The sequence below is a fragment of the Oryctolagus cuniculus genome, chromosome 2, assembly GCF_051225735.1.
Source record: "Oryctolagus cuniculus isolate XC-2025 breed Fujian yellow rabbit chromosome 2, ASM5122573v1, whole genome shotgun sequence".
NCBI classification, from domain to species: Eukaryota; Metazoa; Chordata; class Mammalia; order Lagomorpha; family Leporidae; genus Oryctolagus; species Oryctolagus cuniculus.
The window spans coordinates 143,514,354-143,585,148 of NC_142868.1; the positions used below are offsets into that span (position 1 = coordinate 143,514,354).

A 70,795-nucleotide genomic window follows, 5' to 3' on the forward strand; every position below is an offset into this window, starting at 1 on the left:
AGCATATGGACCATCTTCTACTGCCTTCCCACCATTAGCAGAGATCAGAAGAGGAGCAGCTGGGACATGACCTGGTGCCCATATGGCATGCCGGCACTGCAGGCGGAGCGTCAGCCGCACCCTTTTTTTGTCATAACTTGTATTTCTTCTTAAATTAGTTCCCATTCTCCATACTTTCATAAGAGCCAGCAGAAAAGTGAAAGGCACAGGGGAGGGCAAATATGTTAAGAAACTGGTAATAATGAAGACCTACTATGTGTCAGGCACTTTGCAAGCCATGCTTGACCCCACGTCATCATTCTGCCAAAGCCTACGAAGCTGGTTTTGTTAGTTCTATTCTGTAGATGGGAACATGGAAGCCTAGAAAGCTGACACAACTTGCTCTCGGTTACTCACCCGGAAAGTAGCAGCCCTGAGACGCAGGCAAAGCACATTCAATCCTCGGCAGCCAGCGAGCTGCCTCCTGGCAGGCAGGCAGGGATTTTTGTCCCATAACAGGCCCGCTTGTTCCCGCTGATGGATACTGGCTAGCGCCAGCATTAGGCTTTCATTCAGAGAGGGATGACTGCTTGATTGTAGAGTTCACAAAATTACTCTGCTGTTTGCTTCCCGTGCCAACAGGTAACTTTCTGCCAGACCTGCCGCCAGCTGAACAGGTCCCCTAGGAAGGAGTCCCTTCTTTATTCTCCAAGTTAAACTGCTTTGCTGATAACCACAGGCTGAGCGTGCCAGGAACGGCACAGTGCCACCTGCTCCCACGGGAGCGCGTGACAGCCTTGTCCATTGAGGAGAGCCGCCTGTCCCAGCGGAGGAGCCTCACCAGGAGTTTCAGGGCCCAAAGGGAGTGCCCTGGTCCTCTGTGGCCAGGAAGCTGCAGCCGCGGCATCTCCTGCTACACCGCGTAGAGACCGGGGATCGAGTGAGGAGGCTTGATTTACAGATATTATTCCCTCCTTCACCCAGATGGCTGAACAAAGGAACAAGACAGAGTTCTCAGCAGCTGAACAAGAGGGGAGATGACCCATAGGCAGGATGCAGGATCAGGAAGAGTGACCCCCTGAAATGCTACTCTGTTCCACGCAGCTCACCGCAGGACTGCTGACCATTTTTCGAACACCCCAGATGGGACAGTCATGGGTCTAAACCTCTAAAGCCTACATTTCTAAAAGGCCAGCTGCTTTTTCTGTGGAGAGGTTCCTTCTAACAGGGACCTGGGGTGGGTAATGACTGATCGTGATAATGAGAAAGTAGTCTGAAAAAGGAAAACAGTGTTTGGCGCCACCTTCTTCTCCAAGATGCGCCTCTCCCCCCTCCCAGCATTGTTCTGATCCAGGGACCCAGCGCTGCCCAGCTCAGGTTTCCAGACCCATCCCCCATGGTTCTGCATTTCAGCAGAAACCCAGCTCAGAGAGCCAGGAGTCACACTTTCGCTGGGACCACTAACATGAACAGATCTCTCAAGTTTCAGTACTCTTTATGGCCAAAATCTTTCCCAATGACAAACTTGATGCATTTGTGGACATAATATTGAGCATTTACTTCGTGTATACTAGCAGCCCCTCAAAAATTGGGGGGGGGGGTCAGTGGAGCTGGCACTGTGGCCTATCGGGTAAAGCTGCCGCCTGCAGTACTGGCATCCCATATGGATGCCAGTTTGAAACCCAGCTGCTCCACTTCTGATCCAGCTCTCTGCTGTGGCCTGGGAAAGCAGCAGAAGATGGCCTGAGTCCTATGGCCCCTGCACCCACATGGAAGACCCAGAAGAACTGGGTCCTGGCTTCAGATCTGCACAGCTCTGGCCATTGTGGCCATTTGGGGAATGAACCAGTGGATGGAAGTTCATTCTCTCTCTCTCTCTCTCTCTCTCTCACTCTGTAGCTCTGCCTTTCAAATAGATAAATATTAAAAAAAAAATTGGGGAAGGAGGCCAGCACTGTGGTCTCATGGGTAAAGACACTGCATCCCATATGGATGCCGGTTCAGGTCCTGGCTGCTCCACTTCTGATCCAGCTCTCTGCTATGGCCTGGGAAAGCAGTAGAAGATGGCCCAGGTACTTACTTAGGCCCCCGCATGCACGTGAGAGACCCAGGAGAAGCTTCTGGTTTCTGGATTCAGATCAGCCCAGCTCTGGGCATTGCAGCTATTTGGGAAGTGAACCAAAGGTAGGAAGATCTCTCTCTCTCTCTCTCTCTCTCTCTCTCTCTCTCCCTCTTTACCTCTATCTCTGTAACTCTTTCAAACAAATAAATAAACAGAAATCTTTTTTAAAAAATTGGGGGAAGGAATTGGATATGTGAGGGTTGAAGGCAAAACTTCTGCCTTTCTATTTCTGAGACAGGTCATCCGTATACAAATTTTATTTATTTGAGAATCAGAGAGAGAGTCAGAGGCAGAGGACTCATAATGACTGGTCTACTCCTTGAATGCCTGCAACAGCTGGGGCTGGACCAGTCCAAAGCCAGGAGCTGGCAACACCATCCAGGCCTCCTATGTGGGAGGCAGAAACCCAGCTAGTTGAGTGATCACCACTGCGTCCCCTGTGAGCAGCAGCAAGAAGCTGGAACTGGGAGCAGAGCCAGGACTCTATCCCAGGCACTCTGACATGGGATGCAACTGTCCCAACTGAAAAAGCTGGAAGCAAAAAATCCTCCCATGCGCTGGAGATCAGAAGAGGCTGCAAACCTTCCAGGGTCTTCACAGAGCCTGGGAAGGCAGGGGCCACAGGGCCCCACCACGACCCCAGGAGCCGAGAGCAGCGCGCGGGCCAGAGGTCCTGCTTTCTTCACACACGCCCACCAACAGGGCCTGGCACTGGCCAAAGCCAGCCATTCGGGAGGTTGGAAACTCAATTTCAGACTCAGAGAGGGACAAGGAGGTATTGGTTCTTCCTGAAACCAAACCTACACACTTAGAAACACCGTAGAAGGGCTTGGCAGAGGTCCCTGGTTGGATTGGGTTGCTGAAAAGGCCAGGCAAGAAGAGGCCATCTGAGAAGGATGTAGGTTCCTGTAAAGGCTCCAAGTCTGTCTGTCTGTCTCTTTTTTTTAAAGAGTCCAGGGCCAGCATGGTGGTGCAGCAGGTTAAACCTCTGCCTGTGACACAGGCATCCCAAATGCCACTTTGAAACCCAGTTGCTCCACTTCTGATCCAGCTCCCTGATATTGTGCCTGGGAAAACAGCAGAAGATGGCCCAAGTGCTTGGGCCCCTGTACACACGTGGGTTACTCAGAAGAAGGTCTGGGTTCCTGGCTTCTATCCCAGCCATTGAGGCAATTTGGGGAATGAACCAGTGGGTGGAAGATTCCCCCCTGCCCCAACATCTATCTCTAACTCTGCCTTCAAATAAATACAAAATAATTTTTTTAAAAAGTCTAACACATTACATATATAATAAAGGACAATGAAGCAACATATAACTGTTGTTAATAAAATGATCTGTTATGTATCATCTCCAAATTTACAAAGAGCACAGTTTAAGCAATAATTCGTACTTTGCAGCCATCTGCTGTCAGTTGCAATGAGATGAGATGGGAGGGGTGGGGCTGGGTTGCAGGCTGTGACACTTGTCACGACACTTCTCATCCCTCCCCAATTTTTGCTCGCCCTAGAACCGCATTTTAATGCTCTAGTTGCCACACTCAAATTGCTTGTTTTCTGTTCTATGAGCTGAAAACCCACATAGCAGGTACGTTTGACAACTTCCTTTGGGGGTTGAATAAGAGAAAAGAATTAAATTCACAAGGAGCATCCTGAAACCTCAAAACATAAAAAAAGTTCAACAATGTTACAAAAATAACCAAAATGTCCCAGTGAGCCTCAGGAATATGGGGGCATCCGAGTTCTTCCTTAGGACACTGAAACTTTTCTCTGGAGGCTCTCTCAGCCAGGGGTTTCCCCAGTGCAGCAGGTGACTCACAAGGGGACCGAAAACAGGAGAGGAAAACACACAGGAGAGCTCACTTTTGGAATTTGGAGAACTGGCACATTTTCCCAGGAGCTGGTTAGGGTTGGCATGGTCAATAGTTGAGGCTTTGCCAGCTATGTGGTCTCTGACAAAGCTGTTTAACAGTCACCAGAGCTTGAAAGCAGTCACAGACAGTGAGGACAGGTGTGGCTGTATCCCAATAAAATTTTATTTACAAAAGCCATGGAAAAGGCAGGAACTCCTAACATTTGCAACAAAATGGAAGGAACTAGATGTCATCACGATAAGTGAAACAAAGCAAACACAGAGACAGATACTGTGCTTTCTCTCAGAGGTGGAAGTTAATATAAGTATAGTATAAAAAGAATGTGGATGCCATATTATTTAGCATCCAGATATTCCTAAATACTCTTTTCCCTGAATTATACCCCCTTACATAAAAACGTAGCCTTCTTTCCTCACTTTATGATTTTTATGTGATATTAACATATCCATCCTGGCCTTCCAGAAAAATAGCATGCATGTATATGTGTATATATATATATATATTTCATATGAAGTGAATATGGAAAAATGTTAAAAATTGTTAAATCTATGTGTGCTCATTGAACTCTATACTTTTTGGTATTATTTTAAATACTTGAAAATGAAAATTAAAAAGTCAAAAACAACAAGATCAACAGGCTGTGGGGCTGATTTCAGCCTCCAGGCCTTTGCTTACCAATCCCTGAATTATGGGTTGAGTGACAGCAAGGTCAGGACAACTGAAAACAGGACTGGGGGAGACGGGGCTGCAAGATGGAATCGAGGGTGGCTGTGGCCCCTGTCCAGTTCCTTCTGGACATGTAGGCAGCCACATTTTCCTAGCCACCTTCATAGTCAGGTGGAGTCACATTCTGTAGAGCGGAATGTGGGCGGAAATGGGACATTACACTTTCTGGCCTGGGTTCCTAGAAAGTTCTAGGTTCTCTGTCTGTGGGCTGCCTGCGAAGGATCCATTGAGGGCCCTGAGACCCTGGGAAAGGCAAAGCCACTTGGCAGAAGAAACTTGGGCTCCCAGATTGAACAGATTCCCTGGCAACACTACTGGACTTTGACACGAGCTAGACATTAACTTTTTTATTTTGCTAAGTCACTGAGAATTGCAAGGTGGTTCTTGTTAGCAGCCAGCATAACTTATAACCAGTACAGAAGTACAGAAGTCAAAAATCAAGCTGACTTGTGTCACAGATCCCAGAAAGCCCAGGAATTGGATGCAAAATGCACTTTTTACTTATTTATATTATATACAAAGTATATAAAATTATATATAATAGTGAAATAATTACTATAGTCTAGTAAATGAACATGTCTACCACCTCGTAAAGTTGTGTGTGTGTGTGTTGTGTGTTTGTGTGTGTTAAGAGCATCTACAGTCTACTCTATTAGCAAGTTTCCACTATATGGTATAATACAAACAGGCTCCAGTTCTCACACTGTACATAGATCACAAGATTTATTCACGGCCAGCGCCGTGGCTCAGTAGGCTAATCCTCCACCTGCGGCGCCGGCACACCAGGTTCTAGTTCCGGTTGCTCCTCTTCCAGGCCAGCTCTCTGCTGTGGCCCGGGAGTGCAGTGGAGGATGGCCCAAGTGCTTGGGCCCTGCACCTGCATGGGATACCAGGAGAAGCACCTGGCTCCTGGCTTCGGATCAGCGCAGTGCGCCAGCTGCAGTGCGCCAGCCACAGTGGCCATTGGAGGGTGAACCAACAGCAAAGGAAGACCTTTCTCTCTGTCTCTCTCACTGTCCACCCTGCCTGTCAAAAAAGAAAAAAGACTTATTCACCCTACATAACTGCAGTTTTGTGCCCTTTGACCTATCTTTCCCTGTCCTGCACCCTGGTAACTTTCTACTCTGTTTCTATGTATCCAGCTTCTTTTACAGTCTACAAGATCAGCCAGTATTTTTTTCTCTAGCTTATTTCACTTAGCATAGTGTCCTTCGGATTCATCCATTTTGTGGCAAGTGGTAGGATATATTTTAAACATTTTTTATATATTCTAGAGAGAGAGAGAATATGAATGAATATGAAAGAGAGAGAAGGCATTTCCATTAGATGGCTCACTCCCAACATGCCCACAACAGTTGGGGGTGGGGGGAGGCTGAAGCCTGCAGCCAGAAATGTAATTCAGGGCCGGCGCCGTGGCTCACTGGGCTAATCCTCCGCCTTGCGGCGCTGGCACACCGGTTCTAGTCCCGGTTGCCCCTCTTCCAGGCCAGCTCTCTGCTGTGGTCAGGGAGTGCAGTGGAAGATGGCCCAAGTGCTTGGGCCCTGCACCTGCATGGGAGACCAGGAGAGGCACCTGGCTCCTGCCATCGGATCAGCACGGTATGCCGGCTGCAGCGCGCTGGCCACGCCGGCCATTGGAGGGTGAACCAATGGCAAAAGGAAGACCTTTCTCTCTGTCTTTCTCTCTCACTGTCCACTCTGCCTTTAAAAAAAAAAAGAAAAGAAAAGAAAAAAAATGTAATTCAGGCCTCCCACGGAGGTGGAAGCAACCCAATCACTTGAGCCATCACTGCTGTCGCCCAGGTCTGCATTAGTAGGAAAGCTAGCATCTGGAGCATGAGGCGGGGATGGAACCAAGTTACTCCAAAATGCAACATGGGCATTGTAACTGGCATCTCAGCCACTAGGCCAAATGCCGGCCCCAGGCTGTGCTCTCAGTGCGGGGTGAGGGGGAATTGGAATCAGCAGAATTGTTTGAATTTAGGGATAAGAAGCTAGTCAGACCCTGAGAAAGCCAACTTGAATTGTGAAGCCCAGGGACAGTTTTCGAAGGTCTCATGTAAGATCAGTCCAATTCTCCCAGGGGCTTTGTGAGTGAAGGTTATTAGTTAGACATACTTAGCTTGGAAAACAAAGACTGTTTAAGTTAGTTTGGGTAAAACTGGGGAGTTTATGATGAAAATGTAGTTCATTTCCCCAAATTTGCAGACAGGAGTGTAGCCCAGTCCAAGGTCAGGCCCTGCTCCAGAAGTGGACGTCCACTGGAGCCGTCTCTCAGCAAGCTGCTTTGTTCTTCTGCAGTCCAGCTTCTTCTGCCAAAACTGGCCAGGTCAGCCACCAAGGCTATTCATTTCTTCCTGTCAAAAATCCAGCCCAGACTGACCTGAGGCTCCTGGTACCCATTCTAACACCCCAGGAGAGAAAGTCTGACTCGCCCGGCCTGGGGCTGATGCCCATTCTTGGAAAGTCAGCTGTGGCCATGTGATGTGAACACAACCACCGAGGCTCATCCAGGGTGTTGAGGGCTCCTAGGGGGTCACTCTACGCTGGGAAACCCCCATGCAGGACTAAGATTTTTTTAAGTTCAATGATTTTACTTGGAGAGAGAAAGGGAAGGAGGGAGAGGGAGAGAGAGATGAAAAGAAAAAGAGAGAGAGAGAGAAAGAAAGAAAGGGAAGGGGGTAGAGAGAGAGAGAGAGAGAGAGAGAGATCTTCCACCTGTAGGTTCACTCCCCAAATGTCTGCAAGCCAGGAGCCCAGATTGCCATCCAGGTTCCCAGGCAGGTGGCAGGGGCTGAAACACTGGAACCATCATCCGCTGTCTCCCAGTACGCACTTCAGGAAGCTGGATAAGAGGTGGAAGAGCCAAGACTCGAACCAGCTCTCCGATTTGGGACAAGAGATGGGGGTGTCCCAAGTGGCAGCTGAACCGGTCAATGCCCACCCCCAGGGCAGATATGTTTATTTCACACAGGTAGCCGGAGAGGCAGGCAGGGGCTATTGTTCTCGCTTTTTGCACAAGGTCAGTGTGGCACAGAGAGCTGAGTGGACGTCGGGAAGCCACCCAAACTCATCAGCAGGCTCCGCCCTGTGGCTCCATCCACCCCTTCAACCATCGTTGTTTTCATCATAAGTCAGTGATTCCTTTGCTATTTAACAACACTGTAGTTTCCTCAGAAAGCAGGTTGAGTTTCCTTACCGCTATTCCAAATGTTTGGCTTGATTTGCGATGGCAAGCAGGGCTGGGTGTGGCGGGAAGAGACACAGAGGTGCTCAGCACGACCAGGGTAGCTGGTGGACAACGACCACTTGAAAGCCTCTGATAGAACTCACCTCTGTGGACACTATGCTGAAAAACACATAAATAGTACACTTAAAGTAATCTTTAAAAATTAGACAAGTAGTAATAGACTGCAAAGTTCTAGTAGATTCTCATCTCCTGGTCCTGACCTAACACAGCATGTGCTATCCAACAGATAATCAATAGATATTTGTTGAAAAATCACGTGACTTCATATTTCCTGCAGAAAAATTAGAAAGTACTGAAAAGAAAAGGCAGACAACAAGGCTCACCACAGGGCTGGCATTGGCTGCAGCAGTTGGGTCACTGTCCGGGAAACCCACATTCCGTGTTGAAGTGCCTGGTCCAATCTTGGTTACTCTGCTTCTTGCTAATGTGCATCCTGGCAGACAGCAGGTGATGGTTCAAGTACCTGTGTTCCTGCCAACCTCCTGGGAGACGAGGATTGAGTTCCAGGCTCCTGGCTTGGGCCAGGCCCAACCCTGGCTGTTGTAGGCATTTGGAGAGTGAACCAGCAGGTAGAAGATCTCTTTCTGTCTTTTAAATAAAATGAAAATATAATTTTTGAAATTAAAAAAAGATTCACATAAAATCTCACTGCTTCCTCTTAAAATACATCCTTCATACAGGTTTAGAAAAATAAGGGTTTAGGGACTGGCATTGTCACATAGCAAGTTAAGCCTCCATCTGCAAAACCATCATCCAATATGTGCACCAGTTCAAGACCTGGCTGCTCCATTTCTGATCCAGCTCCCTGCTAATGCACCTGGGAAATCAGTGAACCAGATGATAGAGGATCTGTCTCCCCTGCCCCCCCTACCCAGCCACCTTTCTCTGTAACACTGCCTTTCAAATAAATAAAAACTAAATCTTAAAAGACAGGGTTGGCCGGCGCCGCGGCTCACTAGGCTAATCCTCCGCCTTGCGGCGCCGGCACACCGGGTTCTACTCCTGGTTGGGGCGCCGGATTCTGTCCCGGTTGCCCCTCTTCCAGGCCAGCTCTCTGATGTGGCCAGGGAAGGCAGTGGAGGATGGCCCAAGTACTTGGGGCCTGCACCCCATGGGAGACCAGGAGAAGCACCTGGCTCCTGCCATCGGATCAGCGCGGTGCGCCGCCGCAGCGCACCAGCCGCGGCGGCCATTGGAGGGTGAACCAACGGCAAAGGAAGACCTTTCTCTCTGTCTCTCTCACTGTCCACTCTGCCTGTCAAAAAAAAAAAAAAGAAAAAGAAAAAAAAGACAGGGTTTGTTGTGTATCCTGTTCTATCCCTTTCCTTCCTGCCCTCCTCGCTCCGCCCCCCCCCCCCCCCCCCCCCCCCCCCCCCGTCTTCTCCCCTCCGCGGCACTTTGGGAGCGCTGCGGGCAGGCGGCCCAGGATTCCATCCATGGCTGCACTTGTCAGTGAAGCCATTCCTCCCTTTCAGCATGCTTCCAGCTCTCCCCCTTTTCTCCACAAGGCTGTAACGAATTCCTTGGCATCTCAATCTCTGAACACATCTTCGATTACTTCCTTAGGGTAAGTTCCTAGAAATGGAAATCCTGGCTCAAGCGGCACATGCATTTTTAATGATTTTGATGCATTTTGCCAAACGGCCCGCCAGCGAGGCTGCACCAGCGCACACTTCCACAGTGCTGCTGGAGAGCGTCTATTCTCAAGTGTGATTTTTAAAAAAAATGTTCTCTCTTCCTTTATGAAGTGCTTTTGGAAGCTCAGTTCTTGCCCAGGTGAGACCCCTGCAGGAAAGAGCGGCCTGGTACCCTGTGCGTCAGGAGATGGGGCGCTGGCGGCCACAGGGGAAGACTGGCAGGCGGATTTTGATTGGCAACAGCGTCTTGGAACCACAAGCTGCCCTTTGCAGTTCAGATAAGGAGCACAGAAAAGGGAGCCTTGGTGTTTTCACGCTCGGAAGCCCTCAACGTCCTGACAAGCAAGGGGACTGTTGATGATATTTCCTCCAGAAACTGAGCCCTTTGGAGACTGGGGGCCACGGGAGACAGGGCTGCAGGAAGTGTGTGGACAAGGAAGCACAGATCCAGGTGTAGAGTCCACCTCATGATCGCGGACAGCTGCCGCCCGGCTCCATCCTAGCTGGGGATGGACATGGGCTTGACCCCCGCTAGGATGACCAGGCTCTCCTCTCGCCAGCCCGGGAACGACCCATGGATTGAGAACAGTACGTATTATGCCACATGACAACACCTGCACCTTAAAGCACGGCCACAAGGATCCTATTCAAGGCTGATTTTATCAATGAGGCTACAGAAATCCTTCACACATGTATCAATTGTCCTTGGTCACCCAGCTAGTAACTGGCAGTTTAAAAATTGGGAACCACTTTCCCCAAATCCTTATCATTGCCCCTTGTCACTGCCCCAGGATGACATACTCATTCACTCTGTCTCTGCTATACCACCTTCAACAGAGCCATGCCTCGGGGGAACACCACTCCACGGACAGGCCCGGGTGACTGGGGCCCACCGCATAAAGTCCACCAGCCTGGATCTTTGGTGAGCAAGATGAGCCCACAGCCTCCACCAGCCCGAGATGGACACGAAGCACTGAGCAAGGACAAGCACCTTCGCTGTCTAAGCTACAGAGGTTCAAGGGTTGTTGATGACTGCCCTGTGCCACCTAAAGGAAAGGGGGATGGGACAGAGGGGAAGTTACCAGCAGCAGAGCCAGGGCATCCTCAGCACCTTTTCCCTCCAGACCCAGGTTACACTTGACCTTGGTGTCTACCGCCATCCAGCACTCCCACAGTGAATCGTCGGTCAGTTAATGGAGGAAGTGCAAAGCTCATCCTCTTGGAGTTGAGGGGTGAGCAGAAGCCCACTGGAGTATGTGGCTATGAAGGCAAATGTCAGGACCGCAGAGGCCCCAGGAGAAGGTGTGTGGAGCTGCACAGTGAAGTGCCCGTCCTCTGTTCTCTCTAACCTCAGAGACACATGCAGACATAGCAAGCCCCTAGCCTGCAGTGGGCCCTGGATTTGGCCACTTAGCCACCAGGGAGCCAAAAACACATGGATTTCAAAATTTTTTGTGCTAAAATAAACGTATCTTTTAATTCTATTTTCTACAAACTGTAAAATATATTTATTTATTTGGGATAAAGGGGCGAGGGGAGAGAACTCCCATTCACTCCCCCAATAGCTGGGGCTGGAGCCAGAGGCTGAGAACTCATTTCAGATCTGCCACTTGGGTGGCAGGGACCCAACCACTTGGGCCATTACTTGCTGCCTCCAAGGGTCCACAGTGGCAAGAAGTTGGATCACGAGCAGAGCTGAGTCTCAGCTCAGGCGCTCTGATATGGGATGGGGAAGTCTTAACTGCTAGGCCTAATGGCTGCCCCTCCGTGAACGTCCTGAAGTCCCCTACTACGGGCCAACTGCCTCCCGGCTCACCATCTCAGCTCCTCCCTTTTGCTGCACATCTCACTAAGCTGCACAGGGCTCTTCTCCCTCTCTGCGGCTGTTTTCAGACCGCTGAAACAGAGCTCTGAGATCCCTTGGAAGACACGGGTCCTATCTGGAATGCTCAGTTCCTTACTGTAGCACCACTTCCCCAGCCTTGGAAGTGCTTCCCACATCCCAGCTTCACAGTTTGCCTCCTCCTGTGCTTGGCCTGGGGAGCAGGCGAGCTGGACTCCATCTCTACATCTACCTCTGCAAGCTGTGTGATTTCATGCAGTCGGCTCCCCCTCCCTTGACTTCAGTGTTCTCATCTGCAAAGTGGCAATATTAGATCAACCCAGGAGTGAGCTCCATGCCTGCGGCTGGTCCCTTCTCTCGCTACAGAACTGAGTATGTCTCAGCCCCACAGGGCCAAAATGCTGTCCCGCGGGACACTTCCTCTGCATTCTTCACAGGCACCTTCCAGAGGCAGGCCCTCATGTCCAGGGTGCGATTCCCTGGTGGGAACACACGGCCTGCATCAGGTGGGTGGGAGACATTGTAAGGCATGGCTTCATGGTGCCCACTACCTGCTGCAAACCATTGGCACTCAGACTTGCTTGTTCGGTACTCTCCTGCATCTAGACACTTCACTGCAATCAATTCAACGTGCAACCAGGAGTTTTCCCTCTTGTAGGCCACAGGGCGGAAGGGGTGGGGCGGGGCCAACTTTCCACTTTCCTTCTACGGTGGGGGCAGCAAGTGATGTCTTACATACCAAGTTTTCCACAAAAACTATGGCACGGCACCACCCCCCATCCTGCTGACCTAGAAAGGATCGGGTACTTTGTTCATTGCTTAATTAGGGAGTTACATTTTCATAGAAAAGAGAAGATCTTGGCCCTCTCTCTAGAGCTCTGGGTAGGTTTAAATGTTCCAGAATGGATTAAGACAGAAGTGTATGTGCGCTCTGGGTTAAAGACAGAAGCCATTCAGGTGAACTGAAGAGAGCCTGAAACCAGGCAAACACATACACAGCCTCACAATCTCATGTGTGCAACTGACTTAAAATCTACTCAGAAAGTAAGAGGCCATGGTGTGGACAACCAAGACAAGAAAATCCAAGCAGGAGCCTACCCAGTGAGGGAAGCCTTAAACAAACAAAAGGCAAGGCCAAACAACAACAAAAACCCAAACAGCAACAATGGGGGTGACTAGTAAGGCTCTCATGACTCTCCAGAATCACAGCTCAGCACACTTGGCAAAGCCCCAGTGGCTGACTTCCACCCGGTTGTAGCTACAAGTAGCTCTTGGGTGCCTTCTTGGAACAGGGAGATGCTGCCACTGGTTAGCAACCCCTCTAACCATCACCGGAGGCGGGTCAGGCACATGAAGCTCCTTGGAAGAATCAGCCAGGACAGTAGCAGGGTCCCAGCTCCCCAGTGAATGGCCCCCTTCTGGGCCCCTCATCGCTGTCTCAGAGGGCCCTGCCCAGGGTCCTGACCAGCCGTCTGGAAGCGAAGCCGCAGCGCAGATAAGTCACTGGAGCGCTCTGGGTGCGTTTTTCTTTCGCCTGCAACGTGAGAACCTTGCAAGCTCTGCTATTCAGGTCAATGAAGAGCTGCGAGGCCGAGTCCCAGAATAGAAACGGTCAGGTGAGGGAGCCTCCCCCTGCCGCCCTCCTGACAGCAACCACACAGGAGCACTTCTTGTGGCCCACGGACCGTGCTGGGTAGCTAGGGAGATGCTTTTGCTTCATCCTCACGATAATCACATAAAGAAGATATGTGCGATCCCCAAAATGGGTCCAGGCTTTGTAAACTTACCCAAGGAAGTCACTCACTGGTGAGAGGCAAGATATGGATCCTGCTTTGTCAGTCCTCACGCTGGTTTCTTTGCACAGTGACAGAGTGGAAAGACACTGACTCCCTATAAAAATGTTCCAGATACAAAGGAGGCACCCCAATGCCAGAGCCAGGGAGGTGAGAAGGGGCCTCCCCAAGCCTCAGAGCACGGACTGCAGCAGCTCTCCACAGAGAGGAGCCACTGTTGGACTCCACTGCCCTAGGGGACAGAAGGCCTGCACGTCCCCATCTCTGGGCTCCACAGATTCCACCACACTAGCAAAAAAGACTCCAGCCTCGTGAATCCAGCTAGGCCCAGCAGAGTGGCAGTGGCCCCAGGGCCCTGCCGCACACAGAGCTTTGCTCTAGATTATGGGGGTGCATACCCACAGGGACATCCTGCCCCCAGGGTCCTGGAAGTATGGGTGCCTGTCCCCCAGATTTGGGCTCTGTCCTTCCTGCACGTCTCCCTCCATCACCACCTGGGCATTACTCACCACTTCAGGAGCCTATACACATTGAGTTTCCTGGCCAGGGCCCCCATGACACTGACCTGGGGTGCATGCCAGCAATGCTCAGGAGTCCGTGTGCCTGGCCTACTCCCAGTGCCAATGCTGCACCCACAGCTCCAGCCCCTGCCTTGGCAGCACCTAGGAGACTGTGTACCACCTGGTGCAGGATCTGAACCATCACTTGGGTCACAGGAGCACCCCAGACCTCCATCACTGCTACCATCAACTACCAGTAAAAGAAGGTATAGGGAGACTAGACCACAGCATCCAACTGGAACTAAAGCCAGTAGCAAAGTAGCCTACCAAATCAACCACTGCAGACACAACCCCAGGTGAACAAGCTTTTACCGGGAAAAGCACCATTTAGCTGTGATAGATGACTGATCCACCAGATGCACAAAGAACACAAGGACCCCAGAAGTACGGGAGAGCAAGGGAATGTGATGCCTCCAAAGGAACACAGCAATGCTTTAGTAAGAGAATCCAACAGGAGGAGATTGAGGCGATTCCTAATAGGTGATTCAAAAGAATGATTACAAGGGCCGGCACCGTGGCTCAATAGGCTAATCCTCCACCTGAGGCGCCAGCACACTGGGTTCTAGTCCTAGTCGGGGTGCCGGATTCTGTCCCGGTTGCCCCTCTTCCAGGCCAGCTCTCTGCTGTGGCCTGGGAGTGCAGTGGAGGATCACCCAAGTACTTGGGCCCTGCACCCCATGGGAGACCAGGAGAAGTACCTGGTTCCTGCCATCGGATCAGCGCGGTGCGCCGGCTGCAGCGCGCCAGCCGTGGCGGCAATTGGAGGGTGAACCAACGGCAAAAGGAAAACCTTTCTGTCTCTCTCTCACTGACCACTCTGCCTGTCAAAAAAAAAAAAAAAAATGATTACAAGGATATTCCAAGGGACCTGGAGCCTGGAGCATGGAGACAGTTTAATGAAGTGACAGATGAAGAAATAAAAAAGAGGTTTCGGCAGTTACCCGTTTTGGTGTATCCAGACAAAACTCAAGATGATGTTGACAGAGCACAAAAGGCTTTTGAAGCTGTGGACAAAGCTTGCCAGTTGCTACTGGATCAGGCATAAAAGAAGAAAGGTCTGGATGTAATTCAGGCAGGAAAAGAACACGTGGAACACAGTGAGTGACATGTCCGTATAGACCAAGACTCGGAAGAACTCAACTGGAAGAAATTCAGTTACACCAGAGGTTACTTGCTTTGCTTGTGGGGCATTCCACAATTGGTTAAGCTGTGAGAAATGCTGAAATGGCTCGCTTGAGATGACAGAATGAAAAACAGTTAAAGGAAGGAAGGAAAACTTACAAAATGTGGAGGAGAATTCTGAGCTGTTCTAACAAGCAGTATATAAACAGACCGTGAAACTCTTTGCTGAGCTGGAAATTAAAAGGAAAGAGGGGCTGGCACTGTGGCGCAGTGAGTAATGCCACCGCCTGCAGTGCCGGCATCCCACATGGGCACTGGTTTTAGTCCCGGCTGCTCCACTTCTGATCCAGATCCCTGCTAATGGCCTGGGAAAGTGGCAGAAGATGGCCCAAGTCCTTGGGCCCCTGCACCCGAGTAGGAGACTGGAAGAAGTCCCTGGCTTTGGATCAGCGTAGCTCCAGCCATTGCAGCCATCTGGGAGGTGAACTGGCAGACGGAAGACCTCTCTCTCCCTCTCTCTCTCTCTCTGTCTCTGGCTCTCTGTAACTCTGCCTTTCAAATATTTAAACAAATAAATCTTAGGAAAAAAGTGAACAAGAGAACATGATACATTACAAAAATAAAGGAAAGAGAGAAGTCAAGAGATGCATGAAAGAAAATGACAGAGGGAAGAAGAGATTGAAGCTCAAGGAAAAGCCTAATGAGAGAGGGAGTGGCAGAAAAACATTGAGGAAAGCGGAGCTGGTTGTGCGGACAGCTGGCAGAACTTCCAGGCAAACACGAAGGGGCAGAGAGGAAGAAAAGCCGGAGCTTCCTGAGACCACTGAAAGTAACACTGAAAGGAGGGCGTGATCACTGGGGTCACAGCCCTGGAACCTTCCGCGCCGTCTCCCTCCAGGCTCTAAAGGGCTCACACTCCTTCCCACGTTCACCCTGACAGAGAAGAGCATTTGCGTTTTAGTGCGCTTTGTTTTCAGTACAATTTAATATGATAGAGAGACTGGCTGAATGGACAAAAAGACAAGACCCAATGACACACTGCTCAGAGAAACTCACTTTATCAGTAACAGTACCTAGGCTGAAATGATATCCCATGCAAATAGAAACCAAAGTGAACTAGAGAAGCTCATCTCACAGATAAAATAGAATACGAAAACTAAAAGACGTTATATAATAATCCAAGAATCAATTGAACAGGATGACATAACAATGATAAATGTGCACATACCTAATGTTGCAACATCCTGTTTATAAAGCAATTATTACCATACCTAGGCTCCAATACAATGGTGGGGGGCTTTGATTGCCCACTATTATCAACTGTCAGGTCATCCAGACCAAAAAAAAAAAAAAAAAGAAAGAAAGAAAGAAAGAAAGAAAGAAAGAAAGAAAGAAAGAAAGAAAGAAAGAAAGAAAGAAAGAAATATCATAAGCTATACCACACTTACAGAACATTTCATTTATCAGCACAAATAACATTCTCCAGGCAAGACCATATATTAGACCACACACAAAAAAATCTCAATAAACTTAAAAAAAAAAAAATCAGAGGTGAGTGTTTGGCACGGCTGTTAATGCGCTGCTTGGGACACTTGCCTTCCATATGTGAATGCCGGGGTTTGCGGCCCCACTCTGCTGCATTACAGCTTCCTGCTAGTGTGCGCCCGGGAGGCGGCACATGCTGCTTCAGTTACCTGGGTTCCTGCCCTGTGGGAGACCCAGAATGCTTCTGGCTTTGGCCAGCTACTGCGGGCATTTGGAGAGGGAACAAGTGGATAGGAGTTCTCTGTCTGCCTCTGTGCCTTTCAAATAAATAACAATGTTTAAGACGAAGGTCAGATCATGCATTTTCTCTGGACACAATGAATAAAACTACAAATCAACAGCAAAAGAAACTTTAGGAATCACACAGTACACAGAACCTGAACCTCATGCTTCTGAAAGAAAAAGGGGTCACTGAGAAAATGAAAAGAGAAAAAAAAATGTCTTGGTGTGGGCATCGTGGCACAGCAGGTTAAATCACGGCTTGGGATGGCCACATTTCATATCAGTTCCTGGGATTCAGTCCCACCTCTGCTTCTGATCCGGCTTCCGACGATGCCCACAGATGATGGCTCAATTACTCGGGTCTCTGCCACCTGTGGGAGACCTGGATTGAGTTCCTGGCTCCTGACTCTGGCTTGGCCCAATCCCAGAGGTAGTACGCATTTGGAGAGTGAAGAAGTGGATGGGAGTGCTCTCTCTCTCTTTTTCCCTCACTCCTTCCCTCCCTCCCTTTTAAGTAATAAATAAGCAAATACAATTTTTCAAAAAGAAAACCAAAATCATATCATGCATGTTCTCCGGCTCCAACAGAACAAAACCACAAATCAACAGCAAAAGAAACTTCAGGAATTAAACAAATACATAGATACTGAAAAACATGATCCTGAGTGAAAAATGGGGCACTGAAGAAATCCAAGAGAAATGAAGATGTCTTGGTGTGGGCTTTGTGGCACAGTGCTCGGCATGCCCACATTTCATATTGGAGTGCCTGCGATTGAGTCTTGCCTCTGTTTATACTCCAGCTTCCTGCTAATGTGCACCCTGGTCATGGCTCAAGTTTTTGGGTTCCTGCCACCCAAATGGGAGACCCAGACAGAGTTCCTGGCTCTTGGCTTTGACCCGGCCCAGCCCCAGCTGTTGTGAGCATTTGAGGAATAAATCAGCAGATGGAAAATTTCTCTCTCTCTCTTGCTCTACTTTTCAAATAAAAAAAGGTAAATAAACAGTAAAAATGTATTAGACAAATGAAAATGGAAACACTACATACCAAAAATTTATGGGATACACCAAAAGCAGTGGGAAGTTTATAGCAATAAGTGTCTACATCAATAAAAGAGAAATATCCCAAATAAACAATACAATAAAGCATCTCAAGAACCTAGAAAAGCCAAAACTAACCCAGAGTGAGTAGAAAAAAAAAAAAAAACAGCAACAGAGCCAGAAATAAATTAAATAGAAAGAAAAGAAACAAAAGATCAAGGAAATAAAACGTTGGCTTTTTGAAAAAAATAAGTAAATAAAATTTATAAGCCTTTAGCTAGACTAAACATGGATAAAAGAGAGAAGACTCAAATAAAATCAGAGGTAAAAAAAGGAGATATTACAAGTGATATCCCAAAAATACAAAAGATCATTAGGGACTATTCTGATCAACTCTGCCAACAAACTGGGAAACTTAGAAGAGATGGATACTTTTCTGAACACATATAACCTACTAATATTGAACCATTAGGACATAGAAAATCTGAACAAGTAATGAATAATGACATTGAATCAATAATAAGTCTTCCAATGAGAAAAAACCTGGGGTTGACGTAGTGGCATAACAGGTAAAGCTGCCACATGCAACACCAGCATCCCATATGGGCACCAGTTTGTGTCCCAGCTGCTCCACTTTCAATCCAGCTCCCTGCTATCAGCCTGGGAAAAACAGCAGAAGATGCCCAAGTGCTTGGGCCCCTGCTACCCACATGGAAGACCTGGATGAAGCCCTAAGCTCCTGGCTTGGGCCTGGACCAGCCCTGCTCATTGCTGCCACTTGGGGAGTAAACCAGCAAATGGAACATAGATCTCTCTCTCTCTCTCCCTTTCTCCCTGTAACCCTGACTTGCAAATAAATAAATCTCAAAGAGAAAAGGATTCTGTATTTTAAAAAGAAAGAAAGGGCAAGAAGAAACTTGAGACCAGATAGCATTATCACAACTTGTAAAGAACTAACACCAAAGTTCTCAAACTATTCCAAAAAATCAAAAGGGCAGAAACCCTTCCAAACTCCTTCTGTGCGTATTACCTTGACTCCAATACCAGACAGGAGCACAGCAAAAGAATAAAACTACAAGGCAACATCATGGATGAACACAGATGCAAAAATGCTCAGCAAAATGCTAGCAAATCATATGCAACAGCACATCAAAAAAAGATCATCCACCATTAGTAAGTGGGGTTTCACCCAAGGACGCAAAGATGGTGCATTTGCAAGTCAATAAACCTTACATGCCATTTTACCGAATGAAAAGTAGAAATCTTGTAATCATGTCTGTTGACATACATAGAAAAACACATTGATAAAATTTAGCAGTCATTTGTGATTAAAACAAATTAAGTATAGAAGGTTCACACCTCATCCTAACAAAGGCTATATAAAGCAGACCCATGGCCAACATCATTTTGAATGGGGAAAAGCTCAAAGTGTTTCTCTAAGTTCTGGAATTAGACAAGAATGTCTATCCTCATTCTTATTCAACACAGTATTCAGACTAAGCCAGACCAATTAGGCAAAAGAAAGAAATAAAAGGTATGTAAATAGGAACAGAGGAACTCAAATTATCCCTGTTTGCAGATGACATGATTTTCTATACAAAAAAACCCCAAAGGTTCTCCAAAAAGACTACTAGATCTAATAAACAGATTCAGTAAAGTTTCAGGAAGCAAAATCAACACACAAAAATCAGTAGCTTTTTTTTATACCTTGATAACTCAATGAAAAAGAAATGAATCCTCCTAAAAAGAAAAAAGTCCCATTCACGACAACTACAAAATAAACCACCTAGGAATAAATTTAAGGATATAAAGACCCATGCAGTGAATGTTATGAAACAAGGGTGAAATAAATTGAACAGAGAACACAAAAAAAAAAATGGAAAGACTTACCATGATTGTGGATTAGAAGAATTAATATTGTTGAAAATACTACAGAAACCAATTTGTAGATTCAGTGCCATGCCTATCAAAATAGCAATGACATTCATTACAAAACTAGAAAAATGCAATTCTAAAATTCTTATGGAAGCAGGAAGGTCCCCAGGTAGCCAAAGCGATCTTGAGCAAACAGAACAAAGTAGAAGGTATCACAATAGCTGATTTCAAGACATACTAGACACCACTTGTGACACTGCCATCACATATGGTACCAGTTTGAGTCCCGGCTGCTCCTCTTCCAGTCCAGTTCCCTGTTAATACACCTGGAAAAGCAGTGGAGGATGGCCCAGGTACTTGGGTCCCTGCATGTGTGAAACCCAGGAGAAGCTCCTGGCTCTTGACTTTGGATTGGCTCAGTTTCAGCCATTGCAGCCATTTGGGGAGTGAATCAGTGGATGGAATGTCTGTCTCTCCCTCTCTCTTTCTGCAACTCTGACTTTCAAATAAATAAATAAATCTTAAAAAAAAAACACCCACATTTTCTCAGGTATATTCACTGTTCTCTTTAACTCAGAAAAACTACTATTTTTTCCAAAACCAGCAATGTTTATTTGTGTTTCCCAGTAAAAATCAATTTTCTCCCACTAGTAATTTTAGGAAGACTATGTCATAGCTTTTGATAAAATGGAAACTTGCTATCTATTAGCTCCATGAGGAATTTCATACTCTTTCTGTTACAGTTTATTCTGAGGACCTGGATGTATGAGCCTCAGAGGAAAGACACTGCATAGAGAACACACCTTTCCAGGCAACAGCAGCGCATTGGGTAATACTTAGGAAACATAATAGCCACAAACAGCATTTCTTCAGCTAAAAACGCAAAATATCACTCAAATAATTTCAACGGTTCACAAAGTCCATATATCAAGAATTAGCCCTCACAAAGTCCGTATTATTGAGAATTAGCCTTCAGGGGTCACCCACTTCTACGAAGGCTCCCAAGGATCCTGCCTGCTGGTCTCCCTTTGTGTGGCTCCTTCTCACATTGGATAGGGCTGACCCGTGTAAGTAAGGGGCTGATGAATAAGTGTGAATTCTGGGGGAGGTCACTAGAGACTCAGCTTCTGCCTTGCTCACTGTTGGGTCAATCTCTCCGGGTGAACCCAGCTGCCATGTTGGGAAGACACGCAGCGCTGTCTGAAACCTGGGGCTAACCCATGTGCGTGAGCCACGCTGCAAGTGGATCCCCTAGCACCAGTCAACAGCCACACCACATCACCAGAGACCGGGAGTCAGAACCACTCAGCTTGACTCCGCCCACATTCCTGTACAACAGAAACTGTGCAAGACAAGGCACGTTTACTGTTGCTTTAAGCCTGTCAATTTGGGGAGAATCTGTTGTACAGTAATAGACAACTGATAGAACGTCTAAGTTACGATCCGTGCATTCATTCAACAAACACTTGTTCATTACTTATTATGTCTCTAGCACCACGCGGCGTGCTCAGATGCAGTAGGGAACAAGACCAGTGCAGCAGCTGCCCTGATGGAAACGAGGCAACAGACCAGAGACGGTTGCGAGGGAAGGGGCAGCTTCTTTGGAGAGAGTTGATGAGGAAGATGTTGGGGACAGGAAGCAGCAGGAGGCGCCTGGCGCTTTCCCTCCCCACCTGTTCTGATGAGATCACTTTTTGCTGCCTTGGGTTCATCTGGAAAAGAGGCAGAGTGTTAAAGACATCAACCAATGAAATGCCAGAGAAATCTTAGCTGAGGGGCACAGTCTCCCCACTGAAGAAAATGTTATTTTCTGAATGCTGTAAACACCTGGGTGGCCTCGCACAGGCCACATAGCTCTGCAGAAGGAAGGGCTTGGCAGGTATTTGGAAACTGCCTGGGAGAGGGCCCTGAAAGGGATGCGAGCTATCGTCCTCCCCCCACCAAACGGCCAGTGCAGCGTCTCGCTCCGTACCGCTTTCCGGAGTAGGCTTGCTTTTGGAAGCGATGGCAAAGCACTGCGTCCTTCCAGATGGCCTTCGGGTGAACCCAAGGCTGCTCGTAGGAGACCAGCCACTTGGATGAACACAGAAATGCAAGAGTGTCGGTCATAAAAGTCAATCACTACCTCGGCCCATCACGGCAGCCCCAAGCTGCGTCACTGTGTTTGCTGCGCAGCACTGGCTGAGCACTGAGACTCGGGCAGGTGCCGCAGCAGCTGCCAGCACAGCGGCTGGTGCCCAGCCCCTCGCCTGGCACTTCAGGAGAGACTCGGGAAACGCTGGCTGGCTGCACACTGGGCGCAGGGTGCTGCCGCCGCCTTCCCCCTCGGCACTCCGGGCAGTGAGGTGCACAGAGATGCCGTGGTTTGCGGCAGCCCCTCGGGGAAGGATTTAGGCGTGGCTGCGCTGAGCTACGCATGGTACCACCATTTTGCCCGTTTCCTGTCTCCCTGGGGTGGACTGCCCAGCGGGCTCAGCCCTCCCTCGGGAGCACGTACATGCCCTCCGCTAGCCTGTGGGAGGTGCTTAGACTCCTGGATTCAGGGTGAACACACAAGTTAGGTTCAGCTAGGACTTCCTGCTACCCCTGATATTCACGGAGGGTCTGCACCAAACATTGGCCTAGCAGGCCTTAATGTCCTACACCTGCAGTAACCAGGAGGGTAGCCATTAACCGTGTGTGGTTATTGTAAAATCAAACGCATTTAAATGAAATAAAATGAAAAATTCAGTTTCTCAGTTAGACGAACCGCATTTTGAAGGCCATAGTCACTTGTAGCTGCCGGCTGCCCTGTGGGACCATACAGATTGCTGAACATTTCAACGCCACTGAAAGTTTTATGAGAAAACCCCGGGTGGGGGGGGGGGGCGGGTGAGGTTCTGCTGTGGGGAATAGGCCGCTATGTAAAAGCCAGAGACTTACCTTCTCGGGATGCGCAGGTCACGTCTCGCTCACTTGTGGGTTGGGTCCAAAAGTCAGCACCTCCGTGCATCAGGCAAAGGCAGCATATGTAAAGGGAGCACAGCTTCACGTCAACATTGCCCTGGAAGGTTGGGTGCTCGGACACCCCTCCAGATCCTGGTTTCTTTGGCTGAGCACCCCAAGAGGGATTTAGTCTGCGTTCAGGGGTAACGCGTAAGCAGGGCTAAGGGTGCTTTAACACTGGCAGGAACTTCCAGAAGCCACAGGCCCAGTCGTGAGAGACCCGGGAACAGGGCCAGATGAAAGCACGTTGAATCCTCTCCCCATTGCGCTGTCAGGGGATGACAGGTGATGCTGCCTAAGGATAGAAGTGGCTCTTTTTTTTTTTTTTTTTTTTTTTTTTGACAGGCAGAGTGGACAGTGAGAGAGAGAGACAGAGAGAAAGGTCTTCCTTTTGCCGTTGGTTCACCCTCCAATGGCCGCCGCGGCCGGCGCGCTGCGGCCGGCGCACCGCGCTGATCCGATGGCAGGAGCCAGGAGCCAGGTGCTTTTCCTGGTCTCCCATGGGGTGCAGGGCCCAAGCACCTGGGCCATCCTCCACTGCACTCCCTCGCTTCTTGGTGTGTGTTTTGATGCCAGATGTGAGGGGCTGAAGTGTAAGTGCATTTACAGTGTGATTCCTCCTGGTCCGGCCACGAGCCTCTCTGTGCTCAGGGCTTTAGAGGAAGGGTCTCCTGTGCGCCAGGACATCAAGCTCCTCCGTGAACTTGTTCTCCGGGAGGCCGAATTTCAGCTGCGTCGCTGAGATTCTGGTGGCACCAGCCTGGCCACCAAGTATAACCTGGCGAATTTTGTGCCCGCGTAAGAGCAGAGAGCACCCAGGCCCTAGGAAGTCCACTGCAGGTCCTTTCGGCCAGACTGCCCCCAGGTTGCCAGGGCGAGCAGCAATCTCTGTCCCCCAACTTGCCCGTCACATGCCATGTTCTGCCACCCACACTGGCTCTGATTATTTACCAGCACTCATCTTTACACTTATTTGTTTTTACAAGTAAGACTTTATTTGGTCATACGAGAATTAACAGAAAAGAAAGGCGGCAGGAGTTTGGTGTACACAGCACCTTCTTCACATGTGGTCTCAGGAGGCAGCGTTAATCCTGCCACGGTTCACCTCTCCCAGTCATGCCACTGTGCACTCACTGCTCTGGCGTGCCCCTCCCCACGCCTGCTTCATTGTAGGGACTTACACAGTTAAAAGCACCTACATTCACCGACTCATTAATCCCCACAACACCCCAGTGGGGTAGGACGGACAGCAGGACAGGATGGACAGTAGTGTCCAGTTTTGTAGATGAGGAAACAGAATGGTGGAGACTTGCTTGTCAAGGATGTGCAGGTAGAAACGGCTGGGCCTGCAGACTTTACACTTATTCTATATGCACACATCCCATCTTCCCAGTGTAAAACTAAGCTCTCCAAGGGCACACAGAACATGTCTTTTATTTATTTTATAGATTTATTTATTTATTTGAAAGGCAGAGTTAGAGAGAGGGGGGAGAGTCAGAGAAAGAGAGAGAGAGAGAGAGAGGGCTTCCAACCACTGGTTCACTCCCCAGATGGCCACAATGGCCAGGGCTGAGCCAAGTCAAAGCCAGGAGCCAAGAGCCAGAAGCTTCTTTTGGGTCTCCCATGTGGGTGGTAGGGCCCCAAGCACTTGGGCCATCTTCTGCTGCTTTCGTAGGCGCATCAGCTAAGAGCTGGATTGGAAGTGGAACAGCTGGGACTTGAACTAGTGCCACATGGGATGCCAGCACTACAGGCCATGGCTTAACCCACTATGCTACAGTGCTAGCCCCTATGTATTTATTTATTTTTTATAACCTACAGTGTCTAATATGCTGTCTTCATAGAAAACTGCTCCATTCACACACAGCTTTGTTGGCATCATTTATTGGGGTGATTCTCTTGTGGGAGAGAGGAACAGTGCACATGAATGAACTATACAGACTTATTTTAAAAGCACCAACTATGGGGTTGGCTTTGTGCCAGCGTGGGTAAAACCACTGCCAATGTAGCTGGCATCTCATGTGAGTTCTGGTTCCAGTCCCAGCTACCCCACTTACGATTCAGCTGCCTGCTAACGCACCTGGGAAAGCAGGACAAGGTGAACCAAGTACTTGCATCCCTGCTACCCACATGGGAGTCTCAGATGGAGTTCCTGGCTCCCAGCTTCAGCCTCGCCCAGCCTTGGCCATTGCAGCCATTTGGGGAGTGAACCAGCGGATGGAAGAACTTCTCTCTGATTCTTCCCATCTCTAATTCTGACTTTCAAATAAATAAAATAAATTTTTTAAAAGCACCAACTATACAAAAAGTCCAGTATTTGACCTTTCAACTTAGGAGGCTGAATTTTTAATATCATTTAATTTTGAAGTTATTGAAGATTAATTACAAGGAGACTCCTGAATCAACAATTTTTTTTAAACACTTATCTTTTAATTCCCTGATTTTTTCTAAAAAAAAAAAAAGATAATTAATTCATTTGAAAGGAAGAGAGTGTCCGGCACTGAGGCACAGCAGGTAAAGCTGCTGCCTGCAGTGCCAATATCTCATATGGGCGCCAGTTCAAGACCCGGCTGCTCCACTTCCGATCCAGCTCTCTGCTATGCCCTGGGAAAGCAGTGCAAGATGGCCCAAGTCCTTGGGCCCCTGCACCCGCGTGGGAGACCTGGAGGAAGCTCCTGGCTGCCGGCTTCAGATTGGTGTGGCTCCAGCTGTTGCAGCCAATTGGGGAGTGAACCAGCGGATGGAAGTCCTCTCTCTTTCTCTCTACCTCTTTGCTCCTGTGTAACTCTGACTTTCATATAAATAAATAAATCTTAAAAAAAAAAAAAAAAGGAAGAGAGAGAGAATCTTCCATCACACTGGTTCACTGCCCCAAAGCCTACAGCAGCTAGGGCTGAGCCAGGCTGATGCTAGGAGACTCAAACTCATTCTGGTTCTCCAATGTAGGTGGCAGGGATCCAAGGAATTTGAGCCATCACCTGCTGCCTCCCAAGATGTGCATTGGCAGGAATCTGGAGTTGGGAGCAGAGCCAGCACTCAAATCCTTGGATATAGGATGTGGGTGACCCAAGAGCATTTTAATTGCTGTGCCAAACCATTTACAAAAGCAAAGAGAATGGTGCTGCACCAAAGCAAAGAAACAAGCCTATGACACACCCCACATTCTGACTCCCATCAGGGTCTTAGGAAAGCAGGTCTATTTCCCTAAAAAAAAAAAAAAAAAAAAAAAAAGACTAGTCTTATGCTCCACAGTGTGTATGATTTTTTTTCTTTTGAGGTTTTAAAAAATGAGTAAATAGACCACATCACTGCATGAAGATTTTTTTTTAAAGAAAAACCTGTTTTTAGCAGTTTTTCATTATTTTGTGCATATATTTCTTGTTCATTTTTATTATAATATTAAAAATCATTTTACACTGAGTTAAAGGTCATTTTTATTACATTAGGGAAATCCCTGCTCTCTAATATTGGAACAGCTGTAATAATTCAAAGTAACAAGAATCCCTAAGTATATCCTACAAATGCCATTCTAAATATTGCCTAATCCAGTGCTAATTTTGGTTGTATTTTAAATGGGATTTCCTATGAAAAGCATATATCCTGATGAATTAGAACACAGTCTCAAGACTTAACACTTTTTATACTGCTTCTTTATAAAACCATGGGGAGTTATTATAGAAATTGGAATCATGCTTCTTTTAAACTTGGGCTCTTAATCAGCTGTCAGAAGTGCTTTCTTTCTGGGTAAGTTGTTGGCACCTTTGGCTCTCCAAACACATTGTTACAAGTGCAATAGTTTCCCACAAATTAAGGCTGGAATTTTTTGTAAATATTTTATTTCTATTTATTTTGAAAGGCAGAGAGAGACATAAAGAGATCTTCCATCCACCGGTTCACTCCCCAAATCCCTACAACAACCAGGGATGGGCCAGACCAAAACCAGCATCCTGTAACTCAGTCTGGGTCTCCCATGTGGGTGGCAGGTACCCAAGTCCTTCAGCCATCACCCGCTGCCCACCCTGGGTTTGCATCAGCAGGAAGCTGGTACTTAAACCCAAGCACTCTGGTATGGCACGTGGGGGTCCCAAATGGCGTCTTAACCACTGTGACAAACGCCCACCCCAGGCTGGAGGCTTTCAGCTCCCATTTGGGCACCTGAGGCATGGGCTCCCCATTCCCAAATCTACAACTCACAGACCTGCCACTTCCCTCCTGCTGGTCCCAAGCCAGCTGCTGAGGTATGCTTTGATTATCTGCACCTGTCTTTTTAGAAGTAATGACAGAAAACTGCCGGCAAGGAGGGGCTGGGGTAATGAGCAGCGTGACTGCTCTGACTCAGGACAGCTTGGAAGGCCACCCGAGCCCTGCATTTTCCCCAGGGCTGTGCCCAGCCTGCCGCTTCCCAGGGTCTATTATTTAGGGGCTGTCTGTGCTGCCCTCCCTGCTTACTCACCCCTTTACCATCTTCCCTGGCGGGACCGCAGGGTGCATCAAAGCAGGAGAGGTGGCGACTTCTTGCCCTGCCCTCGAGAGTAGGTATTGTTCCCACATCTCAGAGGCACCTTTCTAATTCATTATGCAGTGTACGTTTGGCAAGGCAGTTCGTTGCCTTATGCGGGTGACTTGTTTTTTAAGGGAAACACTGTTGTGAAATGCACCTGGGGATTAGGAAACAACCATGTGGCGCCATGTGCACATTCTGCAGCATTTTCTTATGAAAGGAAGACTTCAAGTTCATTTCCAGTGTGGCGCAAAAGCTCACCTGGGCCACGGCCACTCGCCTGCTGCTTCTCTGCACAGATGGTAAGCCGCCATGTGTATTTGCCTTCCAGGTCAACTGGGCGACTCTCCGATGAGTGGCTCATGGAAATGCTCGCTCAGAAGGAAGACAGGACTGCCGGCTCAGGGCCTCCGACCTCCTGGGAGCCCTCAGTGCTTGGAATGGGGGAGCTATGGAGGTCCTGAGCCAACCCCAAGAAGGAGGTTTTCACAAGACTCTGCTGAAAGGCAAACTTGCTTTCCTGAGTGTTTTATTTTTGAGGCGGAAGAGGTGAAACAAGAGCAGTGACACGCGGCTGTGACGTCATGACGCTGGCTACAGGGTGCCGGCCAATAGGATGCCCCTGTGTTGCGAAGCAGTTGTCACAGGATGATATGCCCAGATCAGTCCCAAGGCCTACAAAACCAGACAGCGTGATTCAGGCGTTCCCGAAGGCAGCGTTGCTTAATCTGGGTTTCAGGCACACCTCCGCCAGCCAGCCTGTTTCTCATAACAATACAAACTGCAGATCTACCAAACAGGATCACCCAGGGCTGAGGCTGGACGCCTGCCTCTCGAGCGGTCACCTCTGGGGGACTCTTAAGCGCAATGAAACCACCAGGCAGAGTCACCTTTTTACCCAACGATGGATCCAAGTGCCCAGAACAGCAACTGACACAGCTCAATAAATACCTGTTGAATGAATGAAGGCCCTAAGGGTTTGTGGCACGCAGAGGCTCCAATTAGGCATCTCTTCCAGACTGTCTAATTGAAAATGCTGTCATAGCATAAGCACAATGTCACACCCCCGAGGGACTTCCTAGCGAGGCTGGGGGCAGGCAAAGCTCTCTTATCTCTGCCCAACAGCCTCAGAAAATTTCCCCCACCTAACCAGGCCTTTACTTAACTGCAAAGCTGCTACAGAGCAAGCAGCAAAACAGCATCACAGCTCCATATCCTTTAAAAACAAAAGGGATCAGGGCTGGCACTGTGGCTTAGTGGTAAAGCCTCCCCCTGCAGTGCTGGCATCCATATGGGCATCGGTTCAAGTCCCAGCTGCTCCACTTCTGGTCCAGCTACCTTCTTAGGGTGCCTGGGAAGGCAGGGGAAGATGGTCCCAAGTGCCTGGAACTCTGCACCCATGTGGGAAATCTGGAAAAAGCTTCTGGCTCCTGGCTTCAGATGGGCCCAGCTCTGACCACTGTGGCCATTTGGGGAGTAAAGCAGTGGATGGAAGATCTCTCTCTCTTTCTGCCTTTCAAATAAATAAATAAAATCTTAAAAAAAAAAAAAAAAAAGAAAATAAAAGAAATGGGCCACACTAAACATGGCTGTACATGCTTAAAAAAAAAAAAAAAAGGGATGAGAAAGACTAACAAAAAAGGACCCTAGACCCAGCATGCGGTTAAATCTGTCATCTACTGATAACTGAAGCTGGGCAACCTTCTACAAGCTATGGTTTTATTTGTAGGTTAAAATAGCCAAGGCATCAAATTCCCTCCCTAATCCCTGTAACCACAGGAAAGAGAAGGTAAGAGAACTGGAAATGCAATCTTGCTTTTGTATATCCACCATGCTAAGACTATTTTTAATGATTTATTAAGAACTCCCTGCATCGTTTAACAGGTGAATGGATAAACTGGCACATCTATATAATGCATACTACTCAGCAACAAAAAGGAAAAGCCACTGACACACACAGCATGGAGGAGTCACAAATGCACTACACAAACTGAAAGAAGTCACCCCTCAGATACCACGTGCTGTATGGTTCTGTTATTACGACTTTCAGGGAGGGCACACAGCTTACTGCCTGATCAGGGTTAGGAGTGGGAATAAGGTTAACTCTAAAGGGGTCACACAAGAGAACCTCTCGGGGTGATGGAATGGTTCTGTATCCTGACTGAGATGGTAGTTCCGTGAATCAAGACATTTTAAAACATGTAACCTGACAGTAAAAAAGCTGAATTTACCATAAGCAAGTTGTATTTAAAAAGAACCCACCACATATGAAAGCATGCACACCCATGCTTACAGCAGCTCAACTCACAATAGCGGAGATGTCCATCAACTGAAGACTGGATAAAGTAAGTGCTGTGTGTGTGCATGATGGAACATCGCTCAGCCATAAAAAAGAATGAAATCCTGACATGTGCAACAAGATGGATGCAACTGGAGATCATTATGCTAAATGAAACAAACCAAGCCCAAAGACAAATAGCACGTTTTCTCTTATTTGTGGTTATTCATAGAGAGGTATAAAAACTATGTGGATAATATACCAAATGTTATACTATATGTATAACATAATGTATAACTATAATGTATAACATAACTAAATGTATACTATGTATACATTTGGTATACAGTTATAAATATTGCTTCACTGGTTCTACATACTACATAAATATCAATATACTATTCTTTCCCATGTTAAAAAAAAAGACATGGGGGGAATAGTGAGGACTCTTGGGGAACCAGTCAATATTTTGTTCTTAATTTCGCTGTTGGTTATGAGTGTGCTCAGAGGACAAAAAAAACAAAAAAAAAAAAAACAAAAAAAAAAACACACTCATTTATCCATACACTTAGATGCAGTTCTTGATATGCATTCTGTATTTCAACGAAATGTTTAAAAAACCCTCATAACTGTACAGCGAAAAAGATGAATTTACCATATGGAAATCATATTGGAAAAGAACCCACAGCATCTACAATGCAAGCTTAGAAGTCTCGGAGGGCCCCGAGACACTTTCCTTCCGTCATCAATGTGGGAAACCTGTGAACAGGCCTTTGGATTGAGTGTGAAGTGAGAGGCCACTGCTATTCCATGTGGGCGGTACTCGGCACATTATACCTGTGCCACACTGACACAGACTGGGAATCATTTCGTAGAAAATTCCTTTATTATAGTGCAAATAACTTTCAGCAGTGACATAATGTAACAACACATTTAGCAACCTTTTACACCATGCAGTAAATAAGAAAGTGTTTCTTTGAAAATATGTCATCCCAGGGACATCACTTCTACAATGCCAAGGCCGTTTCTCTCAAGACTATGGGGCTCCCTCCCTCTTTTCAGATAATATTTTCCTTTGAATACAAATGAAAGGATCGGCCATTTTAACAAATCACCAATTCTAAGAGAGATCTCTTAGGAGGTTTTCAACTGAGGATGGCAAGATTTGAAAAGGGGGATTTCCAAAATTTAAAAAAATACTAATTTTAAGACAATTCCAGGATAGCCTAGAAAAAGTAGAAGTCACTCGTGTTAAGTAGATAAACACATTCACAATGCTGCTGCACAAACAGATTGTCAAAGGCCTGCTTCTTATTTCCCCAAAGCCTGATTGTTTCCTGCATTCCTTGGTTCTGCTTATTGCAAAAACTAGGGCTCTAATCAGAAATAACTCCTTCCATACCCAAGGATTCCCCTGTGAGGCTTTAAAGTGCACTTTCTGTACTCCGAAATTCCCACCTTAGACCTCACATCACAGGCCAAGGAGAGGTTCCAGTTCACAGCTAACCCTTAGCACAGCTGGACCAGCCCCCTACTAATCGAGCCATACCTGAATCAAACCATCACAGCACTGTGAGTAAGCCCAATAGGCTTATGCAAGAGGTTCCCACCGCCCTCACTGACACACAGGAAGGGTTAACACTGTATTTCCCACTGAGCTGCCTGAGGGCGTGGCTACTGACCGGTTAGCAGATAGGCAGAGAACAGAGTGTCCATCCCAGTCAGTCCACTGCCTCCTCCTCCAGTTGCTGCTGTATTATGCAGTGAGAGGGACCTCCAAGGGGTCCTCCCAAGGGCGTCTCCCACATAAACTGACTCAGAAGCCCTACAGACACATCTCAGGGTGCCCTGAGTCTCCCCAGCAACACTCCCAACATCTAGTGGCTCCCAACAGGCCTCACAGCTCCTGGAACCACACACAGCTCTGAGGGCTGAATCAGATGGCCCACGTGCAGCGAGTCTGGGCGGAGAGAGTATCTTTTTACTTAACTCCAGGGAACTGCGCTACACAGCTTCAAAGCTGCGTAGCTTTACAAAATGCACCATTTTAGTTTGCTCTGTTTATCTCAGACTTTGGTTCTGACACACTGTCTACATTCTCAACACATGAAAATGCCATGGCCACTTCGGTGCCTCCGCGTGTTGTGTAAAGAGAACTTAAAAGAAAACTCAAAGGGCAAAGCAGGACGAGGACGTGTCATAACAAGACGCAGTATGCTGTACAAACAAAACTAAATTATATATAAATACACCCCCACCCTGCACCCCTCTTCTCCCCCACTACCTGGCCAAAGCAATGCCAAGGGTCCTTCTCTCCAGGGCCGATGTCACTTGTGAAGTCCAGCACTCAGGGCTCCAATCAGCCCAAGCTTGGCAATGACATTCACAGTCCTGCAACCGCCTGCCAGACACGGCTGTCTGAACAGGTTACAGCTCCACTGGAAACATCCAGACTGCAGTCCTGGGAGTTAATCTTTCAGATAACACCAACTAGATCCTTTCCTGATCTGGATCCCATCTCATCCAACTCGGCAGGAAGCAGTTTCTGATCCAAAGCCATTGCTCAGGGATACTGGGGAGGGTCACCTAAGAAACGTCACACAATGAGTCAACAGCCTAAGTTGATACAAATTACTTCCAAGTTAAGTTATTTGGGTCCATTTGCTTCTGCTTTACACTGAATTCCACAATCATTTTCCTATCACAATTTTAAAAGTTTATATAATAGTCATTTTTAAAAGTCATCTATGCTATCACCTCTTATGTATTTTCAATTAATTTCATAACAACTTAATGAGCTATTATGTAAACCTAGGGAGTAGTAGTTAATTAGTCCTAAGGAAGCCAATACTGTGCTAATGCACAAGTAAGGAGAAAGAGCAATGTAAATAGAATTTTGTATTATCGATAATAACTTGAAAAGTAGTTTTATCAAAATGTTGCAAAGTTCTCCCAAAAGCACTTAGAGCAATTTGTATCAAGAGATCCTAAGTTTAGCAGTAGGGAGAAAAATGATCAATTCTTTAAGGTAGAAATTCACCTGCTTATGATTGCTATACGTAGTTTCCCTCCCTCAAACCTAAGATATCAGTACATTCAAAAGTTCAAAAGTTGCTGCTCTGGAGATATTTCTCTAACACATACACTGGGTATAAATAAATAACTACAAGAAAGCTTCAAAATCTGAATAAACATTATGCTGTGCAAAAAAAAAAAAAAAAACACAAAAAACAAAAAACAAAACCAAACCTTGAACAACCTACATTCTACGTAAGTACCCTGACTAAATGTTGGTTGTGCTACACAATTCCACTTCAGTGCAGAAATGCATTGATTTCGGTGTACCGTTGTTGTTTTTTTAATGTCTTTAGCACTTTTGTTTCTAAACATCACTTCTCTTTGAAAAGATGAATAATTTGCTGCCAAATCCCAAATCATCCCAAATCCCATGTGGCTTCCATCTGATCAAATCCAGCATAAACGTGTTTCTTTGTTCTGGGACGAAAGGCTCGGGGTCTTTTTCCCGACAGTTTTCTTCCAAAGGAGAGACCCCAGCTGAAGTAGTCATTTTGGGCTTAAACTGCACAGAAAGCAGAGCCGGTGCCGCCCGCCTTTTGTTTCTGTTTGTAGTCTCCAGATCTTGCTGGGACCCTTCCCCAGGGCGACAGGCAGAGCGCTGCGGTGAGACTCTGGTCGCTCCAGCATCAGCCGAGCTTGGTGATCTGGAGGTCCCCGTTTATCTTTATGGTGTCGATGGCAGACAACGTCTGAATGCGGTGGTAAAAATCAAAAAGTTGGTGTCCGTCCACAAACACCCTGAAGCGCGGGTGCTCGCAGAGAATTTCCACCTGTAAGAAGCAGAACACGCATCTTAATTCACAATTCAGTGAACCCAGCTGGGGAAAACACAGCAGCATCAGCGGTTCTCCAACACTGCAGGTGCACTGGAACCATGACAGAGCCGGGCAGGACACGCTTCACTGGGCTCCACTTGCACAACTTCCAGTTCAGCAGGTGCAAGGTCAGCTCTAAGAGTCGATATTTCCCCCAAGTCTCCAGGTCACGCTGGTGTTGCGGGAACACACTCTGAGAACCACTATCTCACACTGTCCTGCATCCTTTAAAGATTTAAAAACACTTATGCTTTAACATATCTCCCTTCTCCTCACACTCTAGGGAGATGCAATAGGAGGTAGCTGGATTTGTTTATATGGCACTTAACTCATCTGCTGAACAATTCTCTCCCACCTTTGGAGAAGCATAACTGGTACCCATGAGTCGCACGTTAATAATAGTCTAGACACTCAAGCATGGTAAACTCTAAGGCATAGAGAAGGTTACACAGTAATTACCACTGGACCAAGAATGTGTAATTACCAAGCTTTGTTAAGCCAAACAGAAATACTGATTCTATATGGTACAAGCATTTTTCTCTCCTTTTCTTTAACTAATTCACCATAGAGTTTAATGACTGGTTCTGCGCTATGATGCATTTATTAAAAGCACTGGTATTCACCATGCAGAAGAGACTCCATATGTGATGTGAGTCACATTTAATTCATATATTACTAAAATTACATCACCAAGAAGGGCCTATTCCACTTCACATTTGTTGTTGGGGAGCACTATTTTCCTCCTGCAGCCAGAAGCTCTGGCAAATCACTCATGAGCTCTACACTAAAAAAAATTCATCATTCAGAAACAAACTGTCCTCGGGCTGGCATTGTGGCCTAGTGTGTGACACCAGCACCCATCTGGGTGCTGGTCGAGTCCTGGCTCCTCCATTTCCAATCCAGCTCCCTGCTAATGGCCTGGGAAAACACACGGAAGATGGCAGACGAGTATGGGCCCCTGCTTTCCATATGGGAGACCCAAATGGCATCCCTGGCTCCTGGTTTCAGCCTGCCCAAGCACTGGCCATTGCAACCACCTAGGGAATGAACCAGTGGATGATCTCTGTCAATAAATAAATCTTTAAAAAACACTAAAAAGAAACTGTCCTAGCCAAGCACAGCCAAGGGGCCAACCTCATTCTGGAGAAAGGAGAGAGCCTGGGGGGAGAACAGGTCAAGGGTGCCTCCCCCAGGCTACAATCAGAAGGGCGAGAGCCTCAGCTCCATCACTGACGTCCGAGCCTGCACTGTCATTTCCCCCCAGACTATGAGAAGGGAGGGCCAACGATGACTTCTGCATAAGGTTCTTGAAGATTTCCAGATGAGAGCAACAGGTTAAGGGTAGCTCTGCTTGATCAGGCTCACAGGCCACGAGGAGCTTCCCGCCGAGTTGTCGGGACTGGGACGCAGGCGAGCAAGGCACGACCTGGACAATTCCATGACCAGGTCTGCCGTGCCAGGGGGCCCTTTTCAGCGCCCCAGTGCTGACCTGCAGCACTGCCCTTCACAGCAGGAGGCACTGCTAATGCTGCCTGGCTGGACCGGGAGCTGAGGGTGCACTTCCCGCCTACTGGACAGTGGGGAGCCAATCTATATTTATCCATGCCCACAGGAAAGGATTCCTCAGCCACAGAGCCTGGACCATGAAATAGACTGAGGCTTAATTAACCCAGAGCAGGAAACAAGGACGTGGACATGAACTCATTAGCAAAGGGAACGAGAGAAAATGAAACGATAATCACTGAACCCTTGTAAAAGTAATAATTAGTAAGGAGTAGAGCTACTTAAAGGCTGAGAGCATAGGAGAAAAAGCCTGAATGCTTATTCATTACTCAGGAGCAGGTGTTTAGCCTGGCAGTTAAGAGGCCCGCATCCCACATCAGAGGGCCTGGGTTCGATTCCTGGCTCTAGCTCCCAACCATTTCTCCCCCCATGCAGACCCTCAGAGGCAGTGACGATGGCTGTGGCTGGTTCCTGGCACCCGGTTGGGACACTAAGATTGCGTTCCAAGCTCCCAGCTCCTGGCCATCGTGGGCATTTGGGGAGTGAACCAGTGGATGGAGCTCTGTCTCTCTCTCTCAAAGAAATAATGATAACAACAACAACAAAAAATCCAATCTCCAGTTCAAATTAAAAAACCATATTAATCAATCAGATATTTGGGAGCTGGTACCTACTATATGCCTACTTCTACACTGGGTACTACACAGACAAGTATGTATTCCTAACAATTAGGACATGCAAACATGGGTCTATTTACTAAATGTCTTGGCTAAATAAAGCCCAGAGTTACCAAAGCAATTATCAATTTCTATCAGCAAACGCCTCTTTTGACTTTTCTATCTGCTTTCATCACCCGGCAAAGTTCCTGGACATGCAGAAATCCTGGCTGCTCTTGGCACGCACCAGCTAAGTAGCACAGCACAGCATCCCCGTGCCAGCCGCTGGGCCTGAAGCACTCGGACTCACCCTGAACGGCTGGTCCGGGATGAACGGAAAGTAAGGGATCGCCGACTGCTCTTCTCCCCTCTCCCCCGATATGCAAGAGTTTCGGAGTAGCTGCCGGTCCGTGAACACAGCCTTGAGTTCAATGGCCACATCGGCAGGAGGGTCTTCTGAGTCCCCGCAGGTCAGGCTGATGGCGAAGCTGAAAAGCAGAGCTGGCTCTAAGACGTCTCACAGCGACCCCGTCCTCCTCCTCCTCCTCCTCCTCTTTCTCCTCCTCCCCCCCCTCTGGCTTTCTCTGCTTTCAACAGCCCTGGCACTCACCCCGGGGAACTCTGCTCTCTACAGCAGACTCTGCTGACCACTTTGGTGGAGTTGAAAACGCCCACAATTAGAGACTTCAAATACCCCAGGCCACCACACATCTGGGTCCTAATCCATCTCAGAGACTGACCAGGGGAAATAGCATCGTGTACAGTTTTGGTTCTTATTTATATTGGTAGTTCTTGCTTTCCATGCACCATGTTTTAAAACCATAAAAAAAAAAAAAAAAAGAAGAAGAAAAAAGAAAAAAATCCTCTGGCCTCCCTAAAGGTCAGAGAGAAACGGGGACCTATATTTATCATCTCTGATATAAATAGCAGTCTACAGCACGGAGGGCTGGGATTCATACACATTCTTTTCATGGGAACTTGGTACTTTCTTGGCATCCCAACCAGCAATACTGTCCACGAGGAGAGGCAGGGGCCGAGCGCTGGCCCAGCACCGAGCCCGCAGGCCTGGCCACTGCCTGCGGCTTCTGCCGGGCCCAGGCCTCGCCCTTACCTCTCTGGGTTGAGGTCCACAATGCCCATCACTAGCACCTTCTTGCCCGGTCTCATGCCACCTTTAATGTGTCCACAAAATGGAACTATCTGCAAGGCAAGAGAGGAGAGACAGGAAGTTTGCAGCCGGTTGGGAAAGAGCCAGGCCCTCAGGTCCCGAGGACCGGACCCGTTAGGAAACACACTTCGGAAGAGACCACAGGAGGAGGGCAATCATTTACCAGTCGTGGGAAGTACACGTCGGCTTGAACCGGAGAGCCCAGGGAGTTGTTGAAGTGCCCATCATCTAGTTTCTAAAAATAGAAGCACACAGATTGGCTCTCCACCGGCCCTTTCCTTGGGCTGGGGGCGGGAGAGCGAGGCCAGCACCTCTACAAAGCCAGCCGAGCCCCGCAGCCCTGCCCAGACGCACAGGCAGTGTCTGCGGGCGATGCCTCTTCCTACGTCCATTAAGTAACCGCCTAAGCCCCCGGAACAAAACCCGTCCCCCTCCTCCCGGTGGCTAAGCCTCTGCCGAGCCGCAGACCCTTCAGATCCGGATCCAAATCCAGGTCGAGGCCCACCGCGGGGGAGGGGGAGGCCAGGGCCCCCTCTGGAGGTGGGCATGCCCGACTCCAACCGCAAACGCTCCAGAAACCGCTGTAGCCCGGGCCCGCGAAGGGGACCCGGCCCAAGTGCAGCGGCAGCGCTCAACTTCTGTCGGGAGCCCCCAGCGCGGGCCCGGTTCCAAGGGGGAATCCCCGGGACGTCGGGACTGGTGGCGGGGCGCGCGCCCCGGACACACTCCCCCGCGCGCACTCACGCCAGCCCCGCGCACACACCTGGTGCGGGGCTGCCCGCACGGAGGGGCCCGCTCGGCACCTTCCCCGCGCCTCACCGCTTCCCCGCGCGGCGTCTCCGGCCGGGGAGCCGTCCCCGCCCCCCGCCCCCCACCGGTCGCGCACGGCCCCGGCCCCGGCCCCGGCCCCGGCTCGCAGGTACCCGTCGCCTTCCCAAGCGCGAGGCACCGGGCCGGGCCTGCTGCTTCTCCCCGCCCCAGCCGCGGCTGGCGCGGGAGCGGGCGGCGGGAAGGGGGCCCTCGAGTGCGCCCCGCCACACTCACCACCACGGCATCACTGTCAGCCACCGATCCCGCCATGTTCTAGCACGGCGCGGCCGGGCGCGCGGCAGGCGACCGAGCAAGGGGGACGCGGGACGCGGCGCGCGGGCGGGGATCCCGGGGCGGCCGTGCGCCGAGCGGAGGCGCGGGTCCGAGGCGGCGCGGGCGCGCACACACACACGGGTGCGCGCGCACGCCCGGGGGCCCGGCGCCGACCGGGCTGGCAGGGCCTGGGGAGGAGGGGGAGGGGATGGGAGGGGAGGGGCGGCGGCGCGGGCCGGGAGGTCGAAGGTGGCGGCTGCTGCCCGGAGCGCGGCTGCTGCCGCCGAGTCCGGGCTGGCGCCGCTGCGGCCGTGCTGCCGTCGCCCGAGGAAGAAAGGTGGCAGGGGCCGAGTCGCGCCGGCCCTAGGCGGCATTTAAAGGCCGCCGGCGCCCGGCTCGGGAACCGGGAACAGGGCGGGGACCCGGCTGCGCTGCCGCGGCTTGCTCAGCTTGCCCTGCCCTTCGGCCATTGGTCGGTGGCTGGAGGCCGGGCCAGTCCGAGTCGGGGCGTGCTGCAGGGCGGGTGGGGCTGGGGGGACTGCCAGGTGACAGGTGCCGGGGACAGCCCCGCCCCTCCCTTCCGGCCTCCAGACCGTCGCCGTCCCGCCTTCTCCAGCAGCGTCCCGGGGTGGGGGCAGGTGGGGCGCGGGAGACTCGATGTGATTTCCATCAGAGAATGCAGACAAAAGTGGGAGGAAAGGCCCCCTCCTGGGCTCAGGGCTGGAAAGAGGATGACAGGTAACGATGCTTGCAGAAATAAAAGAAAGAGGCAGAGGGGACTCCAGGTAGGGACTTTCCTATCCCAGGAGGCTGGACACAGAACAGGCCTCTGTATTCCTTGTGGAAGGACCGACAGGTGTGGGGGCAGCCGTCTGGCTAAGCCTCAGCACGTGAAAGTGGACGAGGTGACTGTCCTCAGAGAGCCTCCACCGGGCCCTGCTTTTGTTTGTGTTTAAGCAAGTCACTGGCCCAGTCTGGGGCAGTGCGTTTCTTCCTGCACATCTCCTATTGTCGGTAGGAGAGTAATTCCGGGGGCGGGGCACTCCTCCTTTATTCCCGGGCACAGGGCACACGCTCCTGTATGGCGCATGGCATTTCCCCACTAGGGTGATTATGGAACCTCACAGATAAAGCCGTATCAACGGCCCCTCTATTAGGCGGCATCCTTGGCTTCAGCATTCCACCGTGTGAATCACCAGGGCGTCTACACTAATTAGCAGGGAGCCTGTGTGACCTGCGATCCCGCAGGGACCCGGGAGGCTGCCTTCCAGCTGCTCGCGCTGGCTGTGTGGCCCAGGCCTTCCTTGTGCCTGTGTGTCTTAGTGTTCCCGTATGGGCCAGAGCTAACCGCGGTAATTCCAGTTGCGCAGGGAGAATGACCTGCACACGGCTGCACCTCGCAGTCATGGCTTGGAGCAGGTGATTCTCTGAGAGTCTAAGGCCAGCCCGGTGGCAGCTCACGTTTTTGCTCCTGTTGACCAGTCTTAGCTCAAACTCACAGCTTCTGCATTATTGAAAAATGCAAGGCAGTTTATAGGACATTTGAGATTTGGGAAGCATGCTTTGGTATACCTCGGTATCAGAGTCCAGTATGGGGGAAACACATTACAGTAGTTCTTTGTCAAGAGTGACACAATGCGTTGTGGTGGTTAAATAGCTGGTGCCCTGGGTTAGAATCCTGGCTGTGCTATTGACTAGCTGGGTGATCTTGGAAAAGTTAACAAACTTCTCTGCGCTTTAGTTTCTTCATCTGTGAGCCGGAGATGATGGTGATGATGATGGTGATGGCGATGATGCCTGTCTTGGGTTATGGAGAAGACTGAGTAAATTAATTCCTGTAGCTGCCTTCCAACAGTGCCTGGCATCTAACAAGCACTTACCCTACCACAGTGCAGAGAGCCTGCCATTTGTCAGGCACCGGGCATCTGGGAGAAGGGCAGGCAATCTACAGGTACCTATCCAGTGATGAATGGCTAGGAACAAAGAGTGAAGCAGGTGAGGGAGAGAGAGTTAAGAAGGAGGGTGGTGAGATTTACGTTGGGAGGGAGTGCAGAGAAGCCACCTCTGGAAAAGGGGCATTTGAGAGGGGTGACCCGGAAGGGAGGCAGGAGCCACTGGACCTCTGGTGGGAGAACTCGCTGGGCAGAGTGTGTTGCAAGGGCCAAGTCCGCCAAGCAGAGCGGGCAAGGAAGGTGTGGGCTGCAGAACTGAGTAACTGGAAATGAATGGGCCTTGTGGACTGTGGTCAGGGTTGACTGTTCCTCTGGGGGAGGGGAGGACACTGGAGGTTTCACAGCAAAGGGGTGACAAAGTTTGCCTTCCTTGTAATGTGTCCCTCTGGCTGCCACAAGGAATAGCCTTTGGGGAAAGGGAGCTACGTGGTGGGGGGAAGGATAGACAGGACCTGGGAGACTCTTGCCCAGTCGGAGTGAGATGTGACAGCAGCTGAGAGGGGTAAAGACGTGAGAAGCCACGGCACCTGGTGAGTCCCAGCCACGGTCACTGTGCAGCTGGGGATGTCACAGTGCCCCGAGCCTCAGGTGCCCCACTTGTAAAATGCAGAAATTGGGCGCATTCATCACTTCCTCTCAGCTCTTAGAAAGTTCTAGCTCCTGAAAAGCTGTGTAAATGCCATCCGAATTTAAATGGATTCGACAGTAGGTGCCGCTGGATGAAAATACTCTTGGGCTGTGTCTTGTGCTAAGTGATTTTGGAGGGTACAGAATAACCCTTTGATTTGTTTTGTAAGTGGAGCTTAAAAATATCTGGATGGCTAAAGATGTGTGTAGAGAATAAGAAGGCACTGAACCTGCCCAGCATACTTTAGCTTGGAAAATTGTCTTTTATTTCAAAAACACTTGGCTTCACCCCAATCTGTGAATGGCTACTTTTGAATATGGAGAGCAGAGAGGAAACCTAAGTGAAATTTTTATTGTAACTACATGATGGGCAGTGTCAAACTGCCTGTTACATGGAAAGGCCATTAGCGAATTAATGAGTTGTAGAGCTTAAAATATTTTTTAATTGTACAGTGAAGGCCAGGTGAACTTTTGCTCTATGCTTTCATTATAGGCATTTGTGTCTAAAAAATATTAACCAAGATTGTAACCCATTTAGGAAATGCAGCAATGTATATTTAGGACGAACTGTGTCATGGCTAGAAACCACTAAAAAGGTTAAGGAAGGGAGAAGGCAAACAGATGATTAGCTTTGAAAAACCCATAGGTGCTGGCGTTGTGGGGTAGCGGATAAAGCTGCCACCTACAACACTGGCATCCCCCATGTGCACCAGTTTGCATCTTGGCTTCTCCACTTCCAATCCAGCGCCTTGCTAGTAGTCTGGGAAAAGCAGCAAAAGATGGAAATGAAATTGACACTTTCAGATGACTTTGAACAGTCCTTTTCTCCACTGTTGAGAAACAGTTTTTTCATACTATTTGTTGGAATTCTTATTATAAGCATATGTATATAAAGTTAATTGATAATAAACAAAACTGAATCAGTTCAAATATCTGACTGCCTGCATAGCCCAGGCCCCCACAGGAGTGTGGTAGGAGCCCACTTTGAGAAGGGAGACTCTATACTGTGGTGCGGCCGGGCAGACATTCAGTCTCTGCTCATGATCAGGGCCCCCGGGAGGCAGCAAAATACACAAATCAGCATTCTTCTGTCTACTGAGGTAGCAGGGCAAACATTTGCCAAGCCACTTTTCTGTATTTCAGAATGTGATCATAGTTTTTCAGTATTTTAGGTCACGGCTACCGAATCATTGTTTTAGACACGTACGCGTACGAATTTGTGTTCTATCCAAGTAATAAAGGGATGGTCATAAGACATGGCCATCCATGCTCCTTCCCAAGATTTCCTTGTTTCTGGCTTATTTATGAGGACACTGGAACCAGCCTCCTGTTTGTGTTTTAATTACTGAGCATAGGAAGGATTGATTTTCAGACAACCTGCGGCCGAAGACGAGAATATCGATAATAAGGAGTCCATTCTCAGAAGCAGCTCTTGGCTTCGAAGGGAGGCGCGGCGTCATTCCCGGGGCGGGGCGGGGCGAGGGATGGCACCATGGGCCCATTATTGTCTGCAGCCCGCGCGGGAGCACCCCGCTCCCCGAGCCAGCGGGAAACAGCGCCCGCTGGCGGCGTGATTGAGGGCTTCTGTCGGTGCCTTGCCGCGTCTTCTTCTGCAGGTGCGGGATCCCGCGCAGCCACCCATGCACGAGGTCCTCTTGAGCGCCTCTTCCCAGTCTCACCTTTGGGCAAGTCAGGAGGCGGATCTGTCACAGAAAGAATGCGACGGGCCTGGGAGGAGGTGCCCCACGGCTCACTTCTCATCGTGCTTGGCGTTTCTGTTTTCCTGTGCTGGTTTATAGGCCGCCCTTTTATTGGCTCGGTGATTTTATTTTCTTGCTGTCAAGTGGTATAAAGGGTTTCTTGGTTGTGCAGTTTCGTGGAAACTTGCCTGGCGTGGCTGGGTGGAAGGCGAGATTTGGAAAGGGAGAGCTCAGCAGGCAGCCTGCCAGGGGCTCACCGGATGTGCCCGGGAATCCTGTTTGGCTGCGCAGATTTCTGGGCCTTTTAAGTAAGAGATGAGCGTCGCAGACGAGGGGTTATCTCCACACAGCTTCTGAACAAGCCGCTGGCCCAAAGAGACTTGGCAATCTGAACTTTGGCAATGCAAATGTCATAACCCAAAGTGAATCAGAGAACATATACTTCATGGATTCATTCAACAACTGTGTATTGGCTGGGGCTCCATTTTAACTGCCGTTACTTTATTAAAAAAAAAAAAACTGATTCCACATAGGCTTGGTCTTGCTCTCCTCTGAGCCACGAGCTGTGAGTCTCTTGAGAAACTAACCTAACGCTGGAGTGCAGGACACGCCGTCTCAGAATTAGGATGACTGGAGAAGAGAGGACGCGCCCCAGAATGTACTTCTCTGGCACATTTTCAGCTAGTATTCTGAGAGACTGCAGATAGAGGAGGCCCTCTGAAAAACTCTCCTGTTGGGAAAGAAATTCCTATCTGTGAAAGAAATGTGCATTTGTAAAGTAGCTATCAGAACCGGCACCACTCCAAGACAACTTGAGCGACTTATCTGTGCAGCAAGACAAACCCCACACACCCAGTGGTCCCTCCCCTCATCCTCCCGTACCTGGGGTCACCACCACGCCCCAGGAGCTCCAAGCCCCTTTCTCTTCTGGAGCTCAGGATGCTACGTACACTTCAATCATCTGCGCCTTCTTTGAGTCTCTATGTGGTGGGACCTCTGTGCTTAGGATGTCATTAAGTACAGGGTTTCTCTTGCGAAGCTGTCTCCTGTCAACTCAATTTGTAGCCCAGCCAAAGCACCTCGAAGGTGAGCAGAAGCCATTTCCCCCTTGCCTGCACGTTGTCCAGATTCCTCCCCGGCCTGCTGACTGACTTGACCCTGTGAAGAATTCAGAGTGGGTCTAAACGCTGCCCTGCCTGCCTGGCAGCAGAGCCCAGCAAAAGGAAAATGAAGTGTCTTGAATTCAGGCCCTGGTTCTGTTCCACCCCCAACCGGGTAACACGCCTTCTGTGTAAATTCAGTTTATCTGGTGCACATTGATTTCAAGCCTGAATTGTTCAAGTGATTAATTCATTCCTGGGAGAAGTGAAGAGTGGAAGAATGCATTTTAAATGAAGGTAGACAGTCATTCATTCACAAGGCTGGCCCTGGCTCGCTCAGTGCTGCCTCCAGACCTAAGAACTACCTGGAACTCTCTAACTTCAGGAAGCTTTGGGCTGAGCATGACTTTTCACTATTACTGGACACGTGTGTGTGAGGGTGGGGTCAGGTGGAGAGAAAGGGAATATTTCCATTTTTCTTAAAAGCCAATCCTTATTTTAATTACCAAGAATAAACAAAAGTAACTTGGGGAGAAGCCAGCTTGTTTTTGGTCGCATCACTCAGTGCCATGGCCTACACCACTGCAGGAACAGAAGAGCCTCATCCCCCACCCCGTCCTCCCCCCACCTTTTTTTTGAGATGACTGAGGCAAAGGTACAAGTCTGTAATGCCTACACTTTGATGCTTTCCCAGAGCTCCCTGCTAACAGGTGTTCTTGACACTAATCTGCAGTAGTGCACTTAATAATAAGAAATGACGTGTTTTCACAGTAATCCCAGCTTCTCCCCTGCGCAGCTTGGCCCACTTCACTGCTGGCCCTGCAGACTCCTCCTCACTCTTTCTGTCTCATCTGGGCTCTTTCTACTTGATGGGTTCTTCCTCCACGGCTGTCTTTAGTAGGTGGAGTCTTACCCAGGCTGAAAGTGAAGATTAAAGCCAAATAGACAGCCGTCCTTTCTGTCTGGCCCTTCTTCGGAGGCAGGTTGGGAAAGCCCTGTCTTTCAGGAGGGCGATGGTCATTTTTTTTCTTCTTTAGCCCTGATGCCATCCCTGGGACAGGCAGAAAAATGAGTCTGTTCCATTTCAAGGCGAAGTTGCATAGCTACCAGTTATTCTACAAAGTTGCAATGAAGAGTTGACGCTGGATGAGTCGCATGGCTTATCTCATTCCAAGTGATTTGCAGTCAGTAGAATCGGGAAGGAATGCACCTAGTCAGAAAAGAGGATAGGCGGAGCTTCCAGCATCGCGGGATGCATGTTTTCAGGTTTATGATGATCTTAATCTACAATGTTATTCACGCTCAGTGTTCTGATAGAAGCTCATAAAACGGCCACAGCATCACCCCAAAGGTTATTACACAACACTGAAGTAGAGCATCACCCAGGAATCAGAGCAGCCACATCTTTCCATGGCCTTCAAGGCCCCCTGGCATCCAGTCTTGCTTTTCTGCCTTCGCCCCTGGGCCATGTTCTCCCCTTCGCACTACTCTCCAGTCAAACTGGCTTCCCTGGTGTTCTTCCAACATCCAAATGCACTCCTTCTGTTGGGAGGCCAGGGGGTCCAGGTTCTTGCCTCTGACTCATGCAAGAATTCAGTCGAGGACAAGATGTAGATAAAGTTGAGAAGAAGGATAATTTAAGGAGAGATTTATTAGAAAAGCAAGGGTACACACTTGAGAGGGAGCATGGGCACGCTCTCCTGTAAGCTGCAATCCATGGGATCCAGAGTCTTCCCTTTATGTGACCTGGAGGCATGGGGGTGGAATTTTTCAGGAAAACATTTTGGTGACTGTCCATTTTTGGGCCTTTTAAGGAAGGCTTGGAAGTGTCATGGTGTCAAGTACATTATGAGAATTGGAGTGTCAGCCATGGACATTTTATTTATTTATTTTAAAAGGATTATTTACTTATTTATTGGAAAGGCAAAATGACAGTGAGAAGCAGAGATCTTCCCTCTGCTGGTTCACTCCCTGAATGTCCGCAACAGCCAGGGCTGGGCCAGGCCAAAGCCAGGGACCAGGAACCAGGAACCAGGAACTCCATCTGGGTCTCCCATGTGGGGAGCAGTGACCCAAGCACTTGGGTCATCCTCTGCTGCCTTCCCAGGAGCATTAGCAGGAAGAGCCGGATCAGATGCAGATTAACTGGGACTCAGTGAACAGGCGCTCGGACATGGGATGCCAGGGTCATAAGTGGCAGCTTAACTTATCTGCTACTCTACAGGCCAGCCCCTATTTATTTACTTTTAAAGATTTATTTGAAAGGCAGAATGACAGAGAGAGACAGAGACAGATCTTCATCTGCTGGTTCACTCCCCAGATGGCCGCAACAACTGGGGCTGGGCCAGAGCAAAGCCAGGAGCCAGGAATCCTGTCCACGTCTGTCACAGGGGTGCAGGGGCCCAAGGACTTGGGCAATCTTCCGCTGTTTCCCCAGGTGCATTAGCAGGAATTTGAATCAGAATCAGAGGAGGCAGGGCTCAAACCGGCACTCCAATATGGGACTCAGGTTGCAACAGCTGCTTCCACTGCACCACAACGCCAGCTCCAGCCATGATAACTTTATTATAATGGGCTTCAGGTCATCACAGGGACACAGCAGCCATGTTGGCTATTGTCATATGGGAGATGACATCGTAAGTGGTGGGTGGCCTTACCCACCATCCCACAACACCAGCTCCAAAGCTAGGATTTGACCCAGGCATGGTGGCAATGAATCAGAGCTCTTAACTGCTGAGCTGTTTTGTCTTACTACATCATAGAGAGAGCTGGAGAAAAGCTAATAACAATAGTAATAACAATCTTGGCATTGAGACATGCACTCACATTCATACCTTATTTTTTATTTAATTTAGTAAGGTGGTATGTGTGTGTGTGTGTGTGTGTGTGTGTCCTGGTCTAGTGCATTTGTTTTAATTTTTTAAAGATTTATTTATTTATTTGAAAGTCAAAATTACACAGAGAGAGGAGAGGGAGAGAGAGAGAGAGAGGTCTTCCATCCGCTGGTTCACTCTCCAATTGGCCGCAACAATCAGAGCTACGCCGATCCGAAGCCAGGAGCCAGGAGCTTCTTCCTGATCTCCCACGTGGGTTCAGGGGCCCAAGAACTTGGACCATCCTCTACTGCTTTCCCAGGCCATAGCAGAGAGCTGGATCGGAAGTGGAGCAGCCGGGTCTCAAACCGGCACCCATTTAGGATGCCGGCACTTCAGGCCAGGGTGTTAACCCGCTGCACCACAGCGCTGGCCCCGGTCTGGTGCATTTATTAAGAAAAACATAAGATCTGGGCATTATGGTATAGCAGGTTAAGCTGCCAGCTGACACATGGTATCCCATATGGGAACCTGTTCAAGACCCAGCTGCTCCACTTCTGATCCAGGTCCCTGCTAATGCACCTGGGAAAGCAGCAGATGACAATCCAAGTGCTTGGGCCCCTGCACCGATGTGGGAGAGCTGGAAGAAGCTCCAGGCTCCTGGCTTTAACCTGGTCCAGCCCTGGTTGTTGTGGCTGTTTGGAGTGTGAACCTGTGGATAGAAGATCTTCCTCTCTCTCTCTCTCTCTCTCTCTGTCACTCTGCCTTTTAAATAATAATGCTAAAAAAAAAAGATTGACATCAAAAGGTGATAATTTGGGGTTGTCTGCTGCCTTCAAACATTAAATCCTGCCTGTAAAAATCGAAGAATCAGGATTAGAGGCTGAGAGGCAATGCCTGGGCTTGAATTCCAGGACAAGACAGCGTATGCTGTGGTTCTTGGGTTGGCCTGGGAAGAAGAGAGCTGCCCTTTGGAGTTTAGGGCTGGACAGTGAGTAGGTGGAAGGAAAGCTGTAAAATGCTGGGTGAGGCTGGCCACGCCTGTGCTCTGCAGTCGCAGGCTGAAGTGTTAGCAGAGCAAAGGGCCTGGAGGGAAAGTGGGTAGCACCATGAGTCAGGGGTTAGGAGGGAGGGGGAGGCTCCAGGAGGTGTAGCAGTGTGGGTCCGGGCGGTGAAGGACAGGGTCCAGGCTGCTCCACCAAGTGGAAATAACAAGACACAGACCAATGCGGACAACGAAGAGGAAATCCAGGGGCAGCAGGGCCTGCTTCCCTCACTGTCTTCGGCATTATAGATATGCATAACTTTTCAAGATACTCCATAATAATTTCCTACATTATGGGATTAGACTCCTGGTTCTAAAGGTAAGGAAGAAACCCAAGGATAGCAAGTTTGACTCTGGGTGATGCACAGTACACATTTCTTCCTAATGTACAACTCTGTTTTTGTCTGGAAGAGTTTATGCAATAGAAGTCATTATCTTTAAGACAGCTCCAGTAGGATTAGCTGGTTTCATATTCTTTTTCTGGAGTTCCGTGAAATCCCCTCTGAACTCAATAGAGAAATTCTGTTTTAATCCCTTGCTACTTTTATTTGCATACAAAACATGGTCCAAAAGACTGGAATGAAATCTGGGTAATGAGTGCTCTTTGCAAACAGAGTCAGCAGGGATGAACTTCGCAGTGCCACGTACAGACTTGGCAGCACACCACAGGGGCATCCTGTGAGCCCAGCGGGAGTAAAGGCTGCTCCTTGGGGTCTGAGTGAAGGTTATTCCTGGGACTGAACCAATTATATCACCATCGTTGACCCTTCTGTTCACAGGTTTGTCCCCTCACATTCTCTAATAGATGTTTTCGCGTGATTTATCATTTGCCCATTTTCCTATCACACAAGCTGTTGTAGAGACTTGCCCTACAGCCCCCGGCGACAGTTCTCTATATAATCCACAAAGCGAGGTAAAGCAAGTGTGGAGGTGTTTATAAAGGAGTGCACAGCAACACCAAGAGAGCTGGTGAGGCCAAACGCAGATCCTGCTTGCAGTAGCTACTCACCCTCATTTATGACAGTGAACCACACTGGGAGAACATAGAGGCAAGTGTGCATGCAGCGCAGGATATTTCTAGCGCCATCTGCTTAGAAATGAGCGCCTGGTTTCAGAGCGACATGGCTATTTCCAAGAATAAACAGCTTGTATTTGGGGTGGGGACAGACAACTTCCTGAACTCCAGCTTTTCAGCAGAGAATGTTTCCCAAACCCTGGCAGACCTTACAGAGGCAGAAGCAGGAAGAGGCACAGAGGGTTGTCCCCTAGCTGTAAGCAGGGAGAGAAGCCCAGGAAGCCTACGCGACCCCTATTAACCCTTTGATGACCCTGACCTGCCTGTCTGCATCTCTTCTCAGCTGGGCAGAGTTTATGGGCCTCAATGAAAATCAAGCCCTAATCCAGGGAGCACAAAAAACTGGCTACGCCAGGACCTTGAGGTGCCTATATTTAACCCCCAGACGCTGCATTTGGAAACCACCTCTGCTTCCAGGAGATATGTCTCTTCCAAGAGCTGGATTTAATATCAAAAAGTAAACTGCTTCATAGAATGCTATGTTCACCAAAAAAACCAGGACACGTTCTTGTGAAAAATCAAAGCATTTGATCACCTAAAAGTGAAATTTAACCATCATCACAAACAACATCTAATAGTTTTGCAGACATTGCTTGGCTTCTGTCCGTGTGGCTGGACCAGTTAAGTACATTTTCTACTCCTATGTGTGATGCATCCTCACTCAGCTGAACCAACCTTAGCATAAAGCCATTTTCCTCTTTTAAAGAACAAACACAAAAACACAACAGCCGGATCATTTCAATTCAGTCCCTGAAAGATACTTGATCACAGACAGATCTAAAACACCAAGGACCTTGCTCCAGGTCTCTGTCCTGCAACGCAGGCCACACACATACTGCAGCCTGGTGATGTTCTAGAATTAACTGTACACTTCTTTCATGAGATGGCATTCAAGCCACACAGAAACAGTGAGGTCAACAACACTGGAAGGGAAAGTAAGCATGGCTCATAAAAGCAAGAGGTACTTAAGACTGAACAAGATTAACAAGTGCTGTTGAAAAGAGCTACCTGGCCTGAGTCACAGAGCGGGAGAAAGTCGCCAGCTCAATTCTCCTGGCTGTGCCATCACCCCACATGAGTAGAAAGCTCCAGAAAGCCTTGCACGACACAGCAAGAAAGCTCTTTGGAAAATGACTGTATCTTTAGTGATTATTTCTGTTGGCCCTTTATAGAAGGAATGAGTTGCTGTTTTCCACTGGCCTAGTTATTTGCTGCTAAAATTTATTTTGTCTGCCTTGTTGGAAGGGTTACCTCTGAGGCTTGCCCAGGTTCTCAAGTCCGAGTCATTTAATCCACAGTAAACCCACACTGTACTCTTCCGCAACAATTTCTACTGTGGATTCAGCAACAGCAAACAGAGAGAGACAGTCTTTCCCCTCGTCAGGCTGCACATCAATGCGTGAATGAGTAGAACACGCTAAGTAGTAGAGAAATGTCCTAACTCAAACAAATATCTACCCTGGGGGCTGGTGCTGTGGTGTAGTGGGTAAAGCCACCGCCTGCAGTGCTGGCATCCCTAATGGGCTTCAATTTGAGTCTTGGCTGTTCCTCTTCTGATCCAGTTCTCTGCTATGGCCTGGGAAAGCAGTAGAAGATGGCCCAAGTCCTTGGGCCCCTGCACCCACGTGGGAGACCCAGAAGAAGCTCCTGTCTTCTGGCTTCGGATCAGTGTAGCTCCAGCCATTGAGGCCAGCTGGGGAGTAAACTAGTGGATGGAAGACCTCTCTTTCAAATAAATAAATAAATCTTAAAAAGATCTACCCTGGGCAAAAACAGTTTTCCTGATCAATATTTTTAGCTTTTATAACAACCACAACTTTCAAAACACACCATGTTCCATACTTTTTAAAAGAGATTTATGTATTATTTATTCATGGGAAAGGCAGAGAGAGAGAGGGAGGGAGGAAGAGAGGGAGAAGAGGAGAGAGGCAGAGACTCTATCTGCTGGTTCACTCCCCAAATGACTGCTATGGCCAGGGCTGGGCCAGGCCAAAGCCAAGCGCCTCAAATTCCATCTGGGTGGGTACAGGGCCCCAAGCACTTGGGCCATCCTCCACTGCTTTCCCGGGCACAGTAGCAGGAAGCTGGATCAGAAGTAGAGTAGCTGGGACTCAAGCTGGCACTGAAATGGGCTCCAGTGTCACAGGAGGCTGCTTAATATGCTGTGAATGCTGGCCCCAATGTTCTAAATTTTATATGCCAAAACTTGACATTAAATGCTCAAGAACTAGGAGACCACGGCAATGTTGGGTAATCCCTGTGCGTGCAACTTGCTAAGGGCCACATATAGAAGGAACTCCCAGAGATATGCTAGGTACTTATGTGCATGACAACGCTAGCAGGTAAACTGTGCAGGGCCATTTATTCTGATGCTGATTTGGAATTACATCCATAGACGAGACACCAGCCCTCTGGCTGACAGTTGGTGTTTCCATTCTGGCCACACTTCCAGCCGACCACCTCATCCTCATTCTCCCCTTTTTCCTTACAAACAAGACCTACTTTGGAGTGGCAATTTGCCCCCCTAAAGAGCTTTGTTCTCCAGGTGGCCTTGTTCAGGTAGTCCTGGAATGTAACTCTGGCCAATGAGGTTTACCTGGAAGCCCAATAGAGGAGACTCTCCCGGAAGCCCTGGCCCCCTGGGAGAAGCCAGCCCGTGCCTTTTGCTCTCTGTTCTCCCGTTTTCTTTCTTACTGGAGCACGCGGAGACAAGGAGGGTAGAAGCCTGGTGCTAATGATGGCAGAGCAGAAAGGTGGGGAGTTTAGTATTTGGTGTCATCAAAGACCCTTGCAGGCCAACCTTGGAGAGCCAGCTTCCTGACTGTTTCGAGGGAAACAGCGACCTGCTTCAGCCACTGGGTCAGGTTTCCGCTTCACGCATCAGAAACATTGATAAGTGGAGCCCAAAGGCCATGCAGCCACGTGCTCACCTACAGAGCTGTGCTTCAGTGAGAGCAGCTCAACTGTCCCAAGACATGACTGCACGTAGGGGTGGGGAAAGACCAATTTTCACGCACATTTGTGGGCTTGTTTAACTAAAAGAAAAGAAAAAAAAAAGCCTTTGAAATTTCTCTGTTAATCCTTGAGTTACCTTCAGTGGTCACTTTGAGCCAAAAAAGGTAAGAAGATATTTGTCTAATGGTTTCAACTTTGCATAAATTTAAATAAAGATAGCTTTACAACATGTGTATCCCCGGTTGTATTTGTTTCATAGGCCCTTGCTGCCCGAGCAATGCAATTTTCTAAGTTTCTTTAGTAAACAAATGAAAACTCAAGAACAGAAAAATAGTCTCTTAACCTGCAACACTGAACACTCCAGCCTCATTAGTGTACATGCGTCTGTGAGTGTGCACCTGAACGCATGGGCTGGTCCATTCTCAACACCACTCCTTGGCAAAGAGGGAGAACCCAGGCTGTGAGTGTTAGTGTGGCCCTAAGTGTAACTCATGTAAACTTACATTTTGGTTCAGTAAAATGGAAATGGGCTTGGGGTTGAAAGGACAAGATCAGGATGGTGGGCTCCTGTTTAACTCGTGATAAAGCCCCTTCTACCAGCACAGAAGGAGAACAAGAATAGTCCCGTCTGAGTGGAGTCTGAGGTATCTTTGCATGACAGTGCGTGCAGACAGTGGGGTCCGACTCCAGGGTTCTTTGGGGCCAGGTTCAGGAGTTCGGAATTTATCCTGTAGGGCGGCCTCTCTCAATAGCTTCTCCACAACCCCAGGACAATGAGCTGTTTCACAAATCAAAGTTCCATGGTCAGAGAAATTTGGAAACTATATAGTGTGTATTTCTCCATTTGCAAAATCATACAGCATAACTGCATGTTTAAGGCTGGGAATTTCTACATATGAGAACTGGGTAAGCTTAATCCATGACCCTCTCCAAATAACACCTGCTAGAAGGTGCAGCCCAGGCTCAACTAAATCCCTGTTAAAGTCCCAGGAAGATTTGGAAACTATAGAAAAGAATATTCTAAATTTTCTATCAGAAGGCAAAATAACCAGAATTGATAAAACAATTTTGAAAGGGAAGGATTAAGTGGGAGGATTTGTTCTAGGATTCAAGAAGTATTGCATAGTTACTGTGTGGTGTTAGTGGAGGGACAGAGATATGGATCCATGAAACAGATAGGAACAGACACAAGTATGCCCAACTGACTTTTGGCAAAGGTGTAAAAGGCAGATCAACATGACGGGAAGACAGACCACAATACATGGTGCTGTAGCATTTGGACATCCATGGGAGAAAAACAAAAAGAACTCAGTTTTTAGGTTATTTTATCGTTATGATTTTTAAAAATATTTTTCAGCTTTATATTATTGCTTATGCTACACTAAATAACTTAAATGTAAGGGGCACATCTTAAAACTAACTCAACATGGACAACAGATGTAAACGTAAGATGTAAAAATATAATACATCTGAAAGGAAACATAGGGGGAAGATCTTTAGGACATGGGGTTAGGCAGAGATTTCTTAGACTTAAAGACAAAAATACAATCCATGAAAGTAAAAATTGGTCAATTGGATTTCATCAAAATTAAAAAATTTTGTTGTGCAAAAGGTCCTGTTAAGAGAATGAATAGCCAAACTATGCAGTGGAAGAAAATATTTGCAAACCACGCGACGTACACCTTTATACCTGACAAAGAACTGCTATGTAGAATATATAAAGAATACTCGAAACTTAACAGTGAAAATACCAAACAATCCAATTATAAAATGAGTAGACGACAATTGGATAAAATCACCAAGGAGACATACAAATGGCAGACAGGTACCTGCAAAGCTGTTCAGTACCCTTAGTCATTAGGGAAATGCGAATTAAAACCAAAATGAGATATTACCACACACTTATCAAAATGGCTAAGATAAAATATGTCACCGCTGCTAGACGCTGGCAAGGGTGCAGACACACTGGGTCGCACGGATGCCTGGTGGGGATGTCGAGTGGTACAGCCGCTCTGGAAAACAGCTTGGCATTTTCTCTAAAGCCTAAACATGTAACTGCCGCTCAACGCAGCAATTTTACTCCTGGGCATTTTTCCCAGAGAAATCAAGACTTATGTTCACACAAAAACCTGCGTGCGAATGTTTATAGCTCTATCTTATGTAAATGTAATGTCAAGTCTCCTGAGCTAATCCTCTTCTTAATTCAGTCTAGACTTCTTACATAAAAATTCTGGAGATAACACTTCTGACTTTGTAGATTGAAAGAGGCAAAGAAAAATGTAGAAAATAAAATCAGGGACAGGTGTTGTGCAGCGGGTCAAGCTGCCACTTGGGACAACGATATCCCAAAAGGGGTGCTGATCCGAGCCCTGATTCAGCTTCCTGCTAAGGTGCAGCCTAGGAATGCCTCAAGCACTTGAGTCCCCCCTGCCACTCATGTGGAAGACCCACGTGGAGTTCCAGGCTCCTGCCTTCCGTGTGGCCAAGCCCCAGCTCTTGGGACCTCTCAGTCTCTGTCTCTCTCTGTCTCTCCCCCACCCCCTCCTATTCTCTGTTGTCCTTCTTTCAAATAAATACACAAAAACATTTTAAAAATGAATACAATTGGGTGCTGGACTTGAAAACTGGCATTAAGGCTTCTGAGGAGGAAGGGAAAGTTACACACCATCTGCACTCCAAGGAACTGCGGTGCTGCTCCTGTAGCTGTGGATCCAAACCTAGACACTACTGGACAAAAATAACGTGTTTTAAAGTTTAATGAGCGTTTATTGACCATCCACTATGTGCAAGCCTGACATTTCCACAGGAAATGAACCTGTGCCCTGACAGTCACTCACATTCTCAGATGGACACGCTGATGGGCAACGAGAGCCTACTCTGTGCCGGCCCTTGCGTGCTCATTTTCTGCTTGCATCCTCACAGCTGGCCTTGGTCAGGTCTCCCACCGCCTGGCGTCCCCAGTCTTCAGCACCATGCCAGTTGGCCTTTCCTCCCACAGCTGACGTGGCTGACTTGGTAAAACACCAACAAGACTTACTTGGCCCCCAGTGTTGGAGGCTCAGTGTCAAGAGCACAGCTCAGGCTGTGGCAAAGCTCCCTTGAGGGACTCTGGATGTCAGGGCACAGTGGGTAGGGATCACACAAGGCAAGAAGAGAGGGGACTGGGTGGGGCCAGGCTTGCTCCCACTCAGGGAACCCCCAATCCCTTACCCAGGCAGGGTAAGGACCTCCCACGAGACCCTGCCTCTTAAAGGTTCCACCGCTTCCCATCACAGCCACAGTGTGCATGAAGCTTTTAGCGCATAGACCTTTGGGGTACACCCAGCCCTACCCAAATCAGAGCAGTCACCATTAAGAATGAAGTTGCATCCCAAAATCAGGGCAATGAATCCCCAAAATGCTCCTTGCTAAAATGTGCAAAAGGAGGTCTGGAAACATTCATCTTTGTGCTGTTTTTGTTTTTGTTTTTGTTTTTCCTGCAGAATTCTGGTCCCTTCCTTTAGTGGGCTTATTATAATAGGAACACAAAGGAAAAAATGAAACCACACCAATATGGAAGCCTTTTCAAAGCTGCCAAAGCAGCATCTTGCAAATCAGAAGCCAGGGCTCTGAGGGCCTGGGGCGAGGGGTCGCCGTCCTTGCTTGCCCCCCACCCTCCAGGGAGATGAGTCAGGGGTCCCCTGTACTGGAAGGGAGAGAGCTGGGTGGGGAGACTTTGCTGTGATATGACCCAGCCCAATCCAGCACCATCGTGCACTGGGGGAGGGGACCCTTTGTAGGTGGGCACCCTCAGACAGGATGCCCTCCCCCGCCAGCTAAATTTGCTGGCTTCTGTCCAAACCACCCCCTTACCGACCCCTTCAGCAGCCTGAGCCCCTAGGGGGCAAGGACCAGTGGAAATTTTTTTTTTTTTCTCTCACTGGGCTACAGTTGGGTGGATGGGACGTGCCCTGGCTTAGCAGGCATGGGGTGGACTGGTGAGAGAGGATGCCTATGGCGTGGAGCTGTGGCTTCTGAATGGCAGGGGACCAGTGTCCTGCTGCTGGCAGAGTCGTCCTCAGTGCTGGATTCCTGAGCAGCCTCTGAAAGCAGAGGGTGTCCAGGGTCTCCTGGGCTCTGTGGCTCAGGGGCCCTGATCTTGTCTTAGGACCAAAGGGTAGGGTAATCTCTGGGCACCAGCAAGGGAGGGACATCTATGTGCTGAGAGAAGTGTGGTTTTGTCCTGCCTCTGCTCACCTTGCTCTGACTCTAGCCACCGCAGTGCCTTCATCCGGGAAGTTTTCAGGTCTGGATTTGGTGCTCAAATGAAAACATAAATGATGAAACTGGATAGACTGGGGCAAAAGGAAGCCCATGGCTTTGTGCTTGGAGAATGAGAGAGATCAACAAGTGCCTTTCTTCCTTTCATTATTTTTTCAATGTAAGTCAAAACAACAGTTGCATAGGTGAGGAAGGGAGTGTGTGTGTGTGTGTGTGTGTGTGTGTGTGAGAGAGAGAGAGAGAGAGAGAGAGATTAGGGTTAAAGGTACAATCACCATGGGACTTTCTTCAGCTCTAGGAGTGGCACAGCAAGGGCATCCCTAACACTGAGATCTGAGGGAGCAGCTCCAGCATTGAAATGAGAACACACGCCCCTGCTTTCAGCTAAATGCTATCTTCTTTGTAAGATGCAGAGCCTGGATTATTGAGAGATTGTATGAATGTTATAATACTAGGGTTTGTAATTTCCCTTAGATCCTCACAAGTGTTTAAGCCAGACCCTGTGTAATACCAGGTTCCTCTTCCTGGAGGTTAGCTGGCGCTGTGTGTGTGTTGGGTGTACAGCATGTGTGTGTGTTGAGGGTGCAGCATGTGTGTGTGTGTGTCATACACTATTTGCTCTAGCTGTTCCAAGCAGCCTCCACTTTGCTCCATCTATGCTAGATTTCCGGATCCTTCAGAAATCCTCTCTCCCACCCCCAGCCAAATAAGCAAGAACACATGTGCAGAGCCTTCTTCACCCCAGCGCGCCTTGTAACGCAGCCAAACAGCTGGAATGACAGGCTCTGCAGAGAACCAGGGACGTGGCATGAAGTGGGAGACTCAGCCTGCATTTGGAAGCCACATTGCTTTTTCTTGAGCATAAGAGGGCAAGAGAAGGGAGCAGCTGGGCTGTCTCCTATAGGCAGCTGGGGGTGTGTATGTGTCTGTCTGTCTTCTCTAGCATTTTGCCATTAATGTGCACTTGCATTTCAGGCTCCAGGTTTTTTAAAAAGGATTTATTTTATTTCTTTGAAAAACAGAGTTGCCTGGGTTGGGGGTGAGGAAGATAGGGCTGGGCCAGGCTGAAGCCAGGAGCCAGGAACTCCATCCAGGTCTCCCACATGGGTGTAGAGGCCCAGGAACCTGGGCCATCTTCTACTGCTTTCCTAGGCCATTAGCAGGGAGCTGGATAGGAAGTGGAGTAATCAGGACTTAACCGGCGCCCATAAGGGATGCTGGTATTGCAGGCAGTGGCTTAACTGATTATGCTACAATGCTGGCCCCTCAGGGTCCAGTTTTTTTTTTTTTTAAGATTTATTTTATTTATTTGGAAAACAGAGAGAGGTAGAGGCAGAGAGAGAGGTCTTCCATCCAATAGTTCACTCCCCAGATGGCCGCAATGGCCAGAGCTGCGCCAATCCGAAACCAGGAGCCAGGAGCTTCTTCTGGGTCTCCCACATGGGTGCAGGGGCCCAAGGACTTGGGCCATCTTCTGCTGCTTTCCCAGGCCATAGCAGAGAGCTGGATCGGAAGTGGAGCAGCTGGGACTCGAACCTGCACTTCAGGCCAGGGCGTTAACCCACTGCGCCACAGCGCCGGCCCCTCAGGGGTCCAGTTTTAAAGTCACCTTTTCTTACTTCCAGCTCTTTCTCCAGTTTCATTGATCTTCACTCATCTCCCCAGCCCCTGGCCTTCTTGTCTGCCTCAGGTAGTGAGCGAGTGAAGCCCTTGTGGACAAGATCTCAGAGTTCTTCCTCCGAGGCAAGGTGGAGGCCTCAGGATTGTGGAGGGCGGCTGGGGATGGTGTGGGGAGAGCCGGCCTCTGGGTCCTGTGACTGCTTCTACCTTCCTGGGTATGGGAGGCTTCTCCTTGGTTCTGGGGAATCCAGGGCTTCCAGGCCCAACTTCCACATCTGTTCCAGACAGGTTCAGCTGCTAAACAAACCACCCAAACTAAGTGGCTTCCAATAACCATCACTGTTTGTTCGTGAATCTGAAATATGCTCAGGGTTCCAAAGGGCCAGCTCATCTCTGCTCTCACACAGCACTTCGTGGGGGGTTGGGGGGTACTCAGCGATGAGCAGAGACTTGCAGCTGGGGCTGGAGTCATCCGCAGCTGGCTCACGCCCTCATCTGGTGTTGGATGCTGGCTGTGGGCTAGAGCACCTCCAGGTGGCTTTTCCACGTGACTGTTCAGGGTGCTCACAGGGTGGAGGAGGGGTCCAGGAAGGATTGTCTCCCCCGACCAGGTAGAAGTGTGTGTTCCGTTTCTGCCTTAGCCTCACCAGTCATTTCCATCGCTTCTGCCATACTCTGTTGACAAGACAGTTACAGAGCTCTATCCGAGTTGGAGGGGAGGCTCAGACCCCAGCACTCAGCGGGAGGAGGGTTGAGCACCACACTGTATGTATAGCCGGTGTCGTGTGCATGCAGCTGGGAGTGTGGGGTGCTATGCACTACATTGTACTAATAGAGCGAACATACATGGAGTGCAGGGAAGACACTCTGGAGTGTGGTAGCTGCGTTTGAGAATGCCATCTACCCCCTCACCTTTCTCACCATCCCTTTCTCTGCCTCTTATGGGCCCGTTTGTGTAAGTTTATAGACAGGGATGGAAGTTTTCCTGAGGGCGGTGTTGTCACATAGGTGGTAAAGCTTACACTTCTGCTTAAATCAGGTGGTCGGCAGGGTGAGGCCTAGAGGAGCCCCAACATGGCCACCGCTGGTGTCTACGCCCCATGTCATCTCCTTCTCCCGAGTGTGGGAGACCTGTGACCCTGGTGGGGATTTTACCAGGGTGATTAGGTTACATGATCTGCTCATGGTAATCAAGGATCCTCCTCAGTTACTTTGGGTTAATCCAGATGGAGAGTCCCAGGGTGGAAGGTGTGATGTTATCAGACTAATCCTCTCCTGGAGGGTCAGGCCTTCTCTGGAGAGACTCTCCTACTGCCACGCTGTGAGAGACCCCATGGGAGCTGGGGTATGGGTGGCTTCTAGTTGTTAAGAGGAACCCTGGCCAACAGCCTGTGAGCAAACAGGGACTTCAGCACTGCTGCCGTATGGGAACCGATGCTGCCAATGGACTTGGAAGAACTCCAGAGGGGAGCACAGCCTGGCTAGCATCTTGATGTCAGCTCTGTGAGACCCCAAGAACCAGCTACTCCGCACTCGGGTTCCTGACCCACACAACATTGAAATAACTGTGTGTGTGCGCGCGTGTGAGTGTGGGCACACACATTTGAAGCCATGAAGCTGACTGTCCTGTGTCATGCAGCAATAGATAATGAGCACGAGTTACAGCTCTGAGCTCTGCCGGCAGGAAAACTCTGTTGGGTGGTGGGTAATTGGAGATACACATGGCAGCTCTGGTAGCGAGGCCATGCGCATGCCTCCAGACCAGCTCAAATGTCACGCCTCTGCGGTCTTCACGGGTTCTTGTCAGCCAGAAGTAATCACTTGCATCTGAAATATTTGCTCCTCTTTTGTGGTACTTCTCATATTCATTCGTATTTATCGGTATTCAAGTTTTGACTCCCTGCCTGGATTGGAAGGTCCTCTTAATGAAAATGCTGTCCCGTATGTTTTTTGTGAGACCTACACACATAGCATAATTCTTTGTATATCAAGAAAGGTTTATTAAATACTTTTGCCCATGATACAACTTCCACTTTTACTTGTTGAGAATATCTTTAGACGTGAGAACAGTCAAGAGATGGTCTTCAGCATTGTTTGAAGGCTGTTGATTCAAAATGTTGACACTAGCCAAGCATTCTGTTCTCGTTTGCAGTCAGTGAGATTGCTGCTGTCATCTGAGATTCTGAAATTGAGCCTATGAATGTGCTTCCAATGGATTCTGGCTCCCAGACTCTGAAACTCTCTGCCAAGACAGAATCGTAGATCTATCTGAGTAATACTTATTTTTATCCTGAAAATGGAGAAAAGAATTTCCAAAACCACTGGGACAAACTACTATTCGTCTATTACCTCTAGAATCAGGGTCACTGTGGTCATGGGAGGTAGGGATGAAATTTCTCCTTGGAACTAAATACAAGGCTATTGAGAGAAACAAATAGACTTTAGCTCCTCTTTGGAATTAGATTTTGGGGCACTGACTATATAGGAAGCAGAAAGGTCAAAAATCAGAAAAAGTCCATGCTCGTGGGGCCAATCCTTTATAACAAAAGGAGCCAGCAGCCTCTGGGGGCCCTTGGAGGCCCCAGGCATCTCTGTCCCAGGGAACTGCATCAAGTGTTGTGCCTTTAGGAATTGTGCCCCGCAGGAAACTCTTCTTGGCACACTTGATTAATAACAGAAGCATTAATAATCATCCTGCAGTTCTCTAGTTCATCTAAAAATAGAACTGTAGTGCTGTGAGGGTTCTCTTGGGGCCAAGTCATTAGTTGGGTCCACAGTATGCACTGTAGGGGAGCATCAGATGATTACTTTGGGCACAAGAATGCCTTTTGTAGACTTCTAGATCTGGGCCTTATAAAAACAGCTCCTCTGCAAAGTTTCACCTATATTATCTCACCTTAGCTAGGGACAGGTGTCATCCGCTCCCAGCTTAGGTGAGTATGGATGGGACCATGGCTGCCAAGGTCTCAGATGTCATCCATTTTGGAAATTAAAAGTGTGTGTTCTCTCTTGTTGTCCAACCTCACGGCTCCAGACATGTGGAGCGAACAGATAAGATCACTACAATCTAGCATAGAGATGATGCTGCAGTCCTAAGTCAAGGCTTAGTCACATCGACTATTCTCTAGTTTGCTCTGTCATTAAGGAAACTGGGTGTGATATGGTCCACATTTTATATTTCGTGCATAGGAGTAATAAGCCTTTGGGAAATCTACTAAGAATTATTTCCCAATAATCCTGGTGTGGGATCTCTGTTCTATTTGTTGTTTACACCCTAGATAATCCTTAGAGCTCACTGAGTATTTATCCTTATAATTAGCTTGCAAGCAAAATGTGTTAGGGGGAAAACTCTGCAGTCTAGTGTGTGTGCATTTAGAGGTAGGTGGGACAGTAAAAAGTTAAGAAGAGATACAGTGTCTGTTGCTGCCTTCCCCCATTGTGAGGGGAGGTGGGGGTTGGTGGGACTAAGAGGAGGGGGAAAACGTAGGATTTGAGGAGATGGTTGAGGTGAGTGGGCCAAGCTCAGGAACCCTCTGGCTTTGCTTCACTGAGAGAGATTGGTACAAATGCAGATTTCTAGGCCCTAATGAATCTGTCTCTGGAGGTAGGGCCCAAAGGCCTGCACTTCAAACAACCAGGTAATTGTGATGCACCTGGGGGCTCACTGGTTTGGGCCCCTAGAAATCCCTTAGAAAGCGCCCTTGGAGCCAGCGTAGTGGCACAGTGGCTTCGGCTGCCTCTTGCAACATGGGAATCCCACCATGGAGCACCGGCTTGGTCCCGGCTGCTCTGCCTCTGAACCAGCTCCCTGCTAATGCACCTGAGAAAGCAATAGAAGGTGGCTCCTGGCGCCTGGCTTCAGATAAGACCAGCTCCAGCTGTTGTGGCTATTTGGGGAGTGAACCAGTGGATGAAAAATATACTCTCTCTCCCCCATCCCCCAACCACCATCACTCTGCCCTTCAAATAGACAAAATAAATCTGTACAATAAATAAATAAGTAACTGGCTCTCTCCGAGGCTGTAGGTAACCATGACTCAGCAACCTCATGCAGAGCAGTGTCTAAGAACCTGTGTACCACAGAAAACGGTTTTCTTTTTTAGCAAGCTTAATTATGAATAAATAATGAAAAATGTGACTGGTATGGCCCATAACAGCCTGAAATCCACAGTGTAAAAAGTATTGGACTTGTGTTCAGGTTCTGCCAGCAGCTTGCTTTGTGACCTTGTACCTGTGGCTTAGCCTCTCTGGTTCTCAATTTCTCTATTTAAATAAGTGCTGACCCTCCATCCAGTACCCACGGTCTGATTGGAAGACTGTCCGCGATACATAGGCCTGGGGCCACTGAGGATTTATAAAGACCCTTATGCATGTGCAAGGAGGGAAGGAAGAGAGGAATGGGTATGGGAAGCAGATGGGGGGAGTCTAAGCACATGGCCTCCCCACCCAGGAAGATCCTGGCTCGTGGGGCTGGAAGCTGATATAATTGGGGAGTCCTCTTGAAGAAGTGTATACTGTCAGGAATTAATATAAAACTACTTATGTGAAAAAATCACAATAACTATGCTTTAAGGAAAATATCATAAGTATAGAACCCAAGAAAAAAGCAATAAATAATTGTTTACCTAAACATTTTCATAATACTGTTCCCTATAATCCTGGCTTTCCATCTTCATGTAACAACAATTCTGTGTGATCATTTTCTTTGGAAAGAATGGAAAGATAATTGAGTCTTACCACTACTACATGTGAAATTTCTAAGTTATTGGTGGTAAAGTTTCTTTCAGCTTTGTGACTTATTATTGGTAATATCCTGGGCATTTTAAGGATTAGAACCTTGGAAAACCTTTATCAATTTTCTTTTCTATCTGGGCGGTAAGACTTGGAAGGACTTCTCCATACACTAGCTTTGGGTTTCATCCATTTACTTTTTTTTTTTTTTTTTTTTTTTGACAGGCAGAGTGGACAGTGAGAGAGAGACAGAGAGAAACGTCTTCCTTTGCCGTTGGTTCACCCTCCAATGGCCGCCGCGGCCAGCAGGCTGCAGCCGGCGGCCGGCGCACCGCACTGATCTGATGGCAGGAGCCAGGTGCTTCTCCTGGTCTCCCATGGGGTGCAGGGCCCAAGCACCTGGGCCATCCTCCACTGCACTCCCTGGCGCCAGCAGAGAGCTGGCCTGGAAGAGGGGCAACCGGGACAGAATCCGGTGCCCCGACTGGGACTAGAACCCGGTGTGCTGGCGCCGCAAGGCGGAGGATTAGCCTAGTGAGCCGTGGCGTCGGCCCTATTTACTTCTTAGTTTTCTCCATTACCTAAATACTGTTCCAGTGCTGGCTGCCATAGCTCACACTCATTCATTCATTCTCAGCACCAGCTCTGTGCCTCCACTTCCTGCAGGCTGCTGGGGCGTCGGTGGCGCGGGCTGTCAGAGCCATTCCTGTAGCATGGCAGCAGCTGCAATATGCCCCTGAACCCACAGCAAATGCACCCCTGACTCAACTTCTCCTTAGCCAGAGCCCCCATGATCATACCAGGACTGCCTGACCTGAGGGACATAGGGCAAAAGGAGAGGGAGAGTCAAAAGAAGCCACAATCATAACTTATTGCTGTTTTATATATGTGTGTGTGCGTGTATGTGTAATAATATGTGTACAATCTGCATGTTATATATGTATATAATATAGATGAGGGGAATTCAAAAAGTTTATGGAAAAGTCGAATTAAAATCCATGCATAGGGACAGGTGTTGTGATGCAGCAGGCTAAGCTGTTGCTAGCAACATCGGCATACCATACTGGAGTGTTGATTCCAGTCCTGGCTTCTCTGTTTCTGATCCAGCTTCCTGCTAATGTGCCTGGGAATGCAGTGGATGATGGTGCAAGTATTCAGACTCCTGTGACTCCTGTGAGACCAGCATAGAGCTCCTAGCTCCTGGCTTCAGCCTGCCCCAGTCCCAGCTGTTGCTGTCTCTTCCTCTCTCTGTCACTTTACCTTTCAAATAAATAAGTATTTGTAAAAAATCCATATGTAGGAGGAGAGCTTCAAAAAGTTCATGAGAAATAAGAATTATGAAAAACCTATGCATGCATTTCAAACATTTTTGTACCAAAATAAACTTATTGCTTAATTTCATCATCCATATATACTACATGTCCTTGTATACTACATGCATATTTTATTATTTTAATATATAATATATGCTAAGGGGCAGCTTGTGACTTGTGTATATTACAGGCTATGTCCTAACCCCTAAGTGTGGTTGTATTTGGATATGGGGACTTTGGGAGGTAGTCAGGGTTAGATAAGGCCATGTGGGGCCCTCACGATGGGATGAATGGCTTTATAAGAAGAGGAAGAGAGAGACGCTCTCTCTCCACTCTGCGAAGACACAGTGAGAAGGCGGCTACCTGTAGCCCAGGGACAGGGCTCTTGGCAGCAGTCGAATCTGCTGGCCTTGACCTTGGGCTCCCTAGCCTCTAGAACAATGAGAAAGAAATCTCTGCTGCTTAAGCCATCCTGTATTTTAATATAGGAACCCAGGCAGAGCAGGTGGATTGTGAGAATCGCGGGGCAGAGTCTGTCCCTTGGGCTGCAGAGTGGTTTGGAAGATTGGCAGACACCTCCAGGGTGAAGCGTCAAGGTCATGGCAGTGGTACGAAGTGTGAGGTTAGCTTGTACTTCTTCCCTCTGCCTTCACCATCCCCTGGAATCATACCTGTCCAGGTGGCTGAGCTGATACTGCCTAGCCAGTTTAGCTCACCACACCCCTCAGAGCAGGAGGGAGGGAAATTCTAAGATGGATAAATATCTTGAAAGAGGGCTGAGGAACAACAGGGCACCCTAGTGTCCGCTAAAAGAGAGCACAAGCCAAGCAGAGGACCCAGAAGAGAACAGGGCTGATGAGGCTGTTAGGAGCAGAGCAGGCAGGAGGCACCAGCATCAACGTGAGATGCACGACTGAGGGAAAGCGGAGAAAGGGTCTTCCTTCAGCATCCTCTCCTTCTCTCCCAGTTTGCTTCTTTTTTATGTTTTAAAAAAGATTTATTTCTTTATTTACGTGAAAGACAGCATGACAAAGGAAAGAGAGACAGAGATAGAGAGCTTCCATCTGCTGCTTCATCTCCACAAAAGGCTGCATCAGCTGGGGCTGGGTCAAGCTGAGGCTGGGCCAGGGCTGAATCCAGGAGCATGGAACTCCATCTGGGTCTTGCCACAATGCCAGCACCTTACTTTTAAAACTTTTAAGTCAAAGTACAGAATATATACAGGAAGATGTTTTATTAGGCAAGGTTCTCCAGAAAAACAGAACCAGCAGGATAGATAAATACATAAAGGATAAATAGACACACACAAGATAGAAAGACAGATAATTAGAGGAACTGGCTCATGCAGTCAAGGAACCTGCGAAGTCTGATACTGGCCAAAGTAAGCTGGAGATGCTGGGAGGCTGGCAGCCTAGCTCAATCCAAGTCCAGAGACTTCAAAACCAAGGAAGCCAATGGTGTTACTCTCCAAAGGCCGGAGAACCTAGGGAGTCACTGGTGCGAGGCTCAGAGTTCCAAGGCCCAAGAACCTGGAGTTCTGATATCCAAAGGCAGAGGAAGAAGAGCATCCTGCTGCGGAGAATGCAAGAATTGGCCCTTCCTGCACCTCTGTGGTCGACCCAGGCCCCAGCTCTGTGGACGGTGTTTGCCCACATAAACAGATCGTCCCACTCCATCAGATTCTCAGGCAAACTCCTCTGGGAATGCCCTCCTAGACACGCCCAGAAACACTGCCTCACCAGTCATCCAGGCATCTCTTTCTGCAGTCTGGTTGACACCAACCATCACGTTTTCAATGCATTATCTATGTGTGCAGCCCAGTGAATCTTGTGTGTATACAACCATGTAACAACCATCAATAGAGAGTATTTTTAATAACCTGGCTCCTTCCCACTTAATAATAATAATCCCTCCTTCCCCCAGAGGGAAGCTGATTTCTATCAGCATTGATTAGCTCTTCCTGTGCCTGAGCAAGAGTCATGCAACACGTCCTCTGTGCTTGTTTTCTATTGTGCTTATTGTGCTGTTACAAGGAACTGCAAAGGTGGTGGCTTGCAACAGCACACACACTTCTTAGCACACACTTTCTGTGAGCCCGGAGTTAAGGCACAGTCTAGCTGGATCTTCTGTCCAGGACCTAACAAGGCTGCAGACAAGCTGTTGGCTGGACTGCATGCTGGTGACCTATCTGGGGAAGAATCTGCTTCCAAGCTCATTCAGATTGTTGCCAAAATTCACCTCCTTGTGATTGTATGACTTGGGCCCTGTTTTCTTGCGGACTATAAGCCAAAGGCCACCTTTGGCTCTTAGAAGATACCCGTGGTTCCTTGCCACATGGCTATCTCAACACACAACTTACTTCATGGAAGGAAGGGAGACTCTGTCTCGCAAGTTTACAGAATCTTGCATAAAGTAAATTAGACATGGGAGTGGTGACCCATCACTTGTGACATATGTAACCTAATCAAGGAAGTGACATCCCCAGACCTTTGCTGTTTTCTGTTCATGAGAACAAGTCACAGGCTCTGCCTGGAACCAACGGAAGGAGGTTATGTGAGGCTGTGTTTTGTTAGGACTCACCATAGGATGTGTCTGCCACATTCTACCTTGTGTCTGACTTTCTGCGTTTGATGTGGTCCAACCCAATGTCTATGAGATTCATCCTCACTAGTCAGTATATCAGCTGCTCATTCTTTTTCATTGTTATATGGTGCTGTTCTACACGAAGAGATCTCTACCATCCATTCTACTACCATGGGTATCTGGGATGGTTCTCCTTTTTAGTTACTGTAAACAAAGCTGTTTTCAGTATTTTTGTACATGTCTCTGAAGGAATATATGCATTCATTTCTCTAGGGTATAATTAGGCATGCCCAGTTGGTTTTTCTTTCTTTCTGCAATGTAATTTATTCAACACTTCTTTATACTAAATTTTTCGTGCTAGTTTTGAATTTCATGGCTCAGGCTGGGGTTGACTTTTGATGCGACAATTATGGTTTGCCTCCTTCCTCTGCCAAGAATTGTGGTGCCTGGATGAAAGCTTTGCTGATGATTCCTTTCCCCTCTACCTTTTCTTTCAGTAACCAAGAAAACAGAAAAGAGCAACCATCCACTCTAAACTTCAGAGAGGCTGTGTGGCTGCTCATCTGGTTTCAATGGGATATGGGTGTCTAGCTCATGGGGACACTCTATTCCATACTCTTCACACATGGCTTCCATGTGCACATGTCTGAGAATCCTGGCTCCTAGAAGACCAGCCCCAACCCAGAAATAAACCTGGAGCCCTCACAGGAAGTGGAGCTAAATCTCCCACTGCAGGAGGACTGTCAGCATTGGGTCTCCACCCCAGTGCAGGCTTTCCCCTTCCAGTGCGCAAGAAATGGAGAGATTTCATCCTGTCTGGAAGGGAAGACCAGGTAATGAGTAAAACTTAGAAATTCACAAAAATGGGAGGTCTCTAGCCTTTCCCTGTAGCCTAGGATATCTTCCTTCCACCAACCAGGAGCTGAACTAGTCTCACAAGGAGTCCTTAAACACAGGCAAACCGTATTTTAAGGACATCTGGAGCTAAAGATCAAGCAGGTTCATAGCTTCGGTTATTCCACACGGCAGCTTTTGCATGGAAGGGTTTGTTGATAGCATGACTACACCTCCTCTAATCACCCAGTTTGAGATCTCCAGTCGTCTTCTCTCACACACAACCCAAATAATTACAAATTCTCTCAGTGCAATCTCATGATTACATGTTTATCTCTTCTTCACCCCCATGACTTTGCTCCCTGGGTCCATGGCACTGGCTGCCACTGATAACTACGTGCCGTATGTAGGGCACTACAGTAGGCTGTGTCTTTTCATTGCAGAGAGAGAGTTTTATTTCCAATCTACCTTCGGGTTTAGGGAGGCTGGCAGAATTTAGACCTTGTCAGGTCACACAGCTCCTGGGTGGCAGAGGTAGGATTCAAGTCTGGCTATGAATGCCAAAGTCTATGACACTCTAATCTAGTGCTCTAATGGCCAGTCGATCCTGTCCTAGGCAATTAAAGAGGTGTGCTCCCCTCCACAAATGAGATAATTTCATGGTGAAGAATGAGAAGTGGTTTCAACAGGAAATTGTTCCTGCTCTTCAACCTCTGCCAGAAAGAAAGGCTCAAGGACAACCATTCTAAAAATACAATAGGCATTTTGGCAGAAGTCTTTGGAATTTAATTAACATGTATCCAGCAATATTATGCAACAGTTCCAGTCGTTCCTTATGGGTAAATGTTCCACGTAATTTTATTCTGATACGATCACTCATCCATTCACCTAGCCCTTGCAGAGGCCCCCAGAATATCCCTGGCATTCCCCCAGGTGCTAGTGAGCTAGCTGTGAAACGAAGGCAAAGTTCTTGCTTGCAGAGCTTATATTCTGGTGGGAGAAATAGGAAGCACAAAACCTGACAGAGGTACCGGCGCCCAATTGCACGTGAGAAGCGCTGTGAAGGCCACGTACACAGTGGTGTTCTAAAGACGAACAGGGGTGAGACGGGACGAGTAGGGAGGAGAAAGTCATGCTCCATGAAGCAGGCAAACAAATCATGTGTTCAACGTCCCTGAGTTATATGAAGGCCTATGTTGTCCCAGGAACTGAAAGTCTGTGATGGCAGCGCAGTGGCTGATGGGGAGAAGATGAGGTGACACTGTCCAGGTGGACTGGAGCCAGGACCCATGAGGTGAGGGCTTTGGGGTTTGTTTGAAGTACAGTAGGAGGTCACTAAATGATCTGAGACAGAAGAATGGTGTGATGAGCTTTATGGTTTTGTTGTTGTTGTTTTGTTGTTTTGTTTTTGGCCAGACAGAGTTAAACAGTGAGAGAGAGAGAGACAGAGAGAAAGGTTTTCCTTCTGTTGGTTCACCCCCCAAGTGGCCGCTACGGCCGGCGCTGCGCAGATCCGAAGCCAGGTGCTTCCTCCTGGTCTCCCATGTGGGTGCAGGGCCCAAGCACTTGGGCCATCCTCCACTGCACTCCCTGGCCACAGCAGAGAGCTGGCCTGGAAGAGGAGCAACCGGGACAGAACCGGCGTCCCAACCGGGACTAGAACCCGGGGTGCCGGTGCCGCAGGCAGAGGATTAGCCTAGTGAGCCACAGCACCGGCTGAGCTTTATGTTTTTAAAACAGCACTTCGGCTCTATGCAGAGCCAGTTGGAGAGGGGAAAGGATGGCAGTGGGGAGGCCAGTTATAAGGCTTTTGTGCGTCTCTTCTCTCCCCCACTTACACTTGCCGTGGTCCAATGTTAAGGGCTGAATTGTGTGTCAGCACCTTAGAAAGCCACTGTATTTGAAGACAGGGACTTTGAAATGGTAATTCAGGTTAAAGGAGGTCATGAGGGCGGGCCCTAATCCACTGACTGATCTCCTTAGACAAAGAGGAGATTAGGACACAGAGGCACACAGAAGGAAGACTACACCAAGATGCACAGACAAGTCAAGGAGAAAGGCCTCAGAAGAAAACAGCACTGCGGACACCCTGAGCTCAGAATTCTAGCCTCCAGGATCCCAATAAAGATAAATTTCTGTGTTGAAGGCACCCAGTCCTGGGCATTTTGTTATGGCAGCCACTGAAAAGTAACAGGCCAAGTCAAAGAGGTGCGCAGCAAAGGTGAAGGCATGGGAAGACATGAGACTTGGTCCTGCACAGCGAGAGGCAGAAGGACTAACCCTGAAGTGAGGAAGAAGACAGAACTAAGGCGAGCCCTGGTCTCTGGCTTTCTGAACCGGGTAGACAGTGCAGTGGTGCCATTTACTTCAAAGAGGACGCTTGGAAATCAGCATAGTTGTGAAGAGAAATGAAAAACTGCTGCCTGTCAATTCCGAGGTGCCCCTTAGGCTGTGAGAGGAGACGCGGTACAGGCGGGGAGCTATGACAAGTCTGAGGATCAGGGGAATCTAGCAGCTGGAGGTAGAAAGTTGACAGTTGTGTGTAAGAACGTGGGATTGCAAGCTGAGGGAGTGGAGAAGATCACTTAGGGAGGGAGCTGGAGGACAGAGCGGAGACGCCCACATTTACATCTGTGCCAAAGGAAGAGGGGTCAGGAAGGGACAGAGGAGTAGCCAGTGAGGTAGGAAGAAAACCAGGAGTCAACGGTGTCGCTCCAAAGAGAAGGCTCAAGGCCTGAGGAAATGGGCACCTATGCCAAACACCGCTGAACAGCTGAGTGGGATGCAGACAGGCACGTGTCCCGTGGTTCTGCAGAGGTGGAGGTCATGGTGGAGGTCATGCTGCCCTGGACGAGAACTCCACAGCATGTAGCATGTCAGACACTTGTCAGGCCATGACAGTTGTGACATAGAAAATCATCACAGCAGTTGTTGCTGTGGCTACAACAAAGTGGATTAGGAATGAAGGCGGGGGGGGGGGTGGTGGTGCTGTGGTACAGCGGGTTAACGGCCTGAAGCACCGGCATCCCATATGGGCGCCAGTTCTGGTCCCGGCTGCTCCTTTTTTTTTTTTTTTTTTTTTTTTTTTTGACAGGCAGAGTGGACAGTGAGAGAGAGAGAGAGAAAGGTCTTCCTTTGCCGTTGGTTCACCCTCCAATGGCCGCTGCGGCCGGCGCACTGAGCTGATCTGAAGCCAGTAGCCAGGTGCTTCTCCTGGTCTCCCATGGGGTGCAGGGCCCAGGGACCTGGGCCATCGTCCACTGCACTCCCTGGCCACAGCAGAGAGCTGGCCTGGAAGAGGGGCAACTGGGACAGAATCTGGCGCCCCGATCGGGACTAGAACCCGGGGCGCCGGTGCCGCAGGCGGAGGATTAGCTTATTGAGCCGCAGCGCCGGCCACAGCTGCTCCTTTTCCAATCCAGCTCTCTGCTGTGGCCTGGGAAAGCAGTAGAGAATGGCCCAAGTCCTTGAGCCTCTATGTGAGAGACCCAGAAGAAGCTCCTGGCTCCTGGCTTTGGATCGGTGCAGCTCCAGTCGTTGAGGCCAATTAGGGGAGTGAACCAGCAGATCGAAGACGTGTCTCTCTCTCTCTGTGTGTGTGTCTCTCTCTCTGCCTCTTCTCTCACTCTGTAACTTTGACTTTCAAATAAATAAATAAATAAAGGAATGAATGGGAAATGACCAACTGGAGACAAGATGTGCCCCCATCTCTGCCTAGAAATTTGCCTTTGGAGAGGAACCAGGAGGGAGGCCACAGTGAGGAAGAGGTTGGTGTTAGAGGAGAGGGAGGAGAGAGAGCTGAAAGAGTGAAGATCTCACTGGGGCGAGAAGGGGTGAGCTCCTAGGTGCCCTTGGGAAGAACGGGCTCGACCACATTCACATGGAAGAGGAGCTGCAGGCTGCCTGGGCTGCACCTGTGCCTTCCATCCTGTCCGCAGAGGAGGAAGCCAGCTCATCAGCTGAGACAGAGACGTAAGGGAGTCGTCGGGAAGGAGAGTGGGGAAGAACTGCTTCACGCAGTGTGTTCACAGCGTGCTGGTGCAGGTCCTCCAAGAAGCAGGTGCCAAGATGGGAATAAACTCGCAAGGATTTTGTCCGTGGAACCACCTGTGTGAAAACATGCAGAGGGAGCAGGAAGAGACCAGCACAGCTGTCAGGGTCAGACTCTTAGTGAAGGAGAAAAGACAGGAAAGGTTGGGCGGACGTGTCCAAGACTGCAGCAGAGTCTAGGGCGGTTTCGGCTAGACCAATGGGAGCCAAAGTCTGGAGCCAGACGAGTCCCTGCTCCTACAGAACTTGCCTGCCTTATTTGCCCCAGTGAATTCAGCTCTGGGCTTGAAGCAGCCCAGGGGAAGATGATCTTAGAGTCAACACAGTGAAGGATATCGGGGCACAGGGGTGGGGGGCTCTGGGTAGCCCTGCTCTCTATGAGGCGCATTCTCAAGGCCACCACAGAGGGAAAAGTGAGCTTGCTTAGAGCAGACATGGGTATGCTAGCAGACAGTGTTGGGGACCCACTGGAAGTCTGCGAGTTTGA

At 48.7% G+C, this 70,795-nt stretch overlaps 1 protein-coding gene, 2 long non-coding RNA genes and 1 pseudogene across 3 annotated transcripts; 1 reads left to right on the forward strand and 3 right to left on the reverse strand.

Annotated features, from left to right (window-relative positions):
• Positions 1-4,112: 4,112 nt before the first annotated feature.
• On the reverse strand, positions 4,113-8,536 carry LOC138848604 (uncharacterized). Its single transcript, XR_011386617.2, has 2 exons — positions 8,272-8,536; positions 4,113-8,047 (listed from the first exon to the last, which is right to left on the reverse strand). It is a non-coding gene; the product is annotated as an uncharacterized LOC138848604 (long non-coding RNA).
• A 4,466-nt stretch (positions 8,537-13,002) lies between these two features.
• LOC149128080 (dnaJ homolog subfamily C member 8-like) lies at positions 13,003-15,840 on the forward strand (annotated as a pseudogene).
• A 4,341-nt stretch (positions 15,841-20,181) lies between these two features.
• Positions 20,182-22,865, reverse strand: LOC149128081 (uncharacterized). Its single transcript, XR_016230326.1, has 3 exons — positions 22,506-22,865; positions 21,556-21,656; positions 20,182-21,295 (listed from the first exon to the last, which is right to left on the reverse strand). It is a non-coding gene; the product is annotated as an uncharacterized LOC149128081 (long non-coding RNA).
• Positions 22,866-30,214: 7,349 nt separating this feature from the next.
• LGALSL (galectin like) lies at positions 30,215-38,108 on the reverse strand. Its single transcript, XM_051838065.3, has 5 exons — positions 37,612-38,108; positions 36,731-36,802; positions 36,511-36,599; positions 35,710-35,887; positions 30,215-33,195 (listed from the first exon to the last, which is right to left on the reverse strand). Exons 1-5 carry the CDS (start codon positions 37,645-37,647, stop codon positions 33,052-33,054), a joined length of 519 nt encoding a protein of 172 aa, XP_051694025.1. The 5' UTR covers positions 37,648-38,108; the 3' UTR covers positions 30,215-33,051.
• Between the last annotated feature and the right edge of the window lie 32,687 nt (positions 38,109-70,795).

Excerpts from the sequence above, each read along its gene's own strand:
- LGALSL (XM_051838065.3), bottom strand. The coding sequence starts at position 37,647 with ATGGCGGGATCGGTGGCTGACAGTGATGCCGTGGTG. Across the intron at positions 35,888-36,510 it reads GTGGACCTCAACCCAGAGAG|CTTCGCCATCAGCCTGACCT; the intron begins GTAAGGGCGAGG and ends TCTGCTTTTCAG. Across the intron at positions 33,196-35,709 it reads TCCCGGACCAGCCGTTCAGG|GTGGAAATTCTCTGCGAGCA; the intron begins GTGAGTCCGAGT and ends TGCTTCTTACAG.